Raw genomic sequence first — 72,089 nt, 5'->3', positions numbered from 1 at the left:
TGTGATTTCTAAAGACTAAAACTGTTCTGCGGCCGTCTAGATTTAGTACGTCTTATATGTGCGTGCAAACCCAATGTAAACATATGTAAACACATTACCGTCTGAGCATCTAAGTTATTCAGTTGTGCACATTGAACCTACAGGCTGCGCTCTCTTAGCACGGAATTATGATGATCGGTCTTTCCTCAGAGGAAATATGGCGGAGGTGTTTTAAGGTGCGTTCAAGTACCGCTGAACAGAGTAGGACAGACAAAAACCCCGCCAATGGTGATACATAATAGAATAGATTTTATTTATTTACGCAGTTTTCATTTAAATAAATCTTAAAGTGCTACAGTACAAACCATTATTTACTTTACATCAATGAACATTTAGCTTTTAAAACAAATACAACACTAAGACTAAAACACTTTAGTGATGCATATAGAAACACAAGACATGCACATTAGATAGATAGATAAATAAATAAATGATAAATGGGTTATACTTGTATAGTGCTTTTCTACCTTCAAGGTACTCAAAGCGCTTTGACAGTATTTCCACATTCACCCATTCACACACACTAATGGCGGGAGCTGCCATGCAAGGCGCTAACCAGCAGCCATCAGGAGCAAGGGTGAAGTGTCTTGCCCAAGGACACAACGGACGTGACTAGGATGGTAGAAGGTGGGGATTGAACCCCAGTAACCAGCAACACTCCGATTGCTGACACGGCCACTCTACCAACTTTGCCACGCCGTCCCTATAGATAGTACTTTATTGATTCCTTCAGGAGAGTTCCCTCAGGAACTTTTTAAAAAATTGTGTGTCTATTTATTTTAGTCATGTTTAAAAAGGTTTTTGAGCACATTCCACAATACTGCAATAATAATACTAATAACCGTGATAATTTTGGTCACAATAACCATGATAGGAAATGCGTATATCGTTACATCCCTACTGTATTGTTGCACACATCGTTTCAATATGTTTTCTACACCTAGAAGAAAGAGAAGACATATGAAGACATTTTATTTTTGCAACTAAACAAAAGATGCGTTGTAAACCCTTTGGCTTTATTTTCTACAATAAAAATAAAACCACCTTGAAGCGTATTCTGCAGGCTAATCATCAGGACATCTGCGCAACAGTAAGTTGTAAGTATATTTCCAAATGACTCATACAGTACTGTACTGAATTACTGTTACGATTAAAGACAGTAGAAAAAGAGCAAGACTGCTTACTCAACCACTACTTGTGTAGTACCCATAGGTGAGTTTGCCCGCCAATCTAGAATAAAACTAGTTTGTTTCTTCATGTGACCATTTTAGTCATATATTATTCATTTGAAAAAAAAAATGCTTAATTTCATCTAAAATAATAACACACAATAAGGTTAGTGTGAAATTTACTTTTTAAATTCATGGAATGCAGGTCTTGTGAATTAAAGTTTTGAAGTGCTCTGCAATAATAAATGATTACTAAAAGTGCTTTCAAGACAACTTCAAAGATGCGTTGTCTGTTCTACTTGATATTTTAGTTGGCAAAATCTACGGTAATTTTAATCGACTAAAATGTTGAGGAATTCAGTCGACTAAAACTAAATTAAGTCAGATGACTAAAATATGAATAACATTTTGCCACGGGCGGCCCCATATGACATGTCTGTTCATTTTATTTGTCTCTTCTTCTTTTTTACCTTTCTCTTTTTAAGTTGTACAGCACTTTGAGGCAGTAGTGACTGCTATTTAAAATTGTGCTATATAAAGTTAAAGTTAAAGTGCTAATGATTGTCACACACACACTAGGTGCGGTGAAATTATCCTCTGCATTTGACCCATCCCCACAGGGGAGCAGTGAGCAGCAGCGGAAGCCGTGCCCGGGAATCATTTTTGGTTATTTAAACCCCCAATTCCAACCCTTGATGCTGAGTGCCAAGCAGGGAGGTAATGGGTCTTGGTATGACTCGGCCGGGGTTTGAACTCACAACTTACCGATCTCAAGGCGGACACTCTAAATCAGTGGTCCCCAACCACCGGGCCGCGGCCCGGTACCGGTCCGTGGACCGATTGGTACTGGGCCGCACAAGAAAAAATAAAAATAAAAAATAAAAATATACATATATATTTTTTATTTTTTATTAAATCAACATAAAAAACACAATATATACATTATATATCAATATAGATCAATACAGTCTGCAGGGATACAGTCCGTAAACACACATGATTGTATTTCTTTATGACAAAAAAAACACAAAAAAAACAACAACAAAAAAATGTCAAGCGTCGACCGGTCCGCAGCTACAAAACGGTTGGGGACCACTGCTCTAAATAGCTGAAGCTTAAACCTTGACTTTGACCTCACACACATTGTGCCAACCTGCATCAGAAGGATCCACACAAAAACACAACCATTGGTCGTAAAAGATCCAAACTGCATTTAATCATGTTCTTCACTGTGTGCCTGCCTGTTTACACTGCATGTTGATGGTATCCAAAATGATTGCCTCCCATAAATGCATTCATGAATAAATAAAGAGATAATATCATTTGAGGCTGGGAACATGTGGATAGTTTGTTATTTTTATGGGTTTTGAGTATGATACACAATAGTCTTATACAGAAAGTATATTTTAATACAGTGGATGTACATCATAACTCAGTTCATCCAATTTCCATTTGACGAGCCGCTTATCTTCCACACTCTATTGGAGCGATATGGTTGCAAATCCTTACATAAGCAAGCAAACTCGATTACCTAAGGCACACACTAGAGAATAACTGTTGGTTTCCTACTGGAACCTACAATTCAAGGACCCTTTGTCAGAATTGGCACAGAACTAAGGCTGAAACGACGCGTCGACTTAGTCGACGTCATCGGTTACGTAAATACGTCGACGCCGTTTTTGTGCGTCGACGCGTCGCATATTTACGTCACACTACCGTCATGGCGGACCGCAAAGCAGACGGTGCGAGCGAGGGGGAAAAATTCACGCCAAAAGTCGTCAAAAGTGTGGGAGTATTTCAATACACGGCCTAATAATGTTGTTGTATGCACACTGTGTCAAGCGGAAATGGCCTATCATAGCAGCACAACGGCTATGAACGAACATTTGAAAAGAAAACCATCAACTAGTCAATCGTCCGTGTGAGCATACGTTGTCATCACTACACAAAAACATTAATGTGTCATTTGTATCTGCTAGGGGTGTAACGGTACGTGTTTTGTATTGAACCGTTTTGGTACGGGGCTTTCGGTTCGGTACGGGGGTGTACCGAACGAGTTTCTAAGCTAAAGCTAAAGTCTTAACAAGCTGCTTTGCTCCTTCTGCTTCTGTCTCAGCACGCAGCATTGTCCCACCCACACAACCATCTGATTGGTACACACAAAGCGTTATCAGCCAATCAGCAGTGCGTATTCAAAACGTTACCAGCCAATCAGCAGTGCGTATTCAGAGCACATGTAGTCAGCGCTTCAGCGTCGAGCAGATAGGTGTTTAGCAGGTGAGCATCAGGCAGCGGACTCTCCCCAAATGATAATAAACACCTCCCAGTCAACTACTAGTGACATCACTATGAGCCCTTTGACCTTCTAGAAACTTAAACTGCAGCTCAGCTCACTCGCAGTCCTGGCTTGAGGTGAAGGCTAATTACCTCTCAGTTCCAGCCACATCGACCCCTTCTGAGTGCCTATTTTCAGCTGCTGGCAATATTGTAAACAAGAAAAGAACCAGAGCATGTAGACATGCTAACCTTTCTTCATTACAACTGTTAGTCACTCACTGGAATGAGTAGAATTGGTTATTGTGTACTGTGTTGGACTGGATGTTTATTTTGCACATTTTAAAAGCAATACTTAATGTTTACAGTGCTCCAGAATATTTAGATTGGCACTTTTTTGTATTGGATGTTTGTCTTTATTTTTGCACATTTTAGCAAATAAGCAACACTTTCACTTTTGTTGAAATGTTTACACTGTTGTTACAGAATATTTCATTTTGCACTTTTTTGTATTGGATGTTTATCTTTATTTTTGCACATTTTAAAGCAAAATAAGCAATACTTTTACTTTTGAAATGCTTATAGTATTGCAGAATATTAAGATTTGCACTGGATGTTTACTTTTATATTTGCACATTAAAAAGCAAATAAGCTACTTTTAATTTTGTTAAATGTTAAAAGTTTTAAATGTTTACATTGTTACAGAATATTTTGTCATGTTGTTGTCAATGTTGACTGAGTGGTCATACTTCTTTTTTTTTTGTAAATAAAAGCCATGCCTTTTGAAAAAACTGGCCTACATTTATTTTTTCATCTTCATTTTAAATAAAAAAATAATCGGTAAAAGGAAAAATAATCTACAGATTAATCGAAAAATAATCTATAGATTAACCGATTAATCGAAAAAATAATCTATAGATTAATTGATAGAAAAATAATCGTTAGCTGCAGCCTTACACAGAACTGAATTTAGATTAAAGAATAAAAATTATGAATATAATATGCTGTATAACCACATCAAATATATTTTTTGTAAAATAAATTATTCTATTAAATATTTATAGTTTAAAAATCCTATCAATTTAATTTTTTTTTTGCAATCTACATTGTAAATAGTCATGAAAATAAAGAGAACACATTGAATGAGAAGGTGTGTCCAAACTTCTGGCCTGTACTGATATTGATACTGTACTGATACTGATATATATATATACAGTATGTATAGGTATATACAGTATGCTGTATGTGTGTGTGTATTTGGGTTGTACGGTATACTGGTACTAATAAAGTACCGCGGTACTAATCAATTTGAATTGGTACTATACCACCTTTGAAAAATACAGGTACCGTTTATGCTGCTGTGCAGCGGTGACTACAGAGCCGAGGCGCATTATGTTGAGTGTGTCAAAACGCACACACAAAGTGCATACAAGCAATAACATCATGTAGAGGAAGAATGGCAAAAAAACGTCATTTCAACTGGTGAAGTGCAATGTGGAGATAATTGGGCTTCAAAGCTAACAATAAAGGTGACGCTTTAAACAGGGAGGCGCCACGATGCAAGTGTTGCTTTAAAACACGCCTCGCCAAATGTGACAATTAGTATGACCACCTTTGCTTCAAACTTAGGAAAACATTTAAATAATAAGCACTAAAAAAATCTAAATAATATATATTTATATATAGTAGGGGTGTGGGAAAAAATCGATTCGAATTCGAATCGCGATTCTCACGTTGTGCGATTCAGAATCGATTCTCATTTTTAAAAAATCTATTTTTTTATTTTTTATTTATTTTTTTTTAATTTTTTTTTTTTTCTTCTTATTAATCAATCCAACAAAACAATACACAGCAATACCATAACAATGCAATCCAATTCCAAAACCAAACCCGACCCAGCAACACTCAGAACTGCAATAAACAGAGCAATTGAGAGGAGACACAAACACGACACAGAACAAACCAAAAGTAGTGAAACAAAAATGAATATGATCAACAACAGTATCAATATTAGTTACAATTTCAACATAGTAGTGATTAAAAATCCCTCATTGACAATATCATTAGACATTTATAAAAAAATGAACAAAAGTGTCACAGTGGCTTACACTTGCATCGCATCTCATAAGCTTGACAACACACTGTGTCCAATATTTTCACAAAGATAAAATAAGTCATATTTTTGGTTCATTTAATAGTTAAAACAAATTTACATTGTTGCAATCAGTTGATAAAACATTGTCCTTTACAATTATAAAAGCTTTTTACAAAAATCTACTACTCTGCTTGCATGTCAGCAGACTGGGGTAGATCCTCCTGAAATCCTATGTATTGAATGAATAGAGAATCGTTTTGAATCGGGAAAAAATCGTTTTCGAATCGAGAATCGTGTTGAATTGAAAAAAAAATCGATTTTGAATCGAATCGTGACCCCAAGAATCAATATTGACATATACACATATAAACAAATATATACATACACAAATTTGTGTGTATATATATATATATATATATATATATATATATATATATATATATATATATATATATATATATATATATATATATATATATATATATATATATATATATATATATATATATATACATCCAATGTATAAATGTGAATACTGTATATATACTGTGTATTCTTATCAGTGACGTAGCAGGAAGAGGCTAGGAACAAAGTCAAATGAAGCTCCCTCTCATTCAATTAGAGTGTCCGCCCTGAGATCGGTAGGTCGCGAGTTCAAACCCCAGCCGAGTCATACCAAAGACTATAAAAATGGGACCCATTACCTCCCTGCTTGGCAATCAGCATCAAGGGTTGGAATTGGGGGTTGAATCACCAAAAATGATTCCCGGGCGCGGCCACCGCTGCTGCTCACTGCTCCCCTCACCTCCAAGGGGGTGATCAAGGGTGATGGGTCAAATGCAGAGAATAATTTCGCTGCACCTCGTGTGTGTGTGTGACAATCATTGGAGAAAAATAATAATAATTATAATAATTGGCACAGTGCGTGGTCTACGTATAGGAGAGGGGCGGTCCTGGTGTCACTTTTCATAAGGTGCCACTGCTGTGCCATCACCTGGAGTTAAGGTCATAAAAATAAATCATGTCCTAGTGTAGACTTGACGTAGCGCAGTCAAGGATGTGCAGCAGCAGCGTTGCATCAGTCACGCTCTGAGGCTGGCTGCACTTTAGCGCTCCATTTGCCAAGCGTCATGAAAGGAAAGACAAAGACGAGATCACGACTCCCAGCGAGTCATATTCTATATATTCCCTTATTGGTAACAACCTGTCTGTCCCTATAAAGCAAATAAAGCATTCCTAGGAATGAGCAAATAAATAAATAAATAAACATCTATTTTCCCCCCAGTGTGTGTGCGGAGCAAAGCTGCCATCTTTTGTTTCCTTGATGTTGCTTTGTGTTGCTTCTTTGCCGTGTTCTTACCTGGAAAACATCTTTCACGAAGTCACCTTTTCATACGTCATCCTTATCTGAAACTGACGTTTACCCACTTCAACCGCCTTGTATTGACTCAGGGTCGGGGGACGGTTTGAGCCAGGACGAGAGCAGCAAATGAAAAGTTTGAGAGGCACCCGGCTGAGAGTTTTTAAAGGCACACTACGCCGGATAATAACGCCCTTACTTTTAGCTACCTGCTGCTCTCCACATTTTTGATCAGCTTCTGGCAGTCAAAAAAAAAAGTTAAAATACCACTGATAGTCACACACACACTAGGTGTGGTGAAATTAACCTCTGTGTTTGACCCACCCCTTCTTCCACCCCCTGGGAGGTGAGGGGAGCAGTGAGCAGCAGCGAGCAGCAGCGGTAGCCGCATTCTGGAATCATTTTGGTGATTTAAGCCCCAATTCCAACCCTTGATGCTGAGTGCCAAGCAGGGAGGTAATAGGTCACATTTTTATAGTCTTTGGTATGACTGTAGGATGAAGGATCAACGTCTATTTTTAAAAATAGGTCTTTTAGTCAAATGTTGGCTGGTATGTCAAGAAAATGTCAACACTCACTTGCATTTTTTTAATCAGCTTTTTCATTGCGATCATTTTAAAGGGGTGCCTGGTCCTTAGGATGAACCAGCCTTTTTACCTTCACCATAGAAAAACAAGCATGTGTGCTATATTTTTGGGCTAAGGGGGGGGGGCCTGGGGCTGATAATGTTTTGGGGGCCACCTCCAAACCTCAACAGCCCCTCTGCCCAAACTCAACAGCACCTTCCGCCCTGAAATGCAGTTTGAAAAAAAAAAAATCAAATCAGATCAATATGTATTTATAAAGCGCTTTTCATACATAAAATAAATGCAACATAAAGTGCTTTACAGACTTAAAAACAATACCCTGATGATCCACATCCTCCATCATGCACATATATGAACAAATGAATGTATGCCTGAGTACAGAGGAGCCAAATAAGTAAACACTATCACAGGAGCCATCTACACCAGGAGCTCATCAGACCAGGGCCACCAGGACGCTGACACAAAGCGCCCCCACAGCACAATCTATAACACCTGATGCAGATGGCTCCCTCTGAGGAAGGCTGGAAGTAAAATTAATATTAACACTTTTAAAATAGTAAGTAAATTAATTATGTTCATGAATACATCTTCTTTGCAATGGGCACATGCATGTCTTTGCGAGTGGAGGCGGTCCGAGGGATTGCCTGTGCTTTTAGCTCAGTAGTCAGGACGCTTGACTCTCACACCGGGTAACGTGGGTTCGCTCCCTGCTCGGAGCAGTAGGAAAAAAACAACGCAGCCGAGAGAGAGTACACAATCGCTACAGGAAAAAGAGCTGTCTCTGATTGACAGCTATGAACAACAATCTGTCATGGCCCGGGCGCATTCCAGTGCGCATTCATCTGTGCGCTGCGCTGAGCGCACCTCCAAGCGCGCTCCTGTGCGCGCCACTCATGCTGCAGCCAGCGGCTGCAATCAATCAGCTATCTGCACACCTGAAACTAATGAGAACTCCACGCCATATACTGTAAGCCTGCGGGTCCTGAGATTCGGGACTAGAACGTAGTTCTCTGTTACAGTAGCTGTCCTGTATCTGGCTTTCCGTGTGCATTCTCGTGTTCAGTGTCCTACCGCTTCCATGCTCATTTGTCCTCTGTCTCTGTCTTCTCCCTTCTTTCCACAGTGTTTTCTTCCGTCATCTTGGATTCGAGATGTGTGTCTCGCCTCCTTGGACCAACTTGTATTATCCATTGGTAGCTGCTGATGTGTATTTGGGATCTGCATACGTCCTGAAAATGTGCGTACTACCACTATAACGTAGTCAAAAAGCTTTTTCTTTTTCTCTATCGTCTTGTTGTGGGACATTCATCCTCCACTGTTGCCATTTGTAATTCAAAGTAGCGTGTGGTTCCAACTTAATCTGTCAGTAGAATTGCTATGGAAGCACTAAAAACTACAACAAAAGATGACTGAGGAAAGACGCTGTCATATGTGGAGCCACATAAATAGGACCGTCGGTCAGAAAGCGGCTTGATGATTGTCTGTAAAACGTAATCTATGCAAAATTTTGACGAAAGAACCACCATTACTTGTTATGTAGAGTAGACCACAAGAAAGTGTTTTAAATGTAGAAAAAAAGATCATAATATGACCCCTTTAATGCGCATTAATAATAAGCCGGTGGGCCTTGTGTATGAAAAAAAGACCCGAATAGACCCAATCAATCATCGCCAGTGCGCCTTATGGTCCGAAAAATACGGTAAAGGTTAAAGGCCTAGAGTACAGGAAAAAAATCAAATTAAAAAAACTGACAAATGGATGAAATGAGCATTCCAAGGGTTAGAAAAAAACAATTCATGTTTGCTGTTTTTATTTCAGCTAAATAGTTTTTTTGTCCATTAGCTGCTCTTTTGGGCTAAAATAATTTCTCAGTGTACCGTTGATATATGACAGTATTTGAAATGAAAACATTACAATTGCCCATGAAAAAAAACATCTGGGGGAAACCATTCCATTTTGGAGTACCAACCACAACTATGGCCAGAAATAAAGACAAAATGTACCTCACAAGACGGAAAAAGTCCCCAATACACTCTGAGGGTTAAAGGCCTACTGAAACCCACTACTACCGACCACGCAGTCTGATAGTTTATATATCAATGATGAAATCTTAACATTGCAACACATGCCAATGCGGCCGGGTTAACTTATAAAGTGCAATTTTAAATTTCCCAGGAAACTTCCGGTTGAAAACGTCTATGTATGATGACGTTTGCGCGTGACGTCGATGGTTGAAGCGGAAGTATTCGGAGCCCATTGTATCACAATACAAACAGCTCTGTTTTCATCGCAAAATTCCACAGAATCCTGGACATCTGTGTTGGTGAATATTTTGCAATTTGTTTAATGAACAATGAAGACTGCAAAGAAGAAAGTTGTAGGTGGGATCGGTGTATTAGCGGCTGGCTGCAGCAACACAACCAGGAGGAATTTGAGTTGGATAGCAGACGCGCTATCCGACGCTAGCCGCCGACCGCATCGATGATCGGGTGAAGTCCTTCGTCGCGCCGTCGATCGCTGGAACGCAGGTGAGCACGGGTGTTGATGAGCAGATGAGGGCTGGCGTAGGTGGAGCGCTAATGTTTTTATCATAGCTCTGACGAGGTCCCGTAGCTAAGTTAGCTTCAATGGCGTTGTTAGCAACAGCATTGTTAGGCTTCGACAGGCGGCACAGCATTAACCGTGTGGTTACAGGTCCAGTTTTTGGTTCGGTGTCTCCTGATAGTAGTATTGTTGATTTTCTGTCTATCCTTCCAGTCAGGGACTTATTTCTTTTGTTTCTATCTGCATTTAAGCCCGATGCTATTACGTTAGCTCCATAGCTAAAGTGCTTCACTGATGTATTGTCGTGGAGATAAAAGTCACTGTGAATGTCCATTTCGCGTTCTCGACTCTCATTTTCAAGAGGATATAGTATCCGAGGTGGTTTAAAATACAAATCCGTGATCCATAATAAAAAAGGAGAAAGTGTGGAATCCAATGAGCCCTTTTACCTAAGTTACGGTCAGAGCGAAAAAAGATACGTCCTGCACTGCACTCTAGTCCTTCACTTTCACGTTCCTCATCCACAAATCTTTCATCCTCGCTCAAATTAATGGGGTAATTGTCGCTTTCTCGGTCCGAATCGCTCTCGCTGCTCGTGTAAACAATGGGGAAATGTGAGGAGCCCTTCAACCTGCGACGTCACGCTACTTCCGGTACAGGCAAGGCTTTTTTATCAGCGACCAAAAGTTGCGAACTTTATCGTCGATGTTCTCTACTAAATCCTTTCAGCAAAAATATGGCAATATCGCGAAATGATCAAGTATGACACATAGAATGGATCTGCTATCCCCGTTTGAAAAAAAAAAAATTCATTTCAGTAGGCCTTTAAACTTGTTTGCAGTCTAAAGATGTTTCAGTTTTTACTAGCTTCATTTTGACACACAAAGCAAAGAAGTGGAAGGACTGTTTTAAACGTATCTACTGAGGATATTCGGTATTCAGCTGGACTTCGAAGCGGCGACTCTAGCTGCTAACTAGGATTCGACATTCTCGTTGTTTGATGATAAATGTATACTAAAGGAGGCAGTAATCGAGTGGAAAAAAGGCAAATAACCTCAAATATTCACCAGTTACTTTGTTACTACATTACCAGTAGTCAACAACACGTCATTTGTGTTGTCATTAGCCTAAACCCGAGGGATGCTATGGGCAATGTGGGCGACCACCCAGGGCACAATCTATGTGAGGTTAACGCACAAAAAAAATCAAAAATCAAAACCAAACTCGCCAATTTTCTAGACTACCACCGCTCATTTCCATTAATGGTCCTTTTTATATAGAGAAGGTGCCACATTTGCTCCAAAGTAAGGGGTGTCATATTGCCAGCCTGTCTTTCTAAAACAGAGGTTTGATATTCCTCCTTCTCCCAAATTCTCCTCCGCCCATCTCACCCCCGAGCCGACACATTTCTGCCTCGGTTACACATAGAACCTGAGGTGGAAATAAATGTACCCTCTGAAAATTGGCAGACCAAAACAGACCTGCCAGGCCAGTGAGCCCACACAACACAAACTAACAAATTGTATTTCATTTCTAAAAATGAAATAGACCTTTATACCTCCAAGTAATTAATTGGGTTATGTGAAAAATGAAAACCAAAAAAAAAAAAATCTGTGCAGAATCTATGTGACTCACGTGGCTCCGGTTGATTGACGGGCGAATAAACGGTAATGAAAAAGTTAATGATGTCGAGTCATCATCTTAATGACTGATCAAAGTAATAGACCAAAGTCAGTGACAGTAACTGAAGCAGAGAGGAGTATTTCCAAACTGAAGCTTAATAAAGAGTACTTAAGGTCCACCGCGTCACAGGAGCGTCTCTCAGGACTTGCCATCATCAGCACCAATCATAGAGTTGCACAACAGATTTGGTTTGATGATGTAATTGATGATTTTCTATCAAAGAAAGCTAGAAAAGTCAAGTTTTAGATTGCACGTCACACCTGTTGTTAATGTTGAAGAGGAACTGTACATCTTTTGGATTTTTGCCTTTCATTCACAATCATTATGGTGGATGTTTTTATTTTTTTGCATTCTAATATTAAATAAATGCAATCAAAATCCGGCCTACAATGGAGCCTATAGGAGCCTTGCAATTCTGTCTATAAAGCCCTTAAAAAAACATCCAAACACCTCCAATAAGGTTTTATATACATGCTGTAAGTATACAGGTATGTGTAATGTAGTAACAGTCACATTGATAATAACATTTAATATTTACGTATTTTGATCATTTTAAGCATACGCCGCCCATTAAGTAAAAAAATACATCACTGATTATTACTTACTGCAGACTTTAAGAGAGCGAACAAACATAATAAAACATCACTTACTGTACAATGTATGCTGTCATTAGGATGCCGATTGCCATGAAGTTAATGCTTTCCTGTTTAGGTGAAGAATGACTCATAATCCTCACGAGGAAACATGTGTGGGGCGACCAAGCGTCTTTTCGTGCCGTTCTCGCCATTTCCGGGTCTAAATTGGCTGTCAAAGTGTACCAACTTGTCTGATTACCTCCTCAGACGTCTTCTGTCCAAGTGAGATGCATGATTTATGATCTACAACAAGGAACCAAGGAAAAACCTCGCCAGTCGATTATGTCGAAATTGTACACAGACTTGCGATCATAGTTTGTCTGCCTTAGCGCTTATAATAACAATATCCCTAATACCTTATTAATATTAAAATCATGATATGCAAATGGAGTATTGTTGGCTCTTTTTGAATGGTTATTTATTGGATTTTATGGGCGAATTAGAGGACCTCCAATGGGCTCTGCTGTAAGCGGACTTTTATTTACAAGTTAGAATGCAAAAGAAAAAAAAACACCTGTCGTCATGCCTTTCATTATAATTGTGAACGCTAGGCACAATTCCTCCAAAAAAAGTGCATTTCTCCTTCAATGCCAGTTGTAAACAGGGTGAAATATCAGTCTGAGCGCTAAATTCATATTATTTTGATTATCTGCTTTCTCTGTGTACTAAACTGGTGTGTTATCATAACTGCAACTGTTCAGATGTTATTATTAGGATGCTGCAGAGCAAAACCTGTATGCAAAATACCAAATAGTTTCCTGTAGGAATCTTTTTTATGCTGCAATGGTTTTTCAAGCATGGTTATTAGATCTTGCAATTAAGGATTTCTGCAAATTACATTGGTGGTTATATACTGTATTTGATTCATTTATCTTGATGTTTCTCTCTTCTTGTTACCTTTTTGTTTTTAAGATTATATAATAAAATAATATATTGTTGTGTTGATGGCAGGGTTTGGGAGGTAAGTCTTTTTTTCAACGTTTATTATTTTTGTATTGTTATTCACAGCTGAAATGAATTATAAGGACTGGCCTGACCCCCATGAATTAATTTTTTTTTAAGGGGACGACTTTCTGACTGTTGGAGTCAGTCGACAAAAGCTTGACATTTTATGATTTTTATAATTTTGTATTTCACTGCTCTGTATTTTATTTACTTGCACCTACAAATATTGTCTACTTACAGAAAAGTATACTGTACCACTGAACCCTGAAATGCGGTGGAGACAGGGACGGCTCTACACTGGAGTTAGGGGGCGCTATAGCCCCGTCAGAAATCTGTTTAGCCCCAAATGAGCCTCTCCAGCATATTTATAAAACTATCTTGCCTTCCTTCATACTTCTTCTAAAGGAGCCATTTGGATTTTGCCCAATTTGTGATGTCCCACTGTAGACGTCAACGGATTATCCATATATGGTAGAAATGGATAATAAGACTGCCCACAAAACGGGAAAGCTTTGTGGCAGCCTATCATCTCCTTGAGTCCATCTTTGCTAAGTCTATGACCGGGCTGAGTCCATATTTCCTAACGCCAAACAAAAGCCCAGCTCCATCTTTTGGCTGCAAACATTTGTGTCCCGCCCCTCCAGAGCAATCATTTGTCCGTTGAACTGTTTGCACTTCTCGTTGCGGCAATGCATGTGCACTTTGTAGGCCTAATAATAATTTCACTATTAATAATTTAAAGTTATCATGTTGTGATCCTAACCAATATTGCCAATAAATAGTTGTCGGTTTTCATTAGTTTTGCATATGAATAAATACACTTGTCACATTTTGGATGTATTTCCTGGTTATCAGCACCTTCGCTGTTGTTGCTTGTTGAATATTATTTGGTCAAATTAAGTTCAAACTAATCTTACATCACACATACTTGGCTGTGCATCATAAGTCATAACTGATTTAATTGGAAAAAATTAGAACTGAAGTCAGGAAAATCGATTATTTTCTTAGTGCCCCTTACAAACCGGTCAAGCCCCTTTGAGCCCCGGGAGAGAGAAAAATCCTGGAGCAGTCTCTGGGTGGAAACATAAATCACACAGGAGCCTATAGGAACTACAGGGTCAGAAACTTGGAAACTGGCCTCTTAATGTCCTTACATCTCTCCCTAAAAGATTCAATAATATAGACTCTAGCAAATACCAAACAACACGGCCACCTTTCGTTTTTTAGGTGCATCCATGACCTTTGTTACAAGTGAATGAAATATTAACAAAGATGATTCCACCCAAATGACTGTTGGACAGAGGTCTCACTCTATTGTATCTTAAGGACTGTTTTGTAACCCAAAAGAGTAAAAGCCATTCTTGTTGGGGCATGCCACTATTTAACAGGATAAACAATTGTAACACAGCAGCCCCTCAGACTAGATCTATCCCCTCTAGTCTGAGAGCATGAACTAGTTATGTCTGCTCGGATGAGAGGCAAAACGCCCTCTAAGACAACCTGAACAGTCCAGTTGGGATCGTTTCAAAGCCTTGAGATTACTATGAACCTGACTGATAATATTCACATGCAAATCAACTTCATGTCTCTAGAAAAAAAAGTTTTCAATTATTTTTTATAGTGGAAAGAGATACAAATGTGAAATAATTGAGTTAAAGGATACAGTTCCATGGCATCCAAACATCTAAACACGCACATTTGAAATAAAATTGGTATGTGCTAGAGATGTGCCGATCCCGATTGATTAGCTGCCGAATTCAGCCGATCTTTCCCGCAGCTGGGTCCCGGTATTTACATACTAAAGCTTGTACTTACGTGAAACATTCCTTCAAATTGGATGCAGGTGCATGAAGACACAAATTCCATTTCCATATTCCTTGTTACACACATGCAGGAGTTGCTTGAATTCTAGGAAGGTGTGTGTCTCGCCACCGGCTCCAATTTGACAGCAAGCTGTCATCCATCCACAAAGAACCGCTTCAAAGATATTAATCCTCACCACCATTACGGAAAATAAACTAGGTTTCTTTCAAGTAGCGTTATCACTGGAGGACTAGAGGAAAAGGGATGGCCAAGCATGCTACAGGCACACACACACACAAACCCCGGACGCCTCCCTGGGGAGGTGTTTAGGGCATGTCCGACTGACAGGAGGCCATGGGGAAGACCCAAGACACGTTGGGGAGACTATGACTCCCGGCTGGCCTGGGAATGCCTGGGGATCCCCCGGGAGGAGCTGGATGAAGTCTGACCCGACCTCGGATAAGCGGAAGATAGATGGATGGATAGTCATGGTGCACCCGCCTTTTTATTTTCTGAAAAGAAATTTGAATATACCATTCAATACCACAAATATAATACATCAACTGACAATACCAGCAAATTTTGATAAGATAAGCGTTATAAGAAAATGTTTTACCTTGTGTACTTTAGTTACTTGCTATAAAATATTTTCAGTTCTATTGTCAAAGTCAGGACTCGAAATCGGATTGGATCTGAGGCCAAAAAATTGGGATCGGATCGCAAGCCAAAAATGTTGATCCCTAGTTTTAGCTCATCAGTTGTTCCCTTCTTGTTCTGACTTACTGCACAGTCAGGGAAATCGTGTCAAATTTTGCAAACTGGACAAAATTTGAAGGCAAAATGAACTTCTCAGGGACCAAAACAAGTCCAAAACCAGTAACAAGCCCAACTGGGTACCATTTAACAATGTCGGGGATTTCTGTGGCCAGTATCGCAAACCTTTCAATATCTGCTCCCCTGTTGCGTCGGACTTGAACTGTTGTCAGTCCCTGATGATGCAATAAATTCACATTAGACATAAATAAGGCATGAAACTTGGATCATGTAGCAACAAAAATAGCAGCACTTGAGAGGACATTGGGGAAAAGTTTCTCATGCGGCAAAGTCACAGGTCGTGGTTGACACTCACCATATGTGCTTCCTTTTTTAATGTGATACAGATGAATAAAATGTTCCTTCTGGACAACTCAACTGTCAACTGTGATGTTCATATGCTGAACGACATCCTGTTTTCCTAGAGTCAGATTATTTTTACATCCATCATAAGGGAAAACCATTCACACTCCTGCCATTGTGCAAAGAAATCATTATTATTATCCACTCGCTTGTTTTCATTGTGTTGAATAATAACATCACTCAAGCGCCGAGAACCAAATTAGTTGTTCATTTACCCAGATACATTTATTGCATTCCAAATATTGGATTTTGTATACGGCCAGGAATATTGATAGGACAATAATATTGTAATGAATTTATGGCATCTCCCATAGCTCTTAAAGAGCGTCCCATCAGATTACCCACTTATTACACCTATGATGCTCATAGCCCCCCGACATCTGACATGCTGTCATGCTGCATGCATGCAAGCTCACATTGTTGCCTTTATTGTTTAAGTTACAGTATTTCATGTTGACATTTCATGTCAGGGTGACAGCAAAACTCATCACTCGCCGCGTGCAGACACTGTGGTAATAAAATGTTTACTTTCTCTCCCATTACTTTCATTGTTGTCTGCAGAGTGGTTTACCAATGACTCCACTTGTACAATTTCGAGGTATTTTTTAAAGGACATCTTTTTGGCGCAGGAAGAAGCAGCTTAAGAATGTTGTGTCTGGGATACCAACAGGTTCAGATTTTGGTGTCCATATTGAGCTCTGTGATATTTATTATCATTATCAGTTCAGATTTGAATGTGTAGGTTTGGTCAACAATGTTGTGTGTTTCATAATTGCCATTAGCCCCTCAATTGGGGCCCTAAGCAGGATTTCATTTTGAGGTCCCCCTCTCCTTATTTCAAAATTGTGTCACATTTTTTTTACTCCTGTCAAATTAATTTTTGGTAACACTTTAGTATGGGGAACATATTCACCATTAATTAGTTGCTTATTAACATGCAAATTAGTAACATATTGGCTCTTAATTAGTCATTGTTAAGTACTCATTAATGCCTTATTCTGCATGGCCTTATTATACAACCAGTAAGCCGGTAACACTTTAGTATGGGGAACATATTCAACATTACTAACACTAACCCATACTTGCCAACCCTCCCGGATTTTCCGGGAGACTCCCGGAATTCAGCGCCTCTCCCGAAAACCTCCCGGAAGAAATGTTCTCCCGAAAATCTCCCGTAATTCAGCCGGAGCTGGAGTCCACGCCCCCTCCAGCTCCATGCGGACGTGAGTGGGGACAGCGGCGACAGCCTCTTTTCACGTCCGCTTTCCCACGATATAAACAGCGTGCCTGCCCAATCACGTTATAACTGTAGAATGATCGAGGGCGAGTTCTTGGTTTCTTATGTGGGTTTATTGTTAGGCAGTTTCATTAACGTCCTCCCAGCGCGGTAACAACACACAACAACAGCAGTCACGTTTTCGTCTACCGTAAAGCAGTTTGTCTGCCGTAGACAGCAATGTTGTGACACTCTTAAACAGGACAATACTGCCATGTACTGGATAGCCTCCGGGACACTGAAATTCAAGTATTTATTTTATTTATATGTATAATAAATATATATATATATATATATGTATATATATATATATATATATATATATATATATATATATATATATATATATATATATATATATATATATATATATATATATATATATGTATATATATAGTTAGAATTCACTGAAAGTCAAGTATTTCATACATATATATATATATATATATATATATATGTATATATATATATATATATATGATCCAATCCAATCCAATCCACTTTATTTATATAGCACATTTACACAACAAGAATGTTTCCAAAGTGCTGCACAGCCATGTTAAAAACAATATTAAAAACAATATTAAAAACAATATTAAAAACAATATTAAAAACAATATTATGCTACACCAATGACTGAATAAAAACAAAGAATAAATGACAAGAAAACCAATACAGAGACAATATAAAAAATAAATATGATTAAAAGCGATTTTTAAAGGGTAAAACCAATTAAAACAGTAAAATAGACATCAAAATTTATTTTAAAAAAAACACACAGGACAACAGAGGACAGAAGACCACACAACTCACGTAGTGTTAAAAGCCAAAGAAAAAAGTGGGTCTTAAGACGAGACTTAAAACACTCCACTGTGGAAGCAGTTTGAACATGGAGGGGCAGAGTGTTCCAGAGTTTAGGGCCGACCACAGAGAAGGACCTGTCTCCCCTGGTTTTAAGTCTCGTCCTGGGCACCACCAGCTGGAGCTGGCTCTCGGACCTCAGAGCGCGCGCAGAAGTGTAAATTTGGATGAGGTCCGAGATATACTGAGGTGCCAGTCCATGTAAAGCTTTAAAAACAAACAGCAAGGATTTAAAATCAATTCTAAAATGAACAGGGAGCCAGTGCAAACTCTATATATATATATATATGAAATACTCGAGTTGGTGAATTCTAGCTGTAAATATACTCCTCCCCTCCTAACCACGCCCCCAACCATGCCCCCCGCTCCCAACCACACCCCCGACCACGCCCCACCCCACACCCCACCTCCCGGAATCGGAGGTCTCAAGGTTCGCAAGTATGCGCTAACCCTAACCCTAACCCTCTAACCCTACCTTTACCCTAACCAAATAACTCTAAATTAAGTCTTTGTTACTTAGAATATGTTCCCCTAGTGTCCAAATAACTCTAAATTAAGTATTTGTTACTTTAGAATATGTTCCTCATACTAAAGTGTTACCAATGTATTTATTTTTTTTAATATCAAACTCATTTTATGCATGTTTTGTACTAAAACAAATTCCTGGGAAATAAATTGTTCACAAATTCATATTTTTAGCACAAAATAACAAAAGTTCCTACACATCCCTAGCACGACATCGACCGGGATTCGATCCTTCTACGTCAAAATTAGCAGCACAGCACTAACACTGTGCACCACAGGAGTCAATCAGACATTGGGAGACATTTACCATTGTATTCATTTTAATAACAGAGCGTCAATATGTTTGCGGTGCACTTATCATATGAAGCACCCTGTCATTTAATAATTGACATTTTACATGCACTGCTTTATTCAAAACAGGGCCCCCACGGATCGCGCGGTGCCCAACGCTCAGCGTGTGTTTCGCTTATAGGGAGGGGCCGCCCTGATTGCCATGGTCTCTCAACATATGAATGTGCATAAATGACTTTCTATAGATCTCCTCAGTCATTGTATCCTCAGGGCACTCAATCGATAGCAACTGGACTGCTAGGTTTGTTTTGGAAGATGTTTCGCCTTTCATTTAAGTCGGCTTCATCAGTTCATGCTTGTAGAGACTTAGATTAGTCAGATCGAGTCTTAGATTTACATTGGTCGGATCTTGCATATGGTGCCAAAACCCCAGCTATTTATACTCCAACACAAGGAGGGCGTGCCCGGGTAAGGATGGTTTCCGCCGTATTGTAGTGAAAAAACAAACTGTTGCGATGCAAAAGAGCAACCCTTCCGTCAAAGTTAAGTGTTAGTTACAAGCATGTCAGAATGAACCCTGTAAGATCCGACCAAACATCCAGTCTTACTCGCTAGAAGTAGCTTATAGCTAGAGATGAACATAACTTTGTTTTCCAACCATGGGAACAGAGAAAGTGAGTGTGAAAGGCAGTGCTGAGAAGAGGAAGTCGATGATATTCATTGAATTAAAGAAAGAAATCATCAAAAACATGGCGAGGCAGTTCGAATGTAGCACTGCTAGTCTGCACCATATTGAAGCAGGAGCCGGCTTTTGTAGAGTTGAGATTTATGGCTCCTTGAAATGAGCCTTTCCTTTCAAAGAGTCGTTCAAAAGACTGCCTCGACGCCCGCCCTCTTCCGGATGCCCGTCTCGGTGGGTGCCTGCTGGATCTAATGCCTGCGCACGGTCTGTCGTGTCGCCTTGGTGTATCGCGTGGCATGCTGTGGTTTTGCGCGGCGGCCAGCTGTTGGGGTAGTGGCTTTGTGTGTCTGTAATTTCCTCCTTAGTTCTTTTTCTTTCCCTCTATTGTTCTTAAATCTGTCTAAATTTGTGTAAGTGGGTACTTCTTTACCAACATAATCCATCCCACCTCACAGGTGTGGCATATCAAGGTGCTGATTAAACAGCATGATTATTGCACAGGTGTGCCTTCGGCTGCCCACAATAAAAGGCCACTCTGAAATGTGCAGGTTTTTTTGTTGGGGTCTGGAGGGGTCAGAAAATCAGTCATTATCTGGTGTGACCACCATTTAGACTTAGAACTTAGAACTTAGACAAACTTTAATGATCCACAAGGGAAATTGTTCAACACAGTAGCTCAGTTACAATGATGGAAAGTGTAAGGATGGAAAGGACAATGCAGGTATAAATAGAACTAAATATAGCGATATAAAATATAACATATATATGAAGAATATATATAAAATGTGTACAGTATATTAGATATACAGATATATTATATTATGTCTATAACATATATACAATATATAACACTTACCATGTACAATATTACAGTATATGTGACAGCAGCAGCATAAAATAGAGAGTAGATCCAGCAGAAAATAGACATTAAAAACAAAGAGAAGTAGTTGACATGTCAGGTGTCAGGTAATAGGCAGATATCATCTATTGCTGTATGGCGAGTGATTATACAGCTGGATGGAGTGCGGAATGAAGGAATTCTTGAATCGCACAGTGCGGGAAGGAAGCTGAAGGAGCCTGTTGGAGTATGAACTGCGCTGTCCCTCAATTGTCAGGTGGAGTGGGTGGGCAGGATTGTCCATGATGGCCAGCAGTTTGTCCAGTGTCCTCCTGTCCCTCACTGACACAAACGCGTCCAACTGCGTGCCAATAGTTTGGCCGGCTTTCCGGATCAGTTTACCAATCCGGTTGGAGTCCCTTTTGCTGGTGCTGCTCCCCCAACGAACCACTGCAAAGTACAGGGCACTTGCCACAACAGACTGATAAAATATCTCCAACAGCATGCTGCACACATTAAAGGACATTTAAGGACACAGTGCAACACATCTCATTTGCATAGAGTTGATCAGGTTGTTGATTGTGCAAAGTTGCTGGATATTGGCAAGAACTGGAACACAATGTCGTATATGCCGATCCACAGCTTCCCAAACATGCTCAATGGGTGACATGTCCGGTGAGTATCCTGGCCATGCAAGAACTGGGATGTTTATAGCTTCCAGGAATTGTGTACAGATCCTTGCAACATGGGGCCGTGCATTGTCATGCTGCAGCATGAGGTGATGGTCTCGGGTGAATGGCACAACAATGGGCCTCAGGATCTCATCACGGTATCTCTGTGCATACAAAATGCCATCAATAAAATGCACTAGCGTTTGTTGTCCATAACAGACCATACCCATGCCCATACCATAACCCCATCCCCACCATGGGCCACTCCATTCACAACGCTAGACATCAGCAAACCGCTCTCTCACACGACACCACACATGCTGTCTGCCATCTGCCCTGAACAGTGAAAACTGGGATTCATCCGTGAAGAGAACACTTCTCCAACGTGCCAGACGCCATCAAATGTGGGCATTTGCCAACTTAAATCGGTTACGACGACAAACTGCAGATGATGACAACCAGCATGCAGAAGAGCAATATATAGTTATTTAATACAATGTATAATTAATCAAATCATTCCCTTTTGTTATGTAAAGTTGTTTAAACAAAATAAAATAAACGGTGCAAAATAAGAAAAAAAGGCAAAAACTACCATTCGCTCTTAGTCAAATCCCTTTGCTTTTTGCCCCCAAAGCCCAATGACTTAGTCCCTCACTTTGTAAACAATATATTAATACAAAAATATCAAAGTAACTGTCAGGCTTGTCACTGACAGTTTGTGTATGTTCGGGTTTGTCTCTGTGTTTGTGTTTTATTTCCTGTCAGCGCTCTTATTTTGGTTCCTTTTCCTGCACGTCTCCCTGAGCACTTGTTTCCCTCACCTGTCCCTGATTGGCAGTCTGACACACCTGGTGGCAATTGCCAATCAGGCTACTATGTATACCTGCCTCGCCCTCCAGTCAGTGCTGGAGTATTGGTACCTGATTGCGGTTTGCTGTCTCCTGGTTCCTCGTATCTTGTTTCCTGTTTGCTGGTTCCTGTTCGCTGTCTCTAGTTCTCCTTGTTGCCTGTAGCCTGTTTCCTGGTTCCTGATTCCTGTTTTCCTGCATTTGCTTTGGACATTAAAATCATGTATTCCTGCAACAAGCCTGCCATCTCTGCATCTTGCGGTTCGTCACCAACACTTCCTGACAGTAACAATATGAAAAACACACTAAAACACACACATACATACCTATATTTTATCTTTTCACGTCCATATTGATCCAATATTGATAGTATCAATTCCAAGGAAAACAGCCTATCAATATTTGGATCCACCCATCCATGATGCACATGTTGTTTGGGAGGGGATATGGGTCATTTCCATTTTTTTGTGTAATAGCTAATAATTAATAGCGTGTTTCACGTGTTTAAGAAAAAAACAAAAAAACAAGCTGCGGGCCACAAATGACCCCCTGGGCCGCACATTGGACATATCTGCCCAAGTGTGAAGGTGATTGACAGATAATCAATCCATGCAAGGACTGCATGGATTTACAATTTCCTGCAGGTTTGCATAAATGTATGATTCCACAATCAAAGAAAATAATCAAACCCTTTGCGTTGTCATCAGTGTTACACTCACCCACACCCCCAGCCACTCTCCCTCTCTCTCTCTCTTCCACTGTCTATCTCACTCTTGGTGGTCTCAGTCTGCTGAGCGCTCTGTCGCTGTGACGCACTCTTCACCCGGGTTGGCCACCAACACTTTTGCTCTTTTGCTCACGCATTTTTTGCAAAGAAATATCTGTTCCTGTTGAGAATGACCTGAGAGACATCAACCGACGGCTGTGAGTGGGTGCGTAAACGCCGGCTTGTGCACAACCGAGAGGCGCAGGTGGATGGATGGATTGCTGGATGGATGGATGGATGGATAGATAGATCTCAACGATGGACTTGATATGAGGAGGACCTTATCTTTCCAGAAGTAGGTATTAATGATAAATCAGTAATCACGAATTCCAAGAAAATCTAGTGATTTTTTATTGTTTTGCTTTGCTCAATTTTAAGATACTAGAAAGGTTAAAAAAAAATAGTTGACATGAAATCTGCATAGAAATGTATTAATGTTGAGTAGCTTTAAAAATGCTGTCCTATTTAAAGATTACATGTCTGCTGTAATCTTGTCAATTGACACTGATGTCTTAATAGATAACGCCTTTGAGACTTTCATCATTTGATTATGCAGCTAAATTGGCTCATGCTTATTAAAAATAAAAATGTACGCTACATGGCTGTTTTATTTTTTGTGATTTTAGAAATGTCTGTAGAATACATATTTCCTTCAAATGTTGAAAAAGAGTCATATTACATTCTCCTCCTAATTGGCTCTCTGAAGGATCCGTTCATTTCATTAGTGGAACACGAGGAAAGGCAAGCAAAGTTACCCGTAGAAACTCAGGCTCTAAATGGGATTATGCATATTTGACGGCCATCCTACTTGATGTACAGCTTAGAAGAGCATTTTCAGATCGAGGAAAATGACATAAAAATTACACTGTGATGAGTTATTTCAAAAGTCTTTGACATTCTATGTAGAGCACCCCGAAAGCATGGCCCAGAACCTTGTAATGGCTTAAGTAGAAGAAAATTACAGTTTTGAAATGGCCGAGCCAGAGCCCAGACCTAAGTCTATATAGATCTTTTGCAAAAAAAAAAACTGTCAAAAAGTGGAATATTTTTTCCATCCATTTTCTTTAAAGTTAAAGTGCCAATGATTGTCACACACACACTAGGTGCGGTGAAATTATCCTCTGCATTTGACCCATCCCCACAGGGGAGCAGTGAGCAGCAGCGGTGGCCGCGCTCGGTAATAATTTTGGTGATTTAACCCCCAATTCCAACCCTTGATGCTGAGTGCCAAGCAGGGAGGTAATGGGTCCCATTTTTATAGTCTTTGGTATGACTCGGCTGGGGATTGAGCTCATGACCTACCGATCTCAGGGCGGACACGTTAACCACAAGGCCACTGAGCAGGCCGTTATGTTCTTGTTTTATTTTAAAAAAAAACTTTAATACATTTTTTTATCAACAGAATAAGAGTTTCCAGTTAAAGAATGTCTTTGGACTGTGGTAGAAACCATGAAAAATATACAAATATAAAAGTGTAAGTCAAGTTAAAGTGTTTCAAATATGACAGTTCTAGTTCATTTTTGTTTTTTTCTTCAATTGAATTTTACAGGTTTCTATTCCAAAAAAAAACAAAAAACTGATTTGCAATCTGGTAGTGTTTTAGGAATCATTCATTGGACGTAAGCGAGTGAGACTCCACTTACTGAACGGCGTAGAAGGATGAAACCTGCCGCAGCGGCAGAGATGTTTGTCCCCATGGTCGATTGAATAAACATTTGTCTTCGGTAGCGAGCAACATGCTGCCCTCCTCGTTCCCTCTCACAAGCTGCCTTTTTGCATGTATGCACCCAACCACACACTGACACACGCATCAAGCCCTGCTCTGGATGATTTTTGTGTGTGTTCTGCTTTGGTCAGGCAGCAAGAAAAGATCATGAATGGGATGAAGGCAAATTGTCAAATCCTTTTATGATGGCAGAGAATGTACAGTAAATCTGACAGTGGTTATTCCTTTGCAACTGTTGCCATGGATCTCAGCTTATTCCTGTCACTCACGTTATTCTCATTCCTTTACAGATGTCTCCTTTCAGCTGAGACGTGACAACTTCCTCGTACGCCCGCCAACTTAACCCTCAGCAGCTATGGCGCTGGATCAATGGTCCTTCCTCTCATCTCCGCCCAACATGACCATCCCCGAACCCCTGCTGTACGACAGCTTCCTCCAGGGCAACGAGTCCGGCCTGGACCTGAACCTGACAGTCGAGACAAGGGAGCCCCACCAGGACAAGACCAGCTCAGTCGTCATCACCTTCATCTACTTTGTCGTTTGCGGCGTGGGGCTCTGTGGCAACGCCCTGGTAATCTACGTCATTCTGCGCTACGCCAAAATGAAGACGGTGACCAACATATACATCCTCAACCTGGCGGTGGCAGACGTGCTGTGCATGATGAGCCTGCCGTTCATCGCCTTGCAGCTGGCGCTGGTGCATTGGCCCTTTGGCGAGGTGCTGTGCAGGGTGATCATGACTGTGGGTAGGTGGAGAGCGGCGCACGCTTCACTACACAGCAGTGCTTTTATCTGAGCAAATAAGCACTTTATGGCTCCGCAACAGCAAAATGATCCAAAAACCATTAACTGAAACGGTTCACATTTAGAGTCCTCCAGTGTGCATGGTGGAAAATTTATTCATAAAACATTTTGAAAATAACCGGGGGATGGAATTTGTAATGGGCTAATCCCAACATAACATAATTTAGATTTAGACTTCCTTTTTATTGTCATTAAAATTTGAACTTTACAGTACAGATAAGAACGAAATTTCGTTGCATTAGTTCGTTGTAGTGCAGGATAAAAGAACAATAAGGTGCAAATATAAATAAATAGATTATTGTACAGATAAATATATTGCAATTTTGCATATGCATCCACGTTTATGGATGTGTGTTATGTTGTCTTTATATTCCAGCGAGTTAATCCATTTTTGGGGGGAATTGAGGGGATTATTATGATGCGTTCAAAAACGTAACATAACATGAGTATAGTAGGCGTGTCCTTGTGAATAATAAAACATCTCTATATAATATGTGCATCCATTTCCAAATCTCTAGAGATTTCACCACTTCTGATCACCACTGGACCGAAGCGGTCCAGATTTTATCTGGCTGTCACAAGGGTCCTTCCAATTTTGCCTTCCCACTCCTCACAACGCCAAACCATGACATGGCAGCCTATCCACCAATCAATCACTCAAAATGTGGCTATAATTATTGAATTGTTAAAATAATAGCTTGTATTCCGACACGTGACTTCTTCCCGGAAGTGAAAACCAGTGGCGGTCAACCAAGCAAAGATGGCTGTTGTACAGCAAGAAAAGAGGCTTAAATGTTTTCTGCAAAAAGCAGATACGAGCAAAAAATCGAACTATGCAATAAAATAGATCCCTATACTTTATCAAAAAAAGATTTGTCGTGTAATATCAAGGATTATACTGTACGTTGGACAGATATTACGAACTATTGTGCTGCGGACGTTATCTACACGACAATACAGATGAAAACTTGGAAAAGCATGGAGGTCTACAACTTCTTTGTGTGTGGCTGGGTCAAGGAAATTGGTATCAAGACTTTCATGCATCGTTTTTGCTTGGGTAAGGTTGCATTTCATGATTTACCTTCGCGTCTATGTAAGCCATGTTTGTTGTTATTACACGCACTGTTTACAAGTAGCTTGTTTTTCCCCGTCTTTTAAAATATAACTATAGATGTCAACATTGTGTATGTGTTGAAAGCTTCATTTATGATTGCTGTCTTTGGGAAAAACTTAACTCTTTTAGGTTCCGCTCACTTTGGATTTCTTTTATTTAGACCCGCCGAATTGGTGCTTCACAAAACACTCATAGCAAAAATGCGTTTAAGAAATAAAAATAATATCAAAATATAATACTTAAATGGGAAATAATAACCATATCAAGTATATAAAAAAAACCTAAACGTAGTGATCAATGCAAACTTGTGCATTCTTTGACTCTGCTCCCTTGGACTGATCGTCGTTTCGTGAAATCTTGCACTCTCCTGCCCTTTTTGATTACCCCTCGAGGAACTCTGAAAAAACGTTTATCCTTTTCGCGATTTGAAAACAACACAATCAGAGGGCATTTTTTCTTCGAGAAAGGCTGAATGGCGCTTAGAATCCATTGAGAACAGAGCTAGCTTGACCACCAGGCATAGTTTTATGGGCGGGATGTGAGCCGGACGTGACGTCAGTAAAATCTAAGCAATAGACGATGCGGGAGTCCAGTCTATTGGGAAGCCAACGAATAGTCATAGGGGATCTTCTTCCGGGTTCAGCCAGGTCAGTCCACACCTTGTATGCAAGAGTTGGGTCACAACTGGAGTCAGTTTGCACCTCATCCAGAGTTGTATCATCCCAGAAATAGCCCACTAAATAATTACTACAATACCTCCATCTTCTGGAGGCGTGTCCCAAACCATTTCTCATTCCAACCCAGCTAGAGCCTCATCCATCTCCAGTGTCAGTCACGCTGGAGTCACCTTCCAACTGGGCATGGCCTTACAGCTAATGATCACACTTCTAACACCATTTGTTAAATAGCACCCTTAGGCCTGGTTTAGCACCTTGTCTTGTATTCAGCACAGCCCCAACCCCTGACAACAACCTACTTTCTTAAATCTATTTCAGTACACAATGGAACATTCTGCGAGCATTTGCCAAAATAATGACTTCATAACTGTAGCTCTATTAGGCTACTACTACTACTGTTGTCTATTACTTTTGCACACTGATAAGAAATGTTGGCAAGATTTTTATATTTTTCCTAGAATAATTCATGTTTCCTTAGAGTTATGAACATCAACACTTGAGTTCCATCTCAGTTATCTTCCCTGTCCAACTTTGAACCTCAGTGAGTTGTTTCTCCATTTGATGAAAGGGGAGCTATGATGATTTTAGTCTACATTTAAAACTATTCCTTGTGGTCTAGATCAGAGTTTCTTAACAATACGGCCAGACCCGCCAAAAAATAGTTATTTCTCAGCCGGGGTCCATATGAGCCACAGCAGTACTCAGTACAGTATATATCTGTATCATGAATCAATTTAAGTGGACCCCGACTTAAACAAGTTGAAAAACGTATTCGGGTGTTACCATTTAGTGGTCAATTGTACGGAATATGTACTTCACTGTGCAACCTACTAATAAAAGTCTCAATCAATCAATCAAAAAACTCAGTTGTAATACACTTTTCCACCACTTGTGACAGTAATGACAATATGAAACAAACAGAAAAGTCTGGAGTGAAAATCACGGAGAAGTTTCTTATGCGCAAAAATTATGTATTTACATTTTTTTGCACTTCCATTTCATTGACAGTTTGTTTAAGAAACATATCCATCCATCATTATTAATTATGATTAGGATTATTAGTCAGAACTTATTTATTTTAGCACTGCGTAAATTGTGTGTAAATTAACTTTTCATCAGTTTTTATGAGTCCTTTCCTTTGCAGTATATTTGATTAATCTTTCATTTTGTAATCGGCCTGACCTAAGCCTTGATAATATTCTTTGTGATTAACATGTTTTCATATTATTTGACAAGGCTTATCCTGTTAAACTCTAAGTATTTTTATATGTAATTGTATTAAATAATTATACCAGAGTAAGATTACTAATTCAGTGTTGATATTTTATTGGGCCCTGGGCCCCTCTGTATTGGAAAAGTGGGGCCCTGAGGTAAAAAAAAGTTAAGAATCTCTCATCCGGATTATCGGATACTATTTGGTGTAAAGTTTTCACCCACAGTCACTTTCATAACCCGTTTTACAAGTTTGTCTGCAAGATGTTTGATTACAAAGGGGTTCCCAGATTGCAAATGAAACAACGCCCCACCCTCTCCAAAATATCAGATATTTTCACTATGTACATGTTTAAATATATATCTTGACGTCATCACCGCAATTTTCATTCCAGACAAAAAATAAAATAAAACTTAATGCACATTACAGTCGCGATCAAAAGTTTACATACACTTGTAAAGAACATAATGTCATGGCTGTTTTGAGTTTCCAGTACTTTTTACAACTCTTATTTTTTTGTGATAGAGTGATTGGAGTACATACTTGTTGGTCAAAAAATACATTCATGAAGTTTGGTTCTTTTATTTATTATGGGTCTACTGAAAATGTGACCAAATCTGCTGGGTCAAAAGTATACATACAGCAATGTTAATATTTGGTTACATGTCCCTTGGCAAGTTTCACTGCAATAAGGCACTTTTGGTAGCCATCCACAAGCTTCTGGCAAGCTTCTGTTGGAATTTTTGACCACTCCTCTTGACAAAATTGGTGCAGTTCAGCTAAATTAGTTGGTTTTCTGACATGGACTTGTTTCTTCAGCATTGTCCACACGTTTAAGTCAGGACTTTGGTAAGGCCATTCTTAAACCTTAATTCTAGCCTGATGTAGCCATTCCTTTACCACTTTTGACGTGTGTTTGGGGTCATTGTCCTGTTGGAACACCCAACTGCGCCCAAGACCCAACCTCCGGGCTGATGATTTTAGGTTGTCCTGAAGAATTTGGAGGTAATCCTCCTTTTTCATTGTCCCATTTAAAGCATCAGTTCCATTGGCAGAAAAACAGGCCTAGAGCATAATACTACCACCACCATGCTTGACGGTGGACATGGTGTTCCTGGGATTAAAGGCCTCACCTTTTCTCCTCCAAACATATAGCTGGGTATTGTGGCCAAAAAGCTAAATTTTTGTTTCATCTGGGACTTTGTCCTATTTTTTTTTACATTTCCTCCTAGCCTGAAACAGAGGGGAGGAGTTATTTCCACTCTGGCTGTCAGCTTGACTTAATTTCCAAACAAGTAGGTCCACCTCTCTGTGACATCACAACGTAGCCAGACTGCAAAACGACTGATTCTTATAGTTTTGACGCTTTTGTTTAACACGAGTATCCAACATTCATAAGTCAGAAAAGACAAAATCTATCGTTGGTTTACTTTAAAACCACTGGTGACTTCTGACTGTATCTGCTTTTCTTTGTCCTCCAGATTCGCTCAATCAGTTCACCAGCATCTTTTGCCTCATGGTAATGAGCATCGATCGATACTTGGCCGTGGTTCACCCTATTAGGTCGACAAAATGGCGGAAGCCCCGCGTAGCCAAGTTCATCAACCTGACAGTGTGGGGTGTGTCGCTGTTAGTCATCCTACCTACGATGATTTTCAGCGGTCTGGACAAGGTGCCGGTATGCAGCATCATTTGGCCCGAGCCCCAGGATGTCTATTACACCGCCTTCATATTTTACACCTTCTTCATTGGATTCTTCCTACCCCTGGCTGTCATCTGCATGTGCTACCTGCTAATCATAGTCAAGGTAAGAGCAGCAAAATGACGCATTTACATTAAAATAAATGGTAATGGCTTCATTTATTTTGAACACTTAACAAAAATACACTGAATTTCAACACAAAAAAAATGTCTGAAAAAAAGAGTCGGAAGACTCATCTTAAATTGATCATGCTCCTTTTTCCGTATATTGAATGTTTTACAGTCGAACGCTCGTCAAATTGCTTACACGTTTACTTTTGCTTGAAATGTCATGAGAATGGACAGTAGTAAAGGATTTTTAAATTGCGGTAATTTCAAAGAATGCCTTAAACACAATGACAATACCAAATTTGGACAATCGACAAAACAATCTAGAAATATCCTGTACTGCATATATGTTTGCTCTGCTAGAATGGAGGTTAATTCTGCCGTGCGTTTATTTTTAAGTTTTGCACTGAACAGGAAGTCACTGTGTGCATGTTATAATGAAACTAGAACAGCCCCCCGACCCCCGCCAAAGACTTCAATTTGGCTCGCCAAACATCACCGAGATATATGAAACCATACAGAAAACTGCTCAGTGTTGGAGGTAATGCATTGATATCAGAATTGGGAGACAAGCGTTCAAATCCCAGCCAGGGTGAAAGGAACATGTACAATTATTTTGATTAAAATATTATTCATATTTGTATTAATTTCAGTATATTTGTATTATGTCTAGATCATTATTTTTTAATCATTTATTTTTAACGATACCGACTCACAGAGAGTCAGAAAAATTAGGGTTGCTGGACAAATTTTCTACACTAACACGTCGACATAAACAAACTGATTTTTCATGTAAATTATTCTTTCGTCGTGAAAATTTGATGTTAAATTGTTGTTAAACTGTGGTAAGCATTTTATCCCACCTTCTTTCAGCACGTAAACTAGGCCCACACGTAACACACATTAGTTTGGTTTGTTGTCAGCTAATGATAGCGATTTAGCAAAGTTTAGCTACTAACATTTGTTATCTTTGAATGTATATTCTATCATAACAACAACATGACTGTTAATTGTTATTAGCCTCTCTGGCAATGCGTTTGTGTGTGTGCACGCACTACGGACGAGTCCGAGACGGACGTGAGTGACAGCTCATAACGGCAGCCTTTTTACTCTGGTCGACGAACAATTTGTATTTAATATAATTGGTACCTCTGAAAAGATATAGACATTTTGAATAAATATATATATATATATATATATATATATATTATTTTAAACCACTAATGGTAAAATAAGCCAGCAGGTGGTGTTCTTGTATTTTGTGGTTTGAAAACTTTGAGCATGTTGCATTGAGTCCAGATTTCCAAAATATTTACAAACAAGTTCTCTTCATGTATTTTTTGCCCCTGAAAAGGAATCTGGCAGTAATTTCCTATTATATCAATTCGTTTTGAGTGATCAGTAGATAACAAATTCTTGGTGTGACGTCATCTACAGAACTGGAGCCCATTTCCCGCATAGACAGTGTAGATAATGGCATGTAAAACAATTGTTTTGATCACTTCATTGCATGTTTTTGTCACCCTGATCCATGATTTCTGTTATAGTTAACATTAAACTGATATGGTTAACGTTGGCCATTTATCATCCAGGTCTTCCATAAACAACATAGTGTATGTTCCCTTATGCGATTTCAGCTTTTCCTCAAGCATCTGGAGGAAAACATCAGTAGAAGAGGACACAAAATATAATACTAGCAGCTTACCTTATTTTTCTCTAGTTTTTAATAGCTGGAACTGTTTTTCTGTAGTTTTTCACAGTTTTTTTAGAATCACGATTGGTTTCAGTCTTTTAATTTTTCTATCCAAACTCGGACCAAAACCCTCCTCCTTGGAACTCAGAACCATTAAATTGTTGGCTTATATTTATACTGCGTTCACTTTGCGAGAGTCAATTTGACTGGAGAGGTCCATACTTTCGTCATAGTCCCATCATTTGGAAATAAATGCAAGTTGACCCCTTTTTTGTTCTATTGTTACAACCTACAACAATGCATCAGGTAGACATATTTGATGATTCCTACAAATTCTGCGCAAAAAAACATGATATGGCTGAAGACGCTACCAGAAATTTTAAAGGGGAACCACACTTTTTTTTTTTAAGTTTGCCTATTGTTCACAATCATCATGAGAGACGAGAAGTCACATATTTTTATTTTTTTATTTTAAAAATTATTTTTAAAAAACGCTTGGAAAATGCGGCTAATGGGAGTCATCGTTTAGCCTTAAAAGCCCTCTAAAACACCTTCAAAACGGTGCATTTATCTCCATTTCCATAGCAACGCACTTCTGACTGCTGGCAACAACCCCATCTGGATACAAAATGTGCCTGTGTGTTCTAATCGTGGCAGACTTGGTAAAAAACAAAATGAAGACGACTATTTTTGGTCAAATGAGGATTCACAATCTTATCTTTTTCAATCGGAATTTAGGGAGGATTAACTACTGCTTATAGAAGCGAGCACAAAGGAAGAGCGAGTCGGAGCAGACGAAAGCCGATAGAGTGAGGTGAAAGTGAGTCGAAGCTTCAAAATGTAGAACTTGAAGCCAAGTTTTTTCCACATAAATGGCGTGCTTACCCATAATTAACTGGAAAAAACGTCCCTGGCTGGACCAAACAGACAACTGTCCATCGAGTGAGTCACTTTATATCGATCATGATACACGCAGCACGTCATGCGTATTATTACAACTACAGTACACACGCTGTCTGGCTAGCTGTGTACAAACAAAACATGAAATGTGGGCTAATACTTTAAAGATACTGTAATATAATAATTCATATTTTCCAGTCAGTACAGGTTATTGCCCTATCGCAGTGTTGTGCTTTATGAACTCAAACACGCTTTGTGTTGACGTAGAAGCTAGCTTATCTCTTGCCGTAGTTAGCTTCAACAGCTAATACCGTAGCACGCCGATGTGTTATTACGCTAGAAAAATAGTTCCTCGGTGTTCACTCTTACAATAACATTGTTAAAGTTAAAGTTCCAATGATTGTCACACACACACACTAGGTGCGGTGAAATTATCCTCTGCATTTGACCCATCCCCACAGGGGAGCAGTGAGCAGCAGCGGTGGCTGCGCTCGGGAATCATTTTGGTGATTTAACCCCCAATTCCAACCCTTGATGCTGAGTGCCAAGCAGAGAGGCAATGGGTCCCGTTTTTTGTAGTCTTTGGTATGACTCGGCCGGTCGGTTTGAACTCACGACCGCCCAGTCGCAGGGCGGACACTCTAACCACAAGGCCACTGAGCTGGTATGTCACTTCAGTTTGGTTAATATACAGGTTACGGAACATAAATGAAGTATTGTTGAAGGTTTTTGAATTCATTTTTAAAGTAATTTAGAGGCAGAATTGATTGCTCCCATGAGCTGCATTGGTATAGCCACAAAGAACAAGCCGATTTGTATATGTTAGAAAGCGGGAAAAAAACAAAAAACTTCGGTCTTCTTATCCCTCGTAATTTTTATGAACGATAGGCAAAATTCCAAAAAAAAGTGCAGTTAGTTCACCTTTAACATGCTGTATGAAATTGCCTCCAGTGTTCTGTAGGGGACGCAAGCTCGCCCACATTTTGGATCTAAAAGTGAGCGGTCCAAAATATGCTGAAAATCGTTACAACACAAGCTTAAAATTACTACTGTCTATTTTGGGGGGAATTTTACCTTAGGTCCAGAAATATGAAATAAGTGCCAATGCCAATAAGCCCCTTGAGCTTAAACAAGATGAACTGAAAAAGACTATTAAACTTAATAGATTATAACCGTGTTTGAAAGGAGCTGACTGAAGTGTTCCCTTTTACTAGGTGAAATCGTCAGGCATGCGTGTGGGTTCAACCAAGCGCAAGCGTTCAGAGCGCAAGGTGACGCGGATGGTTTCCATCGTCGTCGCTGTCTTTGTCCTCTGCTGGCTGCCCTTCTACATTTTCAACGTCACGTCGGTCACCAGCTCCATCAACCCCACGTCGGCCGTCAAGAGCACCTTCGATTTTGTGGTGGTGCTGGGCTACGCCAACAGCTGCGCCAACCCCATCCTCTACGCCTTCCTGTCGGACAACTTCAAGAAGAGTTTCCAGAAGGTCCTGTGCCTGAAAATGGTGACGGGCCTGGATGAGATCGAACGGAGCGACAGCAGGGCGGACAGGAGCCGGATGGTTAACAACGCCTTGATCATCAACGCCAACTTGGAGGCTCACAACACGGCGTTGCTCAACGGCGAGCTTCAAACCAGCATTTGAGGGCCAAGGTCCAGAAGAGGAACCACTTGAGATGGTCACTACTGCAGTGGGGTGACGTAATAGCTGACCCTGTGGACTTGGGCACATGAAATAACGGAAATCTAAACAATTTCCCAACAGAGGCCAGAGAAGGTACACTGAACCCAGCTCATGACTGTTTGAGCAGATGAGGCAACTTGATCCGGTTGACCCCCGAGCGCAGAATAACACACAGAAAGCCTGTTGACTGACATCAAACATTAGTTGCACCGACGCTTACGTCATTAACTCAATGCCAGAGTGGAAACTAGACCCAGTCAGGCTTGTATTGGAGAGTTGGTCTCTGAATGTGCTGATAGACGGGCGACTATAGCTTAATGGTGTGTGTGTGTGTGTGTGTGTGTGTGGGAGGGGAGATGTTTGGAATCCCAAAGTCATTAGGCGCTGTTTTCATTAAACGGGAGACGTGCTGAGAAAGCCAAACTTTTCAGTGGAAGACAGCCAGCGACTCTCAAAAGATAAACCCGAAAACCACAAAAAAACAAATAAAAAAGGTTTTGATGGTAATGATCTGTTTAGAAGAGCAGCAGAGTAACTAATGGCAAACTACTCACGTGTTTATTTCCCAACAATAAAAGACATTGGCGGCTGGCCGGGCGATGCCGCACTGATCCGTAAATTCTTCAATGGCCGGGTGGCGAAACAAATTGGCAGCGGCGACGACCCCGCTTGATTGAAAACAGTTTGGTCGTGTAAATAGGAACATGCTTTCCGCTAACCTGGCACATGTGCAAACACGCAGGTTGGCCGACCAAAAAGGTCAGCGAACTCGTTGATTGTTTTTAGGAACCTCTCACTATGTCTTTTTTCTGGAACCCTTGCCACTGTACAAGTTTATCATCCGTATCCATATCTTTAATAGGTGTTGACGATAATTAGGTTAAATCAAGGTCGCCACTCTTGGCACGCCATCATAGTCAATGTGACCATGAGTCTCCTTTTAGATAAACATTTTACACTGCAAGACACTCTAATTTTCCTTGTGGCCCAGTTAATATATATTAAATTGGCTTTGGTCTGAAAATTTCGTACATTTTGCTCCACAGCTGCAGTTACAAGCCATATTGTCTGCAAGATGCCAAAGACATGCACCTGGGGATAGGTTGATTGGCAACACTAAAATGGTCCCTAGTGTGTGAATGGGAGTGTGACTGTTGTCTGTCTATCTGTGTTGGCCCTGTGATGAGGTGGCGACTTGTCCAGGGTGTACCCCGCCTCCCACCCGAATGCAGCTGAGATAGGCTCCAGCACCCCCTGCGACCCCAAAAAAGGGACAAGCGGTAGAAAATGGATGGATGGCTGTTCAGGAGGCCTTTCTCAGACTGCAAATGAAACCAAGCCCCTCTCCAGAATTATCATAATGTATCTTCTTTTTTTTTTTTTTTAATCAATCCAACAAAATAATACGCAACAATACCATAATAATACAATTCCAATTCCAAAACCAACCCAGCAACATTCAGAATAGCAATCAACAGAGCAATTGAGAGAACACACGAACATGACACAAAACAATCCAAAAGTAGTCAAACAAAAATGAATAATATCAACAACAGTATCAATATTAATAACAATTCCAACATAGCAGTGATTAGAAATCCCTCATTGACATTATCATCGCAGCCATTTATAAAAAATAAAAAAACATTTAAAAAATAAACAATAGTGTCACAGTGGCTTACACTTGCATCACGTCTCATAAGCTTGACAGCACATTGTGTCCAATATTTTACACATAATTTATCTTTTGAAAATGTACCTTGTTTAAATATATATCTTGAAATAGTATTTATTTTTCCATACACGGTCAAAAATAAACTTCAGAAACATATTGATTCACCCGGTCACAACATTAGGTACACCTGCACACTCGCCGATCAATTCAGAGCGCACAGTAGCAGCATTTTCGTCACTGCATGTCGCACGTCTGTGTTATTGTGCACATGTCAAGATTGTATCAAAATAAATACTTCATCTTACCTTATTTTGTGTTTCCCCCTATCCTGAAGCAGCTCGGGCTGAGAGCTTGACTTCATGTCCAAATAAGTATTACACACCTAGTTGTGACGTCACAACATAGCCAGACTGCAAAACCCCGCCAACAGAGGCATCCAAAAACTGCATGCAAGCTTACGCCAAAATGCAAGAACCTTATGATTTGACACTTTGACATTGTTTAACACAAGTATCCAACAACATTTATAAAAGACGAAATGCATCATAGTTCCTCTTTAACTGTATTGCTGTAGAATTTGGTTAGATTAGGACACAAGGACACACAATCTACCTCCCGTAATTATGTACAAAAATATTTGTACAGTTGCCAGATCATATTGTATATAATTTCCTCAATATTGCGTTTCCCCTTTTAAATGTATTCAACACAAGGATGTCAAACTTGCTATCATTGAGGGCCACGTCCCAGTTATAGCCGCTTGTAACAGTGAATATATATCACTATTGCTATTACATATGAATTTTAATATTTAAGTCAAGCAAATATTTACCGTATTTTCCGCACCATAAGGCGCCCCGTGTTATTAGCCGCACGTTTAATGAACGGAATATTTCAAAACTTTGTTTACCTATTAGCCGCCCCGTGCTATTAGCCGCACCTACGCTACGCTAAAGGGAATGTCAACAAAACAGTCAGATAGGTCAGTCAAACTTTAATATTATATTACAAACCAGCGTTCTAGCAACTCTGTTCACTACCAAAATGTAGTGTACAAATGTGCAATCACAAAAATAGTAACACTCAAAATAGTGCCGAGCAATAGCAACATCAATAACTCAACGTTGCTCATACGTTAATGTCACACAACACACAAAATAAACATTTAAAGCTCACTTTCTGAAGTTATTACTCATCCACAAATCCCTCGAATTATTCTTCTTCGGTGTGCTTCACTTGTTTTTTGACACCATCGATGATGTGGACGCGCATGCAGTCGTAGATCAACAGGAACGGCGCTGCGTGAAAAAAGTCACCCGGTGTCTTCGCGTAAACGTCTATCAACCACTCGCTCATCTTTTCTTCATCCATCCATCCCTAAGAGTTAGCTTTTATGATGACGCCGGCTGGAAAGTTCTCTTTTGGCAAGGTCTTCCTTTTGAATATCACCGTGGGTGGAAGTTTCTGGCCGTTAGCATGGCAAGCTAGAACCACAGTAGGACGACTTCTCATTCCCTGTGGTGCGAATATTCACCGTACGTGCTCCCGTTGTATCCACAGTGCGGTTCACATGAATATCAAAAGTCAGTGGAACCTTGTACGCGTGTCTCTTAGTAGGAGACATTTTGTTGTCTTTACAGAAACACACAAATGAAATGAAACGTAATATCCGCGCGCTTCTTCTTCTACGGGGGCGGGTGCTCACCTTGGCGGTTGCTTACAGTAGAAGAAGAAGCGCTTCCTCTTCTATGGGGGCGGTTGCTTACCGTAGAAGAAGAAGCGCTTCCTCTTTTACGGGGAAAAAAGATGGCGGCTGTTTACCGTAGTTGCGAGACCTAAACTTTATGAAAATAAATATGAATATTAATCCATATATAAGGCGCACCGGGTTATTAGCCGCACTGTCTGCTTTTGAGAAAAATTGTGGTTTTTAGGTGCGGCTTATGGTGCGGAAAATACGGTAGGTATTTATTTTCATTTTAACAAATGTTTGGAATATATTACTTCTGCAGCTATCGATTATTTTGATAATCAACTAATCTATCAAATAGGTTGTTTGATTAATTAAGTAATCGAATAAAACACACTTCCTAGCCTCAATGCGTATTTTAAGGGAAGTAGTTGAAATAAACAACCTTTCTGCTCACCATATCCTTCATGCTATTTGTCTGATGAATGCATCTAATCAACATTGAATTGCACTTTTATTGTGTGTGCAATAAAAAAATTATATAGAAAAAAACACCATCGCTCTGCACCGCATTGCAGCGGCCATACGGAAACTACAGCATGTCCACATATTCAAAGTTCTGGGCACTACATGCAGTCCAGATTTGATTTACCTTTTTTAGTTACGCTTATTAAACGATGAATCAAATCAACAAAGCTTTTCTCTCACCAAATTAATCGATTGTATTGATTCATTGTTGCATCCCTTGAATATAAATAAATAAATAAATGGGTTATACTTGTATAGCGCTTTTCTACCTTCAAGGTACTCAAAGCGCTTTGACAGTATTTCCACATTTACCCATTCACACACACATTCACACACTGATGGCGGGAGCTGCCATGCAAGGCGCTAACCAGCAGCCATCAGAGGCAAAGGGTGAAGTGTCTTGCCCAAGGACACAACGGGCGTGACTAGGAAGGTAGAAGGTGGGAATTGAACCCCAGTAACCAGCAACACTCCGATTGCTGGCACAGCCACTCTACCAACTTCGCCACGCCGTAATAATAATATAATATAATAATATAATGATTAAGACTGTCTTTGACTAAAGATTTTAGAGTCAAATCGGATTTGTTACATTGTGTCAAAACTCGACAATCAGTCGAATCTATGGCGTTTTTATTTCTTTTTTTTAATGAAAAATAAACAGATGATGATGATACTAATCCGTAGATTGTACTTTATGCTGACTGGTCACTGGAGGTCAGCGACGTCACATGGATGTGCTCTAGTACGCACGAATGAACAAAACAAACAACTACATTTTAAACGTTTTTCACTTTAGAAAAAAGGCTAAACCACAGTTTGTGAGGTTCTCGATCTGGCGCAGCACCAAGAGGATATCAAACTTGATTAAATAGACCCAAAAAAAGTCGGAAAACAGTTTCTTTATGTGAATCAGCAAAATTAGCATTAACCTTGAACTGCACCTCTCAGCACATCCTGGCAGGCGCCATGTGCATCTTCCACGGGATTCGGCCGACAAAAGGCGCTCGATGGCACGGCAAGCTTCGTGTTTTGACGGAGCCTCGATCACGTCCCCTATGTAGAAACAGCCTCCCAACACTATTAGTCAAATATAATTGTGTGCAGACAAATAGATTTTGTATAATAAGAGATGTGAAAGGCCAAAACGCGCCAACTGATTGCAAGACGTCACACCAGGAACCGATGACTGGAAGCAGCGATTGCACTCTTGTGACACCCACTTGGCTCTCCAAGTACCACCATAATGACCAACTTTAAAATACAGTAGCATAGTAGGCCTACGTATTCATTAAAAACAAGGCAGAGGTTTTATTTAACAACCATATTTCATGTTTTTGGCCACTGTAACATTACACACAGTTTGAATATTTAATTAAGTGATAATTTGCCATACCACGAGATGGAGCCTGTGTACCACTAGTACCACAGTTTGAGAATCAATACTCTAAAAAAATATTTGCCTGCACAAAATAATATTTTATTAATATTTTTTAAAAAACACAAGATGAACGCAATCGATCTATCCTCCCAACACACCTGCGGTAGTTAAGGGGCTTCAGCCTTTACTCGCCTTCCTCCCATGGAGGTTTAATATCCGACGATGCGACAGCGAGGTTGATGGTTGACTCGGACCCCTCCGAATCGAGTCGTCAACTATTTGAGGACAGCCCAAAAAAAAATTGTTGCATTGTCAAATATTTAAGTTTTTAAAAAAGGCCAACTTTGCCCTCACTTCCATTGAATTCTGGCTCAAATGTTTATGATTGTAACAAAATGTACTGAGTTGTCAGCTTTTTTACGTGGCTCTCAACTATTGGTTTATGTGGCATATTCATGAAAGCATGTTAATGCGGATACGTGTGAAAATGTTGTGCAATCTAGCACTTTTTTCACAATTCCTGACTAAATCGCTCTTATTTTGAGTTCTTCTGTGCTCCACATACATATTCCTTCTATTATAAAAAATATTGCTTTATTAAAGAAAAAATTATGAATCCAATTAGAGCATCGGTCAAATTAAAAAGTCCCCATAACAACTTGAGCGGAAAAAAAATGTCTTATGTAATTCTAAATTTTGCAGATTTAATTAGGAATGTTCTGGAGAGAAAGCATTGCCCTTTTCAGCTGTATCAAACAATTTGTGCACAGTGACCTTATGTTCCATGTAGATATGAGGTTTGCTGCGGTGTAAATGAGGTCATCCTGCAGTGTCAGGTTAACTTTGAAGCACATTTCTGCGTGGTCAATTATAATCCTTTTTTTCATATAGTCTGACATTGTGTGTAACTACAGTTGAGCACATTTGGCAGGGAGAAACAACTAAATATTTCAAAGCATTCTGGTCTCCCACAAAACACACTTTTACCACACATTTTTATGTTACAGATACCTCAGAGATTTGAATACAATATATCTGAATTAGAAATGAGTGATATGGTGAAGTACTTTTGGAATTCAGCGCATTCCGTTAAAGCAAGGATGTGACTTGGTCTGAATAGTTTTTTTACACAATCGGCCACAAACACACACGCACACACACAAACACACACACACACACACACACACAGACACACACACACACAAATTCTTCTTTCTAGATATATAAAGATTTGTATTTACAACATTAACAATATATACATATTATGCAAATATAAAAAAAGTTTGTCACATTTTCAAAATGAAAACGTATCATCTTCGAAGTATTATAATAAAAGTCGTAATTTTACTCAACGCATGTCAAAATTTTACAAGAAAAACTGAACATTTTACTCGACAAAAGTCACAATTGTATAAGAAAACATTGACATTTTGGCAATATTATAATAATAATCGGAATGTTACTCAAAAAATGTCACGATTTTACAAGAACAACAAAAAAAATTGTCAATATTGTGATAAAAGTCAGAATTTTATATGACAAATGTCACCATTTTGCATTAAAAAGTGATCATTTTACATCAAGAAGTAATAATTTTACGAGAAAAGATTGCAATATTTCAGAAACAGAAAGCATATGAGAAATTGTTCCCAATTTTATAAGAAAAAAGTCAACACATTGTGAGAAAAAGACTGCTTTTAGTATCATTATTTTTTTGAGAATTTTTTGTTTGTAATAGGTTTTTAATCTTCATTATTTACTTCAAGTTATTACAGTATGTCTCTATATACACATTTATTTATTTATTTATTTTTTGATTTTGGCCAAAGGTGGTGCATTTCAATTTCTTACACATATGTTATTTCATATGTTGACCAGAGGGTGAGCACTTTTAAAACCGACACACAGTCTATTTGAAAAATTATTCCTTTTTGGGACCACCCTAATTTTGACATATTTCACCACCAGGGCTGCAAATGAGACATTCTCTATTAGATGCAATGGTTTTCCGTATTGGGACCATGATTTATGTCCTAACTTGTTCACCGGTCGTCATATGGAAGGTACTTTTCCTTGTTGATGTCTCAAGAAGGGTAGAAATACAAGAATACACACACACACACACACACACACACACACACACAAACACACACACACACACACACACACACACACTCGAGTCACGATAATGTCTGCACAAAAAGCACAGATGTATTTCTCCCTCTGATGCATCACACAGATGTAACCTCTCAGCAACAAGAAGACTCAATGACACCATTCAACCGCCTCAGTCCATCCGAAAAGTCTTCACAGTAATGAGCTTTTTCCACATTTTGTTATGTTACGGCGTACTTTCAAAATGGAATAAATTCACAATTGTCCTCAAAATTCTACACACAATACACATTGACATTGTGAGATTTTTTTATTTTTGCAAATCTATCAATAATAAAAAATACATGTAAATAAGTAGTCAGATCCTATGCTCAATTTTTAATTTCATTTTCATTTATTCATTTATTTCAGGCAATGGCACAAAAAAGTACAAAGTAGACAAGACGTAATAATATAAATTAATATAATGCAAAAGGTAATGTACAGTATGTAAGCATGATGATCCAGTTTTGCCTGAAAGGGAGGGAGTGAGAAGAAGATAATTTATTTAATCCCACCCCCAGTTCTCCATTCAGTGATTAATACATTGAGTTCCCCTGTTACTTTGTTTAGGGATTATAATACAGATGTTCTATCATGGTGGCATTACCACAGGTAACAATATTAATTACACTGTAACAATCATTTGTAGCAACAATGTAGAAAGAATGAACAATAGCAACAGTGGTAATAGACAACATACCAACAATGGTAAGGAAACATTGAGCACATGTTAACTCTATGAGACAGAGTACAACAGCAAGTCAAATTAAAGACCCTCATCTCTTTATTTGAACCAGACCCCATGTTTGTATAATAGTTTAAATCAATTAATAGTTTGGCAGTGCTTGTGTTGCAAGTCCAGTGTTCCATAGTTTTACTCCGCATACAGACACACAAAACCGTTTAAGAGTGGTTTGAGCTCTAGGCAATGAGAAATATCTGAAATCTTTCCAGTTATAAAAAAAAACGTTGTAGGTTAGGCGGCAATAATTAGTTAAATGCTTTATATAAGATTATTGATGTATTATATTTAACAAGATCATCACATTTGAGCAACTTTGATTGCATATACAGATTATGAGTATGTTCGGAAAAAAAACAACGTCAATACTTTGTTGATGCACCTTTGGCAGCAATTAAAGCCTTAAGTCTTGTTGAATATGGTGCCACAATTTTGGCACACCTATCTTTGGGCAGTTTTGCCAAAATACCTCTTTGCAGCACCTCCTACGCCCCATCAGATTGGATGGGAAGCGTTGGTTTTCTTCCATGCTGTATCTGTACATTTCTGCATTCATCTTTCTCTCTATCCTTTTTTGTTATCTACACAACAAAATGTGGAAAAAGCGAAGCACCGTGAATACTTTCCGGATGCACTCTATTAGTAATATCCACAAATTGAAACATTGCCCCTCTCTATATAAAACCAAATCCCCGCGTATACGCTCATTGTCAATCATTTACTCCCACTCTTATGTCCACCCACTCCTTTGTTTTGCTCGCAGAGAATCATGCAGACCGAAAACCGTCTTCAGACTGACATGAACTGAAAGAAAACAAGACTCTCAGTGCATGCAGTAAATGGGCCGTTGTGATGTTTGATCCGTGTTGACAGGACGGTTTGAACCAAAACTAATGTAAAAGTAGCGTGATGATATGTCACATGTAGACACTTGTGTTTTTTTCTCTGTGCAGAGAGGAATCTAAATATCTGGTGACATTAGGTCACATTATGAGAGTTTTCCACGTGTTTAATCACTGGGGTTGACATGTAGCTCAGCTCGCCGCTACACACCACACCACCACCAAATATGTACATCTCAGTTGTCAATACAATTCGCCTGGCTGCCAATGTATAGCGGGGAACGGGGTTGGTTGTCACACTTTTTACTCGAGTGTAAAATTGCTCATCATCCAGCCATCTTTCAAGAGTCGTTCGAACATTAAATTGAAGTTTAGATTATTGGCTTGAAATGTGTATCCTTCTTGTATTTTTCCAACTAAACTTTTAAAGACCCTTGTGACTAATGGGACAAAATTAAATGAATGCATCTATAAATAATTACTTAAATGTGTCATTAATTAATTATAATTGGCCTTAAGTACATACACATTCAATTAAATGTTTCATCAATTTATTTAATGTAAAATTACATTTAGTAATCTAATTCATTCATTATTTATTCCATTATTTAAATATTTCATGATTTAATCTATCATTGATTTCTTTATTTAATATTTTGTTTAATCAATGACACATTTAAGTAAATATTTTAAAGTTTTTTAATTTTGTCTCATTTGGCCCATAATACTAGGGATATTCCTAACAGGGTTTTATGCTTCCGATTCAAACACCAATTATCCAAACATAAGATCGGCCGTTATTAATACCCATAACAATCATATGTATTAACTGTAAATTGTTCTATTTATATATAATGAGTGTTATTGACAATACATAATTTGCTAAGCATTTAAGTAGCGCCAGGACGAGAAAGTTAAGAATATATAAAGCATTTTTGGAATCCCATTTTCTTCTACTTTTTTTGCTCGAATCAATATATATATACCAGTGGCGTGCGGTGAGGTTAATGTCTGGTGAGGCACGACTGCATCATTACAGTCAAATTTAAAAACATATGAACCTGCAGTGCAGGTGTACCTAATGTTGTGTCCCTGCGGTCGTTCGCGGCTCCTGCAGCGCGAGCATTGTTGTTTTTGCACTTTTTGGCTTCTTGTTAAGTGACTTTTTTGGGGTGGATTCGGTCTTACACGTGGAGGGTTTGGTTGTGGGCTTTGGTTGGTGTGGCCGTGGTGCTCCCGTCGGGCGGTGCATTCTGCGGCGGAGGTGCTTGGCACCAGGAGGCGGGGTTATGATACGAGCCTCACACAGTGTGTCTCCGCAGCAGATTTATGATCGCTCAGCACTAAAAATACGTTACACACATACAGTTGTTGACAAAATACACTGTACATTATATACCTCAGCTAACTAAACTATGGAAATGTATAATATAATTCATATAGCAATACGGTGTCACTGGACAGCAGGCCAGCAGTGAGGCACAAGTGCCTCAACTGGCTGCTGATCACCGCACCGTCTCTTCTCAGTATTTGAATGGCAAATGTGAAAATAAAAATAAAAATAATCTAAAACTGGTGAAGTTAAATGGAAAATAACTTTAGTATAATCACTGGATACATATAACAATTTAATTATTATTTTTTTCTTTTTCTTTTTTTTTTCTTTCCATGATGGCAGGTGAAGCCCCGCCTCCCTTGCCTCTAGTGATGGCACGCCACTGATATATACATATATACACATAAATATATACAAATATACACATATACACATACATATATATATATATATATATATATTGTACATACATATATATAAAAAATAAAAACAACACCATCCATGTTTGGCATTTGTATTTAGGACCAAGAGAGTTGAGTAAAAAGGAGAAAAAAATCTGAATTAAAAAATTTGTATGCACTGTTATATCTCTTATGGACTTTTTTGTTTCAGCTAAGATGATTCGCTGATATATCGTTGATATATGAAATAATGCTAAATAAAATATTATATCTGAACATTAAAAAACCCTCTTTTGAAAAATAATTAAATTCGGAGTAGCATAACCAAAGTTATCGCCAAAATAGAGTAAACATTTACCTGAAAGGACAAAAAAGTCCCCAAAATACTCTGCAGGTTAACAATACCAACACAATATTTAAAGCATGTTTACGTATTCTCTTTTACTACATACACTTGTTTGAGCAAAACAGAGTCAATAATACTGTTATGTACAGAGAAGGGAAGGAGGCGGCAACTGCGGTTCACAAGGTTTATTCAAACCTTTGATGATTACGTGGCGTGTGTATGCTACTCTAAGTGAATGAGTGTAGACTATTTGTAATATTAATAGTGTAAATGTTACCAGGGGTTGTTGTCTGTGAGTGTTGGTTGTATCTTTCGTCAAGTCCAGAGGGGCAAAGCGAAGAGGCAGTTCGTGAACAGGCAAGAGGTCGAGGGCAGGAGCGAGGCAGCGTGGTCTGGGTCCGAGCAGGGAGGTCGTGGATCGAGGAAGGCAGTCACTGCGGAAGTCACAAGGGACATGAACAAGGGAGACACGGAGAGAGAGCAAAGAGCAAAGCACAGGGGAGGGAATGCCAGACGTGATGCTTACTGGGAAGATTAGCGACATTCTGGCAAAGGTTCCTCGGGTCCGCTGGTCTTTATGCCGCTCCCCCTCGTCAAGTCCAGGTGCGTGGATAAGTGATTGTTTGCAGGCTTGTTGCTGTGTGGGCGTGTTGTGCTCAGCGCGAGCAGAGGCATTTCTGCGCATGCTGCCAGCAGAGGGGTTAGCAGAGGTGCTTGCAGCTGCAGAGGAAACATGGGTTCAACTCCGCGTCATGACAAATACACAATAACTAAACAAAAAGACTATTTAAATGATATTGTTTTCCCTTTAAAGTCCTTCTGTGAATGTGTAAACATTAACAAAAACAACAAAAATGGTTTTGAGAAAATGCAAATATTGACCAACACTTTAGTATCAATCACATATTGACAATATTCTTGGTATTGACACAATTTATGAATTGATCCGCACTCCTCTCACTTCAATCAGCATTAAAAGGTATTAATCGGCCGATACTTGATCGCCACATCCTATAGTGGCCTATAGTCACAATGTTATCATGGCGGGAAAATATCTCCAAGACAGAAGATCGACAAAAAAGAGAAATTTGATTGCATGGACAAGTTGACATATAATAATAACTTGATGCATCAAAATGAGCAAGTAACATGAACAGAAACATCTTTCTGCAGGCCTGCTGTACATGTGATGTATGACTCTATGAGTTTATGTGACAACTAACCTAAATGGACATTTTTGCCAGCATAACTCAAGGTTCCATATAGAGCGATTGTCACATGGACAGCGACTTTTCACCCGTTTTTCCCCCAACAGAGTCACCAAATTATGGAGTGTTTACAAACTTACTGTCATGACCTGTCCCTCCCAGTCATATGCTGTGTTGGTTTAGTCTATGCGACAGTTATGCCGCTTCATTGTGACACTTGGACTTTCTTGAACCCTTTAAGTTCCAGTTAGTTTTACGCTAAGCTAATGCCCTGTATGTTTTTGTGCCCCGTACTGGTAAACAAGCATTCTTACCTGCAAGAATAATAACCAAATAAGAATAACACAATATCGACCCAGTGATGTCCAAACCTACTGGTGGGTAGTGCCAACCCCATTCTGTGATGTGAGAGCACAAGCAGATCCACCAAGCAGGTTCAGGCAGCCGAGCTACAGCGCATAACTTTTTCGAAAAGAAAAGTGTAAAAAATAAGAATTTCTATATGACGTGAGGGGTATTTTATGGACCCTAACGACCGTATTACGTCAAACTTTGAGTGTAGTTAGCAAGCTAAAAACAATTTAAAGTATCATATAAAAGCCTACAAGACAAATACAGAGGAGCTGAATATTTACTATTTGACACGAAAAACACAAGAAGTACTCTCGTCTCAAGTTCAAGCATCTTACTCCAGAAATGACTATGTAGGTGAGCTCTACTCCTGAATGCTGTATATTTCCACACCACAATTTGACAAACAGTGCCCTCCGGTGGCGAGATATGAGTGTGACGACCAACCCCACGCCAACCGACTGTAAAAAAAAAATGTACAAGAGAAACTTCTTGCCTTCTATTGTTTTCTATTATTTGTGAAGGGCTAAGAACAGTGTTGGGACTAACGCGTTACTGTAACGCCATTAGTTTCGGCGGTAACTAGTAATCTAACGCGTTATTTTTTATATTTAGTAACTTAGTTACCGTTACTACATGATGCGTTACTGCGTTATTTTACTTTTTTTTTTTTTGTAGTATCGGCTAGAAACAGAAGATCTGAGTGTGTTTTATTGCAGCAAAGCAGTGACGTGCTTCTGAATCTTCCTCTGCGCTCTGTGTGTGTGTGTGTGTCTGGGTGTGGGTGGGAAGTCGAGGGGAGGGGAGGGGAGGGGAGGGGGTGCGCAATACAACGTAAACCGTTGGCCAACCAAAAAGTAACCACAGAACACTAGTGTTCTGTGGTTACTTTTTGGTTGGCCAAGCGGACGTGTCGACAGGCTGTCCTCACTCAGGTCCGCACGGACCTGGAGGGGGCGTGCCTTAAGTCCTCTGGAAATCGGGAGAAATTGGGGAGAATGGTTGTCCCGGGGAGAGGCACTGAAATTCGAGAGGGTTGACAAGTATGAGATATTCTCACTTCTTTTCTTTTGTCGAGCACCAAGAAAATAACATTTTAGTTAAATGTAAGTTGTGTCTTGGATCAAAGATCCCGTCTACTGCCCAAAACAACAATTCAAATCTGCCTGGTTAGGCCTTGTGTATGTCACGTGTGCCTTCCTTAGGTGAAGCCAGGTTTACAGCTATGTTGTTGATTGATTGATTGATTGATTGATTGAAACTTTTATTAGTAGATTGCACAGTACAGTACATATTCCATACAATTGACCACTAAATGGTAACACCCGAATAAGTTTTTCAACTTGTTTAAGTCGGGGTCCACTTAAATTGATTCATGATACAGATATATACTATCAAATATATACTATCATCATAATACAGTCATCACACAAGATAATCATCAGAGTATATACATTGAATTATTTACATTATTTACAATCCGGGGTGTGGGATATGGCGGGGGGGAGGTTAGGTTTGGTTGGTATCAACACTTCAGTCATCAACAATCAGCATCAACAATTGCATCATCAGAGAAATGGACATTTAAACAGTGTAGGACTGACTTGGTAGGATATGTACAGCAAGTAGTGGACATAGAGAGAGAGATCAGAAAGTATAAGAAAAAGTGTCTACATTTGATTATTTACAATCCGAAGAGGTATTATGTGGAAGGGAGGGTGTTAGTTTAGGGTTGTAGTTGCCTGGAGATGTTCTTTTAGTGCGGTTTTGAAGGAGGATAGAGATGCCCTTTACTTTACACCTGTTGGGAGTGCATTCCATATTGATGTGGCATAGAAAGAGAATGAGTTAAGACCTTTGTTAGTTCGGGATCTGGGTTTAACGTGGTTAGTGTTAGTGTTATTATGCTGTTTGTTACTTATGTATGTTATGTTGCAGCTATTATAGTTTTGTCAATTTGTTCTGGCCTGAAATAAATTGGCCCTTTAAAACATATCTTTGTGTGTTATATGTAGACCACATTGCTTAGCAGAGTTCAGTGATGCAAATGCATGTCAAGTTGATCAACACATTGTATTATTCTCCAGTGCAATAACAGTACTGAAATGAAGGCTAAAAGGGCATTAATGGGAGCTTTAAAAAAAAAAAAGTAGAAGAAGTAACTAAATAGTTACTTTTCCCAGTAACGCATTACTTTTTGGTGTAAGTAACTGAGTTAGTAACTGAGTTACTTTTGAAATAAAGTAACTAGTAACTGTAACTAGTTACTGGTTTTCAGTAACTAACCCAACACTGGCTAAGAATGTGCTCTATGCACGGTTCAATATCCAGTCTAAATATCGACTGCGGACTAAAGGAGGCAGGATGTCTAAGTCACACCCCGTCTGTGAGTCAATACAGCCGTCACAGTCACACACATGCACTTTTTGGTACAGCAATGTACCTTGATATCATTTTCATTCTCCCAGGTCATGAATTATGGATTGACTACTTTTCCATGCTTTGTATTTTACTGGATGTGCAGCAAGAAACACTGTACCCCATGTTGCCTATAGGCTTGTGTACTCTATATTCATGTCTGTGACCAAAACCCCAGGTCACAGTAGGTTGCTTACGTCCGTGATTTATTGTGAGGTGTAGAATCTGTCGGCATAGAATAAAATAAGATCATTGATTGTATGGAAAATCTAGTTTATTTATCTGTATGAATAAAACACAGCACACTTCATGCTCTCATTGTGTGTTTTCTTACACCCCCCATCCCCACCCCCACCCACACACACACACCAAGTCCCACAGTAAGTGCGTTATCATGCACTATTTTAGCATGCACTATTTTAGCAGACTACAATATGAATGAAGCTTGAAATAACTTTTCAACTTGTACTTTTTATACTTGGATTCTTTTAACTGGATTTTCTTTTCATTTATTCATGTCAGTGACTGTGCACATGTACTTTTGTCTCAAGAGAGCGACTCCTCTGAAAGCAGTCCTTGAAGTTTCCCTCATCAGAGAAGCAGATCAGCGGGGAAAGGAGGAGAATTGCTCTTGTTTTTTTAACATATCTAAATATTGAATAAAGTAGATTAACTTATGCATTACATGGGTAATGATTATAGGATGACACATTTCTGGGCTCAACTGTAAGAAGGGATGGGCAGGAGTGTCAAAGTGGGGATGATGTGTCGGACCCCGAGCACATGGGCACTGGACTTTTGTCAGGTTTAAAGATTGTTTTCCCTTTTTTTAAATATGTAAGTTATGAAAAAAACTTTATAAATGTTAAAGTTAAGTTAAAGTTAAAGTTAAAGTACCAATGATTGTCACACACACACTAGGTGTGGTGAAATTTGTCCTCTGCATTTGACCCATCCCCTTGTTCACCCCCTGGGAGGTGAGGGGAGCAGTGGGCAGCAGCGGTGCCACGCCCGGGAATCATTTTTGGTGATTTAACCCCCAATTCCAACCCTTGATGCTGAGTGCCAAGCAGGGAGTTAATGGGTCCCATTTTTATAGTCTTTGGTATGACTCGGTTGATGCAACATTAATATAGCCGTGAACCTTTAATAATAAGGTTGCTTGAATCAAATTAAGAATATGTCAAATACAAATAAGCTCACTTTCAAAAGGGGAATTGCACTTTTGGGGGGAATTTTACCTATCGTTCACAATCATTATGAAAGACATGACGACGGATGGATTTTTTTATTTTTTATTATTCATTCTCACTCGTAAATATACGTAAATTAAAGTCTTCTTACAGCAGGGCCAGTGGGATGTCCTCTGTTCCGCCCATAATGATTGCCGGGCGTGGCCACCACTGCTGCTCACTGCTCCCCTCACCTCCCAGGGGGTGAACATGGGGATGGGTCAAATGCAGAGGTTAATTTCACCACACCTAGTGTGTGTGTGACAATCATTGGTACTTTAACTTTAAACCCCCGAACAAACAACATCATAAAAGTGCCAACAATACTCTATTTACATTTTTTGAAAATCTTCCCCTCTGGTGACTAGGTTGCGCGCGACACTGCATCTGGTACCACCTTGCAGCAGCCCTTTTTATAGTGGACTTTGAACGCCTATCCCTGGAGTCTCAGCATCCACCAAGTAAGCCGGGACGATGTCTTAAGGCAGTTGAATGCCCATGAAAAGGCACTGTGGTCCGTGAAGACATCAAAAGTTGTCCCCTGGAGGAAATGTCTCCACTTCTCAACCGCCCACACAACAGCCAAGAACTCTTTTTTGGCAGTGGAGTAGCGTACTTCAGCTCCTTGGAGAGCTCTGGAGACAAAAGCAATCGGCCGTTCTTCACCTTCGAGGCACTGCATCAGGACAGCTCCTCGGCCCACATCCCTGGCATCACAGTGAACCTGGAAACTGGTGGTGACTGCAGCAGGGATTTGAGGTGGTTGAAGGTTGCCTAGCAGGTAGGACTCCACTCTCCGGGAATATCCTTCTTCTTCAGTTGGTTTAGGGGAGCTGTAATGTCGGCTTGCCTGGGGATGAACTTGTGGTATCAGCCGAGCAAGCTAAGAAACCTCTGGAGACTTTTCAAGTCTGTGGGAGGAGGATATGCGGTAATTGCAGATATTTTTACTGGATCCACTTACTCTTCTTTGCCAGATATTAGATGTCGAAGGAAGGTGAGCTGATCTTAAAGCAAGTGGCATTTCTTTATGTTGAGAGTCAGGTTTGCAAAAACACCGTCAAGGTCGAATAGGTGTTGTTATTCTGTTTGTGAAAACACAATGATGCCGTCAATGTACCCACAACCGAGTCTTCCCCTCAGCTCACCCAGAACTGTCTGTGCTGGCAGGTTGCCCTAGCATTGTGCAGTCCAAACGGCATGACTTTGAACTGGTACAGGCCTAGATGGGTGATCATGGTAGTGTTTGGCTTGCTGTCCTTATCCACGGTAACCTGCCTGTAGCCGCTTTGCAGGTCAAGACTCCAGGATCTCATGTCTGAGGGGAATGGGATATGTGTCATGCTGGGTCTTGGCGTTCAGGTCCGTGTAGTCACACAAAATCGTAGTGTGCCATCTTTCCTAGGTGTCAGAACAACTGGAGAGGCCCACGGAGATGTCAATGGCTCTATCCCTCCATTGCTGATCTTTTTTAGATTTGGTCTTCAATTATTTCTTGTTTTTGACTGGACACTCTGTAAGCTCTCTTCCCAACAGGCATCTCTTCTATGGTGGTGATTTTGTGTTTAATCACCCTGGTAGCCCCAGTAGTCTCAGTCCAAACAGTTGGCCACTTCTGCAGCAATGGCCACACCACCTCAGGTTGAGATTCTAGGAGGGGAATTGTAGACCGGTTGACTTGGGGTTCCTCTGTTACGGCCATGTAAAAATTAACGGAGGGACCAGTGTGACTCCAGCGAAGCATTTCTCAGCCTTTGGGGTAAAATCTGAATTATTTTGTTCCTGGCATGACATACTTCCTGAGATGAGGCTTGAGTATCATTTGTGATGCAGTCATGAAGTTCAGACCCAGTAAGAAGGGCATACACAAGTGGCCAGCAGCCATCACATGAACCTGTAGGGTGCCGTGGAAGTCAAGCAGATTGAAGAGTAGGGTGGCTTTCCCAACAGCTTGGTTGACTTGTCCATTTGTCATGACAAGCTTTGGTATCCCGCTTGGCTCCAGAACCTCGCCGTCTTTCTTCACAATCTTCCACAATGAATGACTGTGAGTAAGTGCATCCGGAGTCGAGAACTCCATCTTCTTTGGAGCCGCGCATGCTAATAAGAACCACCAGGAGGGATTGTTCGCCCATAGCAACGTTGCTCCACCTTCTTGCCAGACCTTCTTGGAGGTTTGCACTGTTGGACACGACTCCAATAGTCTTTAGTGTTACTCCAATCCTGTGCAATCAGGGAGCCCACCTTGACCAACTGTTCCAATGTGGTCACGATGCCACGTAAACCACTAGCCAACCTGGGATTGCAGGCACTGACTATGCGGTGAACGATCTTGGTTTCCTCCATGTCAGGTCTCCACCTCAGGCAAAGGGCACGATAATCATACGCAAAATCTCGCAAGCACTGATCAGGGATTTGAAAGTTAGAGTGCAGTTGCCTCTCAATCTGTGATTGATAGTCAGTTGGCAAAAAGGTTTCAAGGAAAGACTGCTTAAATGTAGACCAGCTGGTTATCTTACTGCAGGCTTCCGACCACCAACTCCTAGCAGAACCTTTTAGAACAGCATTGAGTGTTCCCACCAGCTCAGCATCGCTCAGACGGCGGAGTGCTAGAAAGTTTTCACACTGTTCAATAAAGACTGTGACATCGGATGAGCCTCTGGAATCTCCAAACTGGAGAAATTCCATTCCAATAGCTGGTCTGGCGGTGACAGCATGTGTAATATGGAAGGTGACGTATATGTCAGGTGGGTGGTTGCTGGCTGGTATAGTGGCTGCAGGAGTGGAGAAGCTAGCTGGTCGCCAAAACCGTCGGGCTTTAGCAAGAGTATTATTTAGTTCCTCGCCCCACCTTTCATCTCATCGACGCAGGCATGCTACGAAAACTTGGTCGAAACTCTGCAACTTCGTGTCCACATATTTTCTCCCCTATCCAGCCATGGCCTTCATCCCTGCCCTCAGTCCATCCTCCCGGTTAAGGGTGCTGTCGACCGCTACCTTGAGTGTTCTCCAGAATATCCATTCTTTGTTGAAGCGTCAGAAGTTGCTCCAGGACGGCTCCCGCTTCCACCCCATCATCTTCCTTTGCTGCCGCATCCTGTGCGGACTTTATAATTACATAGATTCTAGTAAGCTAGGCAGCTAAGAAACTGCACTTAGATTAGGCCTACAGGTGAGATGGCGGAAAGGGTCAAGGGGCAGAGTTGGGTCCTGTGCTGTATCAGCGTAGTCCTATCTATCCTCTTCATCCATGAGGTACTGGCTGCTGTTTGACATTGCTCCATTAATTGTGAGTTTTTATTGTTGTATTTGTTGAAGTGAATGTATATTAGTGTAAATGTATTAAAATTATATGTATATATGTATCAAAATATATGTAGAAAAGTAGCCCGCCCGCGTGTGGGTGCCACACTGAAAAGTGAACCCAATATACATTTATATTTTAACAAGACAAATAATGTTCCCCTTATTGTATTGATTCCCCAAAAATGCTTCACAATCCATAACGAAAATAAAAGTCACTGATATCAATGATACACTAAGCCCCGCTTCCCCGTATATGCCACCACTCAACAACAAATTGTCAAGTGGGGGGGTCGCAGCTAGCTGCGGGGTTGTTCTTCCAACGCAAAAGACGGCTCCGGACGACAGCGTGAAGGTAGGCTTGGATTTATTTTTTACTATAACAAAAAGAACAAACTAAAGACACGCACAAGGCGGAGGTACAAACTTGACTATGAAACAAAAAACTTGCACATGGGCAAAAGACTAAGGACATGAACAAAAGTCGCTAACTGTGGCATGAATAGAAAAAAACTTACTTGGTCAGAAAGAGACATGAACCGGTGTGACATAAAGGCAATGCAGGCAGGACGAGAGAACAGAAAGAAAGACTTAAATAACACAGACATGATTAAAAACAGGTGCGTGACTCCAAACGTGAAACAGGTGCGTGACATGACCGGTGAAAACTAATGGGTGACCATGGAAATCAAACAAAACAAGGAAGTGCAACCAGGAATTAAAAAGAGAGTCCAAAAACCAACCAAAACATGATTAACACAGACATGACAAAGCCCCCCCCCCCCTTACGGACAGATCCCAGATGTCCCAACATAAAAAAATGAACAAGAGCCATGGGAGGGCGGGAGGGGGACATGGCGGTGGGTCGCCAGACCACGTGTCCCCAAATCCACCGGGGCAGGATCAGGTGGCGGCCACGCGAAGACCGCCGCTGTACCTGACAAGGTGGGCGACCCGGGAATGGCCATATCCATGGCCGACGAGGAGGTGGACGCACTTGGCGTGGCGGACGACCAGGTAGTGGCCACATCCGTGGCCGACGAGGAGGCAGGCGCGTCGTCATCGTAGCAGGCGTGGAAGCACCCGATGAAACCGGCGCGGGTGCAGCAGACGAAGCGGTCGGCGAAGCTTGGCGTGGCGCGTCGGGCGATGAAGCTTGGCACGGCGCGTCTTGGTCTTGGCGGCGTGGGTCTTGGTCTTGGCGGCGTGGGTCTTGGTCTTGGCGGCGTGGGTCTTGGTCTTGGCGTGGAACTGGTACCGGAGCTTGGCGTCGTGGAGCTGGTACCGGAGCCTGCCGTGGAACTTGGCGTCATGAAGCTGCGACTGGCGGAACTTGGCGTCGTGAAGCTGCGACTGGCAGCACTTGGCGTCATGAAGCTGCGACTGGCGGCACTTAGCGTCGTGAAGCTGCGACTGGCGGCACTTGGCGTCGTGAAGCTGCGGCTGGCGGCACTTGGCATCGTGGAGCAGGTAACGGAGCCTGGCGTGGAGCTGCGACTAGTGGCGCTTGGCGTGGAGCTGTGACTGGTGGCGCTTGGCGTGGAGCTGCAACTGGTGGCGCTTGGCGTGGAGCTGCAACTGGTGGCGCTTGGCATGGAGCTGCGACTGGTGGCGCTTGGCGTGGAGCTGCGACTGGTGGCGCTTGGCGTGGAGCTGCGACTGGTGGCGCTTGGCGTGGAGCTGGGCGTGGTGGAGCTTGGCGTGGAGCTGGGCGTGGTGGAGCTGCTAGGCATGTTGATAGCCTTGGAGCAGGGCGTGGAGCAGGTGGAGGTGGCCTAGCTGGAGGCTGTGGCTTGGCAGGTCGAAAGACTGGTGGTGGCGGCCGTGCTGGTGGCTGTGGCTTGGCGTGACGAAAGACAGGTGGTGGTGGCCGAGCTGGAGGCTGTGGCTTGGCATGGCGATGCTGACCCCCCTCCAAAATGTCTATTCACCACCCCCACTTTAGACTGGGTCTGAAAAAATCTAAATTTTGAAAAAAAATTCTCAAAAGGATTATTTTTTTGAAACAAAGTCCTTAGTGGGCGGCTGACAGAGGGCGTAAATGGAATCTAAAAAAAAAGTCTTGGTCTCTGACGTCATCACCAGTGGGCGGGATGACGTCATCAGCACGGGTCTCCTGCGGCGGCGAGGAAGACAGGGCTGGTTGGGGAATCTTGTTGTCCGGAGGAGGATCCTGGGGGAACGACGCGCCATGCTGGCGAAAAGAAGCTTTTCTGGCTGACCTCCATCTTCGCCAGCGCGTCTCCATCACCTCGTCATGGCCCGTCTGCGGAAGAACGTCTGCTGCCTGCATTCTGTCAAGTGGGGGGGTCGCAGCTCGCTGCGGGGTTGTTCTTCCAACGCAAAAGACGGCTCCGGACGGCTCCGGACGACAGCGTGAAGGTAGGCTTGGATTTATTTTTTACTATAACAAAAAGAACAAACTAAAGACGCGCACAAGGCGGAGGTACAAACTTGTCTATGAAACAAAAAAACTTGCACATGGGCAAAAGACTAAGGACATGAACAAAAGTCGCTAGCTGTGGCATGAATAGAAAAAAACTTACTTGGTCAGAAAGAGACATGAACCGGTGTGACATAAAGACAATGGAGGCAGGACGAGAGAACAGAAAGAAAGACTTAAATAACACAGACATAATTAACAACAGGTGCGTGACTCCAAACGTGAAACAGGTGCGTGACATGACAGGTGAAAACTAATGGGTGACCATGGAAACCAAACAAAACAAGGAAGTGCAACCAGGAATTAAAAAGAGAGTCCAAAAACCAAGCAAAACATGGCCAAACCAAAACATGATTAACACAGACATGACACAAACAAACTAACAAACGCACCCACGTTCTCCGGGTGTCGCTGCCACTACGCTAATTAAGGAGTCATGGGTAGGACCTGATATTCACCTGGGAACGTGTTCAACAATAAATAAACAAGACATATGATGTGCAGTTCACCACCCAAAGTTTATACAGAAAATATATTACCCAAAGTCCCCAAAGTTACATGTTACACGTAGCGATAAAACTACCACCACCAACGGGCCCTGAATGGCAGGATCGCCATGCGCCGAAAAGGATAACTCCAGCAGTTTCATTGTGCGGAAGGAGAAGGACAAAGGCATTTGAAGTAGGCTACTGTATGCCAAGTTACAGGCAGTCTTTTGTTAAATGTGTGAATAAAGTCAAGCACCTGTGTAAATATTTCATGTTTCAATGTGTACACCTGCGGCTTATTGACTTGTGTGGCCAATACATGTCCAAAAATGTGCTGGGTGCGACTTATAAAGTACTTGGGTGCGCTCTATAGCCTGGAAAAAAGCGGTAGTTCCTAGAGTGTCCATACAACACAATACATTTTAAGCACTCTGTTGTTGTTGATCTTTTTATCTAAAGTTCATTCCAGTGGGACTGAGAATGACTCATTGTGACTCATACACTTACCAGAGTATGAACTTAACACAAGTTTAAAAAACAAAGAAACATTTTGAAAGATAGTCCTATCGAAACCCCTGATACATTTTTGGGGGACGAAAACAAAAGAGCAATCTGATGTCTACTGACAAGAAGGACACTCCTTGGTGGAGGGGAGAGGAATGTACCAGTAAATATGGAAATACAGTACAGTTTTGTCTGGTTTTATGTTCATGATATTCTCCGGCATGTAGCTGGAGGTGGAATAATTTGCCTCTGCATGACTCACAACACTTTCAGCCTCTGGTAATCAGTGACGTGCAGTCAGTGGCGGCGGGTGAGGCGGGGCCTCACGTGCCATCATGGAAAGAAAAAAAATGTAAAAAGAAAAAAATAATAATTAAGTTGTTATATGTATCCAGTGATTATACTATAAAGTTATTTTCCATTTAACTTCACCAGTTTTAGATTATTTTTATTCAAAATCGCTGAATTTTCACATTTGCCGTTCAAATACTGAGAAGAGACGGTGCGGTGATCAGCAGCCAGTTGAGGCACGTCACTGCGTTGTACCTCAACATGGATTGCGGACTCGGCTAACTGCTGGCCTGCTGTGCAGTGAGACCGTATTGCTATATGAACTATATTATACATTTCCATAGTTTAGTTAGCTGAGGTATATAATGTACAGTGTATTTTGTCAACAACTGTATGTGTGTAACGTATTTCTTGTGCTGAGCAATCATAAAACAGCTGCAAAAGAGCACTGGCTGAGGCTTGCAGTAATCCCGCCTCCTGGTGGTAGAGAATGCACTCCCACCGTAGAATGCACCCCCTGACGGGAGTGTTATATCAACTAAAGCCCACACTTAAACTTTCCACGTGCAAGATTGATTCTATTTAAAAAAGTTATTTAATAAGAAGCCAAAAAGTGCAAAAACAATAATGTTCGTGTTGGAGGAGTTGTGAATGACTGCAGGGCCACAACATTAGGTACACCTGCAGACTGCAGCACGGATTTCATATTTCATTCATTCACAACTCCTCCAACACGAACATTATTGTTTTTGCAATATTTGGCTTCTTATTAAATCCATCCATCCATTTTCTACCGCTTATTCCCTTCGGGGTCGCGGGGGGCGCTGGAGCCTATAACTTTTTTAAATAGATTCAATCTTGCACGTGGAAAGTTTAAGTATGGGCTTTAGTTGATACAACACTCCCGTCAGGGGGTGCATTCTACGGTGGGGGTGCATTAATCCGGCACAACAGCGGCGCATGGACTTCATTTATAAGTAAAGGTAAGACCATAATAACGTTTATTTTATTAAATGTGCTTTTTTGTGTGCTACAGTTTGTATGTGTAAAGTTAAAGTTAAGTTAAAGTACCAATGATTGTCACACACACACTAGGTGTAATGAAATTGGTCCTCTGCATTTGACCCATCCCCTTGTTCACCCCCTGGGAGTTGAGGGGAGCAGTGGGGAGCAGTGGGCAGCAGCGGCGCCGCGCCCTGGAATAATTTTTGGTGATTTAACCCCCAATTCCAACCCTTGATGCTGAGTGCCAAGCAGGGAAAAATGCTGGTATGAGCTTTTAAACATAACCCGTTAACTGCTGCCAATCAAATGGTGAATAAGATACTCTTTAGGGTTCATATGTTTGTAAATCTGACTGTGATGAAGTCAGTAAATCACCAGCCATGAACCACCGCACGTCACTGCTGGTAATGGATGTTGTGCTTGTCTTTTTGGCGTAGGTGAGAGAAGGAGACGAGGCCAAACGTAAACTTCTCAAAAAGGCATCTAATAAATATATGAAAGCAGCAATAAAAATATACTTTAAAAATGTGTCTACACATTCTATAAAAGGTACAGATACCAGTGTTTTCATGTATAGAATTGGTACCTGACAGAAATACACCTAGGATTTGTTTTCTGTATAATACGATCATTCTCGGACCCCTGCAGTCTACATATCAACTTAAACATCAGTTTTGTCAGGGTGGCGTGGAATGTGTTTATCCCTAAATCACAGAAAAGCATGCTGGCACTAATACCCCCGGGCTTTCTGAGAAGGATTCTGAGACAGTCATTATATGTAACCTGAAATTTTTGCGCATAAATGGCGTGCTTACCCAAATCAACCGGAAACGTCCCTTGCCAGCTTTACCAAACAGACAACTGTCCATCGAGTGAGTCACTATAATACTGATCATGATACGCGCAGAACGTCATGCGTGTAATCACAAGTACATACGCTGTCGAGCTAGCTGTGTACACACAAAACATGAAATGTGGGCTAATACTTTACAGATACTGTAATATGATTGTTTATGTTTTTCAGTCTATACAGATTGGTGTCCTATTACATTGTGTTGTGTATTACAAACTCAAAAGCCATTCAGCTATTGACCCAAAAGCTAGCTTATCTCTTTCCGTAGATATCGTTCCTAGACGATGTCTTACTGCCCTAGAGAAATAGTTCCTCAATGTTCGCTCCTACAATAACAATGTCGCTGCAGCTTGGTTATTATACAGATTACAGAACGTACATGAATTACAGTTGGCGGTTTTTGAATGCATTTTTAAAGCCATTTAGCGCCATTGCCAGGCATCAAGAACCAGCCATTTTTTTGCAAATTAGAATGTAAAAAAATTCTAAATAAAACTTGCCTCTTCTTGTCTCTCATTAGGATTGTGAACGACAGGCAAAATTCCAAATAAAGTGCAGTTCCCATTTATAGACGCTGCTTCAGTGTGATCAGTGGCATTGATTATATGTGGATGTGTGGACTCGTTCAAAGAGCAGCCATCAGAGAACAAACCTTCAGTCAAGATTGAAGGAAAACAACCAGCTGCTCACTGCTCACCTCACCTCCCAGGGGGTGATAAAGGGTGATGGGTCAAATGCAGAGAATAATTTCGCCACATCTAGTGTGTGTGTGACAAACATTGGTACTTTTAAGTCCAACCCTTGATGCTGAGTGCCAAGCCCCTGGCAATGGGTCCCATTTTTATAGTCTTTGGCATGACTTGGCCGGGGTTTGATTTCCCGACCTTCCAGTCTCAGGGCGGACACTCTGACCACAAGGCCACTGAGCAGGTTCCAAAAAAAACACAAACACAACTACTATAAGGACCTCCTGTGTCCAAGGACCTATTCTCTAAGTTTTGGTACGCGGCTTCATCTAGTGCAGGGGTCGGGAACCTTTTTGGCTGAGAGAGCCATGAAAGCCACATTTTTTCAAATGTATTTCCGTGAGAGCCATATAATATTTTTTAACACTTAATACAACTAAATGTGTTTAAGTAAGACCAACATTTTTAGAGTACAATAAGTCTCTTATTCTTTTTAATAACATTGTTATTCTGAAGCTAACCAATAATAAATAAAATACTTCTTACCATTAATGCGACTTCTTGAACAGGTGCAGTAGAAAACGGATGGATGGATTAAAATGCATGAGAATGTTTTATATTTTGAACGTTATTTTTAACACTGTGATTACCAGTGTAATTATTTATTAATTATCATGTTAAGCAATGTCAGCTAAGATTTATCTGAGAGCCATATGCAGTCATCAAAAGAGCCACATCTGGCTCGAGAGCCGTAGGTTCCCTACCCCTGATCTAGTGGTACGCTAAAGAATCGCTTGATTAACATAGTGTTTTATTTTCCTAAACACAGTGTTACTGTTCAAACTGTGTGTAATGTTACAGTGGCCAAGAATAGTAAATATAATTGTTAAATAAAACCTATGCCTTGTTTTAATGAATGCTTAGACCTACTATGTGTTTTAATGTTGGTCATTATGGTGGTACTTGGAGAGCCAAGTTTTTTCTGAGGTGGTACTTGGTGAAAAAAGTTTGCGAAGCACTGTTGTAAATGACACTAAATCAACAATGCAACAATATGAACAACAAAAATTAATATTAGTAAAAATAAAAATAAAAGACAAGAGAAAACTACTGAAACTATGTAAAACTGACACATTGGTGTTAACACTGTCGATATTTGAAAGTATTCTTGCTGTTTTGCAAGAATTTCAAAGACCTTCCTGATGCACCCTTTACTTCAAAACCCTTTGAAATATCTGCACATTCGCACAAATCTCGTTTGTCTTCTTGGTGGCTGCAGATTTGTAGTCAATTACTTCATCAGCGTAGGTGGAAACTACATGCATTCTTATTAGACATCACCCAGTTTAGCTTCTCACAGTTAGGGTCAGGCAGATGGGAAAAGAATGTGTTAGGTGTCAGTGCATACTGGTTGTTATGGCGACGCTGTCAAAAAAAAAAAAAAAAAAGCATGTATAGGCCTGATTAATACCCAAGTTGTAATGCAATCTACTGTAAAGACGCAGAAATGAACATGGTGAAGTTTGATTCCCGTTTTTGGAATTTTTGTTGATACATTTCCTTCTCCTACCTTCTGAAGTGTGCCTGCATGCTGGTGGTGTGAAAGAAAACATGTTTCTCCAAAGGCATCATTATGCATCTGTCCAAAGCTGAGCCTGTGGATGCACAGAACAGTCTGTTTGATCCAGCAGTGATGTGCTTGTGATGAAGGAAATGATCAAGAGGATGTGCTCAGCGTGTGCTTTCACTTGCTTTGATCTCAAATGCACAAAGTTTGTGCCAGGACTTGCTTTTTTCGCGTTTTGCCCCCAAAAGTGCCTCAGCCAACTCATCTTTACATCACCTCCTCGTCATATAGCTCGTGCTGCAACAGGGCAATGACAAATTGCAGGCCATGATGCTTGGGCCTGGCTGGTCCACCAATAACGATGATGACGGTGATGCAGGGTCACCACGGCAATAAACAAGCCCAGCAGCTCTCAAACTTTTTTCTCCGAGCACCACCATAATAACCAACATTAAAATACAGTAGTGTAGTAGGCCTAAGTATTCATTAAAAACAAGTCAGAGGTTTTGTTTCACAAGTATATTTAATAGTTTTGGCCAATGTTGTTACGGTTTGTACAGGGGAAGAAGATGGCACAGACAACAGGGACGTCGTTAAACTCTATGTTTATTTATATATATATATATATATATATATATAAACACTATATATATATATATAAATAATGAATGAAGTGTGAACCAACCCAAATATGTGTATGGTGTGCAACTATGTGTGGGAATTAAATGTTAAGTGTTACCAGTAATGTTGAGCGAGAGGCGGAAGTCCAAAGAGGGGCAAGGCTGGCTCGGAGGTCCGTGAGCAGGCAGGTAGTCGGGGGCAATAGAGAGACGTCAAAGTCCGTGTCCAGGCAGGAGGTCGAGATCCAAAAGGGGAAGCCAGAGAATCAGAGGGGAACAAAGGGAGACAAGACACACAGCTTTTAACGCGGGAACGGAGGTAGGCTGCCGGACGACGACAAGGGGGACACGAGACCAATCAACACAGAGGGGGAGAAACACAGAGAGAGAGTATGCATATAGCCAGTAGAATTTCGGCCTACTGTACAGAAACAGATAGCTACGTTCTGGCACAGGATAGCAGGTTGTGCTGGCTTAAGAAGGCAGGTCTTCTCATCAGCGACAGGTGCGTTGATTGCTGATGATTGAATGCAGCTGCTTGCTGCAGCCGGAGAGCCCGTCTATCAGTAGTGGTACATGTGCCGCAGTTTAAGAATCACTGACCTAGCACCTGCACCTGGCATTTTAGGTGAAAATGACTGCATATTGTTGTTAGAGTTTGTCAATTATTAGTTCAATACAGCACATGACATCTTTGTCAACATAATTATATTCAGATGCATATTTATAAATAAGAATATAATGCAAAATGTAAGTTTAATTCAGACTAAAAGACCAATTAAATGCTCACCGCATGTAGATCGTTTGCTGATAATAGTGCAAACCAGTGTGCAATAATCGACTTTTTGATCATTATTTCATATTTTATTGTGAATTAAATTATACATATATATATATATATATACATGTGAATTAAATTATATATATATATATATATATATATATGTATATATATATACATATATATGTATATATATATATATATATATATATATATATATATATATATATATATATATATATATATATATATATATATATATATATATATAATTTAATTCACATGTATATATATATATATATGTATAATTTAATTGACACACTGGTTTGCACTATTATATATATATATATATATATATATATATATATATATATATATATATATATATATATATATATATATATATATATATATATATATATATATATATATATATATATGTATAATTTAATTCACAATAAAATATGAAATAATGATCAAAAAGTCGATTATTGCACACTGGTTTGCACTATTATCAGCAAACGATCTACATGCGGTGAGCATTTAATTGGTCTTTTAGTCTGACTTAAACTTACATTTTGCATTATATTCTTATATTCTTATTTATAAATATGCATCTGAATATAATTATGTTGACAAAGATGTCATGTGCTGTATTGAACTAATAATTGACAAACTCTAATATATATATATATATATATATATATATATATATATATATATATATATATATATATATATATATATATATATATATATATATATATATATATATATATATATATATATATATATATATATAATTTAATTCAGTCAACATGATTCTCGATTCCAAACCAAATATATATATATATATATACTGTATATATATATATATATATATATATATATATATATATATATATATATATATATATATATATATATATATATATATATATATATATATATATATATATATATATATATATATATATATACTACCGTTCAAAAGTTTGGGGTCACCCAAACAATTTTGTGGAATAGCCTTCATTTCTAAGAACAAGAATAGACTGTCGAGTTTCAGATGAAAGTTCTCTTCTTTTAATTCTCTTTTTTTTATTTTTTTTTATTTTTTATAAAGATTTAATTATTTATTTATTCTTATTTTTTTTAATATATTTTATTAATATTATTATTATTATTATTATTATTATGTATTTATTTATTTTATTTATTTATTCCCCTACCTCAGGGGGGGGAATCGGCGGGGCGGTTGCTGGTTGTTCCATCTCCATCGTTGGGGTCCCTGCGGGTGGGGTGGGTGGTTCCTGTGGCCCCGTGCTGGGTGGTCCTGTGGCGGCCGGCTTGGGTGGGGTGGCCGTGGGCTGGCCTCGCCGCGCTCTCCGGGGGTGGGGGGGGGGCTCGTGGGGGCCCTGTTGCCGGTGGGGCGGGGGCGGTCTTCCCGTCCAGTTGCGGGGGGTCTCCGGGCCCCTCGGGCGGGGCGTCCCGCCTTTCTGTCCGTGTGGGGTGTGGTCTCTCGCTGGCTTGGGGTCTGGCTTCCCCCTGTTTTTCTCGTGCCTTGTCCTCTGCCGGGTGCGTCTGTCTGCGGCCTGCTGCTGGCCCTTGTGGGCGGGACGGTGGGCCAGGCTCTGGGGTTCCTGTCGCTGTCCGGCTTGGCTGCGTGGGGGCGGTGGCCCCTGGTTCCCTGGGCACCACACCTACTGTTTGTGGGTTGGGCTCTCGGGGAGGCTGGGGCCGTACTCTGGCTCCCACACACACTGGGAGTCAAATGTATTGTACATGCAAATTCACATATACTCACACACATACATACACACATACATAGGTACCTACGCTCCCACATACATATACAAATAAATACAGTACATATTTACACACTCAAAGTTCGTACATCCACACGCACATTCATTATACAAACATACTGTATACACATACTGTACATATACATTCACTGTAAAAACATACATATACACATACTGTACATATACACTCACTGTACAAACACACACATACACATACTACACATATACATTCACTGTACAAACACACACATACATATACTGTACATATACATTCACTGTTCAAACACACATACTGTATACACATACTGTACATATACATTCACTGTACAAACACACATTTACACATACTGTACATATACATTCACTGTTCAAACACACATACTGTATACACATACTGTACATATACATTCGCTGTACACACATATACACATACTGTACATATACATTCACTGTACAAGCACACATATACACATCCTGTACATATACAAGTACATATGCACACATACACTCATGCACATAATCACGTTTCATCAAACATATATTAACGTTGTTGCCCTAGGGTAAACTGGGTATAACACATGGCACACTGACAAAGCTTAACCTATTGTTACTGTAACAATCTACAAGGTTAATGTAGGTTGCTTCTCTTTTTTCCCCTCCATTTTTCTGCATTCTTTCGTAACTCAAGTTATCATTACGTATATGTACTGTTGCATTTGAACAATTGTATTGTTGATAATAAAGGTAAAGTATTGGTATTGTTTATTATCAAGAGCACTATTTCTATTGGTATTCATATTGCTCCATTTTTAGTGTAATAATGCTCATTGTCATTTCTGTATTTTTTATTTTTTATTTTCGCTAACTGCTTATTTGCTATTACTTTTACCATCATATTTGTACATGTCGTATTTGCTGATGTTGCTCTGTTGTTGTTGTTGTGTTTGCTGTTGTTGTTTTTGTCTCTCTGTCTAATCCCCCTCTTGTCCCCACAATTCCCCCCTCTGTCTTCCTTTTTTTCTCTTTCTATCCCCTCCTGCTCCGGCCCGGCTGCACCAAATGATAATATAAATACATTTAATAAAGTCAAAATACAAGTAAGGCAACAAGAGAAGTATCCTACACTTCTCTTTTGTAAAGTAAATCTGAACAGCCGATATGGGCATCTACATCTGCTACATGATTTGCCCGAGAAGCTGGGCAGGACATTAAAAAAAAATAAAAAATAAAAATAAATAAAAATAAATAAAGTTCTCTTTTTCTGGCCATTTTGAGCGTTTAATTGACCCCACAAATGTGATGCTCCAGAAACTCAATCTGCTCAAAGGAAGGTCAGTTTTGTAGCTTCTGTAACGAGCTAAACTGTTTTCAGATGTGTGAACATGATTGCACAAGGGTTTTCTAATCATCAATTAGCCTTCTGAGCCAATGAGCAAACACATTGTACCATTAGAACACTGGAGTGATAGTTGCTGGAAATGGGCCTCTATACACCTATGTAGATATTGCACCAAAAACCAGACATTTGCAGCTAGAATAGTCATTTACCACAATAGCAATGTATAGAGTGTATTTCTTTAAAGTTAAGACTAGTTTAAAGTTATCTTCATTGAAAAGTACAGTGCTTTTCCTTCAAAAATAAGGACATTTCAATGTGACCCCAAACTTTTGAACGGTAGTATATATATATATATATATATATATATATATATATATATATATATATATATATATATATATATATATATATATATATATATATATATATATATATATATATATATATTTATTTATTTATTTATTTATTTATTTATTTTGATGTAAGATATACATACAATTATTACAAAAACATTGTTGGAATATTTCCCTCTCTAAGTAGTAATATAGAATATTAGAGATGTTTATCTTATAACAACTAACCAGTCGATTCGATTCTTTACAGTTTCATTAGGTGAATATTCAGTTCAGAATCAAGTCTCGCGTCAACATGATTCCCGATCTCAAACCAATTTTTGGAAAAATATTATTTTGTATAACAACTATAATAAAACCTTTTCAAAACAGGTTAGATGTTCCAAGAGCGTATGCGGGAAGATGGCCTAAATATGTATTTTTTTAAAATTGATTCTTAAAAAATTGTTTGCAATAATTTTAAAATCATGAAGCAATAATAAATATGTGTTGCATTGATTTTTTTAAATTATGAATCGTTTTAGAATTGGCATATCGACAAATGTGAATCGATTTTTTTTCAGCACCCCTATAGGATATAAAATATTATTATATTATATTATAGAGGGGGGGGGTTACCCACATATGCGGTCCTCTCCAAGGTTTCTCATAGTCATTCACCGACGTCCCACTGGGGTGAGTTTTTCCTTGCCCGTATGTGGGCTCTGTACCGAGGATGTCGTTGTGGCTTGTACAGCCCTTTGAGACACTTGTGATTTAGGGCTATATAAATAAACATTGATTGATTGATTGATTGATTTGTAGAGATGCATATTAAAAGAAATATCATGCCACTTCGGTTTGGGAGAAAATTACTATTTCAAGTCCCCAAAAGCATGAACCTGTCTGATACAGGTTTGATTTAAGCATCACCCCTTTTTGGTGAAATATCAGCAATAGGTTAACATTTCTGCATCACCACTACATTGCAGTAATAAATCATAACAATAAGTGCACAAGTTTAACCACATCCATCCATCCATCCATTTCTACCGCTTGTCCCCATGTATGCTGCTAAACTATAAAAGGTTGAACACAAGAGCAGATGAAATCAATGTGTGCAGGTTGCTGCAAACACTGCACGTTGTCTCCATCTGCTGGTGAAAATGAAGCATAGGCTGCCCAATTTATAGTAATAGTGACTGATTTTTACAACTTCTTTTGATAATCTCAGTCCATGAAGTTTCTGCAGTTTACATAGTTATGTTACTTATGAGTACAGTTTTGGTCATCACCTGCTTAAATGCCTAATTCATTTGATTTTGGGCCCCAGTCATTTATTTGAATATTTCGTTTCTGTTTTGGAATGATACCAACTTTATTTACAGAGAAACCACAGTAGAGAAAAAAAAAAAAAAAAAAAGTTAAAAAAATATATATATATAAGAAAGCATAAAAGCGTAGACATAAAAGAACACTTGAACATACACTTCAAAAATAAAAGTAAAATATGTTTTTTGGGAATAAATAGATCAGATAAAGAATGTTCTAAAACACAATGAGTCACAATAAGAGAGAGTTCAATGTAACAAATGATTACATTGAATATGTGTAAACAAATAAATAAAAAATGATAACATATTGTACACCAGGGTTGTTAAACTCTTTTTAGTGTGGGGGCCACATGGAGAAAAATCTACTCCCAAGTGGGCCAGACTGGTAAAATCACGGCACGATAACTTAAAAATAAAGACAACTTCAGATGGTTTTCTTTGTTTAAAAATAGAACAAGCACACTCTGAAAATGTAGAAATCATAATTTTGTAGAGTTTTTTTGTTGCTGTTAATAGTATTCTACCTTTATTTGCGTTATTTATATTTTCTGAATAAATTATGTGATAATGTTCATCAGTCAACTCATTAGTGTTAATTTTCAATCTATCAAGATAGAAATAATAATAACCAAATGAAATTACAGGATGTTATTTATGTAGTTTGATCATTTTCCTCGACTGATGTACTAACACCATGTGGTTTATTTTGTACATATGTAGCATCATCTACAAAGATACAAAGAACTGCTATTGCGACATCCAGTGGAGACATTTAGAACAGCTTTTTCTTTCATTCAAAAATTTAATGTTAATTTTTATACTTAGCAAACTCATCCCGCTGTCCGGATAAAACCTGTTCGCGGGCCTGATCCGGCCATCGGGCCGTACGTTTGACACCCCTGTTTTATACCTTCAGTGGTTTTTAAAAACAAGAAATGCGTACAAAATTTTGAAATGGTTTTAGATTTGATCTACTTTACGAAGGCTCAATTTTCATATTATATTGTGGGAAAATAACAATAAACTGTATGAAATGTTCCTTGGATAACATTTTATGATGATTGCTAAAAAAATATTGATATAATATATGCATAGTTGTGATACAAACAAAATATTAACCTTTAATGTAAAAAATGTCTTAATTTTCTTAGAATTCTAAATACTGTATACACATCAAGGTGCTATCTGGATTCAGAAAATCCATTATTTGTTAATGACTCTAATTATAATGATGTGACCTTTCCAGCCATTTCCAGTAAGCTATTTGCTGTTTAAAAAAAAACAAAAAAACCTTTAGTGAGTCACCGCACATTTTCCGGTGTCTTCTACCCAGCTGCACAGCATGGGTTAGTTCACAATCGATACAGGAACATCTTATTTATGCTCTAAATAATGACTATCTTAGTCATCATCCCCAATCCCTTTTTTAACCAGTCCTCATACAATACCAGTGAGTCAATCGTTAACGATCTTAGTGTCGACTTGTCATCGGTTTTAGGATGAAAAAGACACATTGTAGTTATGTGTACGATCACACAATTCTTACAAGATAAGTTTAGTTCGACGACCACTTCAAATTCTTAGCATCAAATTTGCGGTGTCAGGGTTCAAGTCATTTAAAATAACTTCCTGATGTCAAACTTTAAAGTTAAAGTTAAAGTACCACTGATAGTCACACACACACTAGTTGTGGTGAAGTTACCCTCTGCATTTGACCCCTCCCCTTGTTCCACCCCCTGGGAGGTAAGGGGAGCAGTGAGCAGCAGCGGTGGCCACGCTCGGGAATCATTTTGGTGATGTAACCCCCAATTCCAACCTTTGATGCTGAGTGCCAAGCAGGGAGGTAATGGGTCACATTTTTATGGTCTTTGGTATGACTCGGCCGGTGACTCTGCAGCTTTTTCTTTTTCCCTATTGTCCGGAAAATACGGGTAATATGAATAATCAACATGTATGATAGACAACTGGACTGAACATGTATGGGAATGTATTGTACACACACACACACACACACACACACACACACACACATTCTGGTTATCATTTAGAATGGGGACCAAGTTTTTGATCATCACTTGTGGGTACCACCCTTTCTACAGGTTGTGGAGGCATAAAAAAAAATTAGGTAAAATGGCCACTGCCCAGTTAGCTCTTACAAGTCTTTAAATCTCTGGATTGATGAAGTAATGTGCTGATCATTCTTACTGGGGACCCTGGGGAAAAAGAGTTAACACGGTTCATGGGGACCAAATTTAAATAATTTTGCATAAGTCACACAAATTTGTACATGACTACTGAGGACCATTTTAAAAAAAAAAGTTCAAATTAGATATTTAACATGTTTACTTTTCAGTAAATGTGTTTTATGGGCCAAAGCTTAAAAATCACTTAGGCATCTTCAGAATGGATCTGACTATCATTTTAAAAAGGTGTCCCTTTAGGGCAGTGGTTCTCAAATGGGGGTACGCGTACCCCTGGGGGTACTTGAAGGTATGCCAAGGGGTACGTGAGATTTTTTTAAAATGTCTGTCAAAAAGAACTGTGAAAAGAAATGCAACAATCCAATATTCAGTGTTGACAGCTAGATTTTTTGTGGACATGTTCCATAAATATTGATGTTAAAGATTTATTTTTTTGGAAAGAAATGTTTAGAATTAAGTTCATGAATCCAGATGGATCTCTATTACAATCCCCAAAGAGGGCACTTTAAGTTGATGATTACTTCTAAGTGTAAAAATCTTTATTTATAATTGAATCACTTGTTTATTTTTCAACAAGTTTTTAGTTATTTGCATATCTTTTTTTCCAAATAGTTCAAGAAAGACCACAACAAATGAGCAATATTTTGCACTGTTATACAATTTAATAAATCAGAAACTGATGACATAGTGCTGTATTTTACTTCTTTATCTCTTTTTTTCAACCAAAAATGCTTTGCTCTGATTAGGGGGTACTTGAATTAAAAAAAATGTTCACAGGGGGTACATCACTGAAAAAAGGTTGAGAACCACTGCTTTAGGGGAACGTTTTTTTTGTCCCAATACCGTCAGAGGTCCCCTAAAGATGACTGTGTAAACCAGGGGTGTCAAACTGAAATACAGAGTGGGCCAAAATTTAAAACTGAACAAAGCTGCGGGCCAAGGTTGAACAAATTAACCTTTTAATAGGGACCCAAATAAGTTTTGTATTGAATATTGAACAAGCAAGGCTTATATAACTTTATAGTGACATGCAAAATCGAGTTTCAAATAATAATAATAATAATTAAAAAATATCAATGGCATATCAAATACAATTTAAATAAAAATGTAATGCCTCTTTTCTATTTGCAGCCTTCTGAGGTAAATATCAACATTAACTTTTTCCACAGGTTAATAAATTTGAAAATAAAATAACAATTAATAAACCAACCATTCAGGACTTTGAACTGCTTAGTTTGCAACACACTGAACTAATCTGATCTGCCCAAACCAGATACCTGGCATCTTTTCTTGGATGCTAGTTCATTAGTTAGTGCTGCAAAGGGTTCTGGGTATTTGTTCTGTTGTGTTTATGTTGTGTTACGGTGCGGATGTTCTCCCGAAATGTGTTTGTCCTTCTTGTTTGGTGTGGGTCCACAGTGTGGCGCATATTTCTAACAGCGTTAAAGTTGTTTATACGTCTACCCTCAGTGTAACCTGTATTTCTGTTGATCAAGTATGCCTTGCATTCCCTTGTGTGTGTGTGCAGCAGCCGCACATAT

The 72,089-nt window shown here is 39.7% G+C and overlaps 1 protein-coding gene across 3 annotated transcripts; it reads left to right on the top strand.

Annotated features, from left to right (window-relative positions):
- The first annotated feature begins 23,076 nt into the window (after positions 1 to 23,076).
- sstr2a (somatostatin receptor 2a) lies at positions 23,077 to 36,072 on the top strand. 3 transcript variants are annotated; one of them, XM_062056245.1, is made up of 4 exons: positions 23,077 to 23,234; positions 25,085 to 25,540; positions 30,084 to 30,409; positions 34,219 to 36,072. In XM_062056245.1, exons 2-4 carry the CDS (start codon positions 25,150 to 25,152, stop codon positions 34,648 to 34,650), a joined length of 1,149 nt encoding a protein of 382 aa, XP_061912229.1. In that variant the 5' UTR covers positions 23,077 to 23,234; positions 25,085 to 25,149; the 3' UTR covers positions 34,651 to 36,072. The 3 variants fall into 3 exon arrangements, with proteins under 3 accessions (XP_061912229.1, XP_061912228.1, XP_061912230.1); XM_062056244.1 differs by having other exon boundaries at positions 23,077 to 23,363; XM_062056246.1 differs by lacking the exon at positions 23,077 to 23,234 and adding an exon at positions 24,982 to 24,991.
- Positions 36,073 to 72,089: the final 36,017 nt, after the last annotated feature.

The sequence above is a fragment of the Entelurus aequoreus genome, linkage group LG08 (assembly GCF_033978785.1).
Source record: "Entelurus aequoreus isolate RoL-2023_Sb linkage group LG08, RoL_Eaeq_v1.1, whole genome shotgun sequence".
Classification (NCBI taxonomy): Eukaryota; Metazoa; Chordata; class Actinopteri; order Syngnathiformes; family Syngnathidae; genus Entelurus; species Entelurus aequoreus.
This window is presented reverse-complemented; position numbering and strand designations above follow the sequence as displayed.

What these genes read in the sequence shown, in the direction of transcription:
- sstr2a (XM_062056245.1), top strand. Translation starts at nt 25,150, where the DNA reads ATGGCGCTGGATCAATGGTCCTTCCTCTCATCTCCGCCCAACATGACC. An exon ending in CAGGGTGATCATGACTGTGG is followed by an intron (nt 25,541 to 30,083) that starts GTAGGTGGAGAG and finishes TTTGTCCTCCAG; the next exon opens with ATTCGCTCAATCAGTTCACC. An exon ending in ACCTGCTAATCATAGTCAAG is followed by an intron (nt 30,410 to 34,218) that starts GTAAGAGCAGCA and finishes CCCTTTTACTAG; the next exon opens with GTGAAATCGTCAGGCATGCG.